The sequence below is a fragment of the Chaetodon trifascialis genome, chromosome 8, assembly GCF_039877785.1.
Source record: "Chaetodon trifascialis isolate fChaTrf1 chromosome 8, fChaTrf1.hap1, whole genome shotgun sequence".
Classification (NCBI taxonomy): domain Eukaryota; kingdom Metazoa; phylum Chordata; class Actinopteri; order Chaetodontiformes; family Chaetodontidae; genus Chaetodon; species Chaetodon trifascialis.
In genome coordinates this window covers 19,310,321-19,381,011 of record NC_092063.1, presented here as the reverse complement: position 1 = coordinate 19,381,011, position 70,691 = coordinate 19,310,321, and the positions used below count along the sequence as shown (strand labels likewise).

At 43.1% G+C, this 70,691-nt stretch overlaps 5 protein-coding genes across 8 annotated transcripts in view; 4 read left to right on the top strand and 1 right to left on the bottom strand.

The window, feature by feature from the left end:
• The first annotated feature begins 19,801 nt into the window (after positions 1–19,801).
• Positions 19,802–30,071, top strand: xpc (xeroderma pigmentosum, complementation group C). The gene is made up of 14 exons (XM_070969411.1): positions 19,802–20,100; positions 21,865–22,161; positions 22,386–22,482; positions 22,590–22,674; positions 22,780–22,937; positions 23,059–23,179; positions 23,303–23,392; positions 24,189–25,064; positions 25,496–25,656; positions 26,526–26,607; positions 27,127–27,258; positions 27,409–27,578; positions 28,020–28,113; positions 28,323–30,071. Exons 1-14 carry the CDS (start codon positions 19,989–19,991, stop codon positions 28,650–28,652), a joined length of 2,805 nt encoding a protein of 934 aa, XP_070825512.1. The 5' UTR covers positions 19,802–19,988; the 3' UTR covers positions 28,653–30,071.
• A 1,537-nt stretch (positions 30,072–31,608) lies between these two features.
• arih2 (ariadne homolog 2 (Drosophila)) lies at positions 31,609–45,866 on the top strand. Of its 2 annotated transcripts, none has more exons than XM_070968691.1 (15): positions 31,609–31,751; positions 34,206–34,753; positions 37,554–37,621; positions 37,766–37,838; positions 38,309–38,450; positions 39,495–39,616; positions 39,963–40,072; positions 41,055–41,172; positions 41,335–41,385; positions 41,697–41,718; positions 42,217–42,368; positions 42,622–42,765; positions 43,251–43,319; positions 43,516–43,641; positions 43,914–45,866. In XM_070968691.1, exons 2-15 carry the CDS (start codon positions 34,487–34,489, stop codon positions 43,983–43,985), a joined length of 1,536 nt encoding a protein of 511 aa, XP_070824792.1. In that variant the 5' UTR covers positions 31,609–31,751; positions 34,206–34,486; the 3' UTR covers positions 43,986–45,866. The 2 variants fall into 2 exon arrangements, with proteins under 2 accessions (XP_070824792.1, XP_070824793.1); XM_070968692.1 differs by having other exon boundaries at positions 31,623–31,751; positions 34,227–34,753.
• A 1,274-nt stretch (positions 45,867–47,140) lies between these two features.
• impdh2 (IMP (inosine 5'-monophosphate) dehydrogenase 2) lies at positions 47,141–58,491 on the top strand. The gene is made up of 14 exons (XM_070967636.1): positions 47,141–47,614; positions 49,709–49,757; positions 50,031–50,132; positions 50,254–50,328; positions 50,839–51,045; positions 51,632–51,719; positions 51,857–52,056; positions 52,411–52,501; positions 52,686–52,781; positions 55,907–56,050; positions 56,274–56,418; positions 56,688–56,831; positions 57,757–57,840; positions 58,072–58,491. Exons 1-14 carry the CDS (start codon positions 47,517–47,519, stop codon positions 58,091–58,093), a joined length of 1,545 nt encoding a protein of 514 aa, XP_070823737.1. The 5' UTR covers positions 47,141–47,516; the 3' UTR covers positions 58,094–58,491.
• Positions 58,492–63,469: 4,978 nt separating this feature from the next.
• LOC139335332 (uncharacterized) lies at positions 63,470–67,143 on the bottom strand. The gene is made up of 2 exons (XM_070968889.1): positions 66,531–67,143; positions 63,470–65,319 (listed from the first exon to the last, which is right to left on the bottom strand). Exons 1-2 carry the CDS (start codon positions 67,051–67,053, stop codon positions 65,030–65,032), a joined length of 813 nt encoding a protein of 270 aa, XP_070824990.1. The 5' UTR covers positions 67,054–67,143; the 3' UTR covers positions 63,470–65,029.
• Positions 67,144–67,772: 629 nt separating this feature from the next.
• dalrd3 (DALR anticodon binding domain containing 3) overlaps positions 67,773–70,691 on the top strand; it is a 10,736-nt gene continuing 7,817 nt past the window's right edge. For all 3 annotated transcript variants that reach the window (XR_011602433.1, XR_011602432.1, XM_070969356.1), the window contains exons 1-2: positions 67,773–69,265; positions 70,509–70,691. The exon at positions 70,509–70,691 is cut by the window's right edge and continues 125 nt beyond it. Coding sequence is in view for 1 of the 3 variants with exons in the window: in XM_070969356.1 (XP_070825457.1) it covers positions 69,032–69,265; positions 70,509–70,691 (417 nt within the window). In the remaining 2 variants the exon portion in view is untranslated. The remainder of the gene's footprint in view (positions 69,266–70,508) is intronic.

The window sequence follows — 70,691 nt, the reverse complement described above, 5'->3', positions numbered from 1 at the left end:
CCACTATCATAGCCAAATTCTGCCAATAATGCTGGTTTGTAAAACATCCTATTGGCACTGAGTAATTAATGTCAACCTCCAGTGTCAACACAAGAAAGGAGGAGGCCTTACCTGAACCCTGGCGAGCTTGATGAGCTTCCTGCACGTCTGTCTGGGTGTGTTATGTTCAGGTGTCCACACACTTTTGGCCATGTATTGCAACGCCTGCCTCTGTGCCGCAGAACAGTTGAATTTGGGTGACATATTCCTTCATTACAGTGAACATGGCCAGTGTAACTCATCATCAAACTGATAACAGTGAGACCTGCATTTCTGTGCAGTAACATCTGCCACATGTGGAGCTTCTCGCCAGTGATCTGAAAATAGAGCTGCAGAGTTGCTTCAGAGTAAAGTACACTACCCATTTCACTGCAGTGAAGGTATATCAAAGATAAAATAACCACTGTTATCCTGTAAAACTACTGCTGTAACTCATGCAGTGGTATTTTGGCACTACTTTTTTATTTTGTTCAGTGCTTTCGAGTGAAACATCAGCATTTGTCTTGTAATGGCTTCTCAGATGTGAACATTTGCTGGCCTTTAAGATCATTGTAAAGTAGAAACCTTAACTGTTTGGACTGATCAGACAAAATAAGTTAATTTAAGTCACATCATGAGACTTAGTTTAGTGACAGTGGCAACACTTGTTAGTTTCAGAAACAAGTCAGATGAAGCCAAGAAAAAAAGAAAAAAAAGAAGCAAATAAGGCAAATAGTGTGATTTCTAGTCATTTAAAAAGCAGGTAAACTGACTCCAGGAGGTTCACCCTCAGCTACATCTCTGCCTCTGCCCATCTATAGGAGTAGCATTACTGGTCATGGTGATGTTGTTACTGGTGCGTGTGTGTTGGGTTGGGGGGTTACCTCTCTGTCAGAACTCTTCTGTCACACTCGGTAATGATCAAAGCCCTCCCTGGGACCCCCTACCGTACACACTCACAGCCAACCAGCCAACTGGACAGGAATTGCTCAGCCATGCAGGCCACGCTCCACACGGCTCATACAGGATCTCACTCATACTCACACACACTTATACATACACACATACATGCACACTACTCCTCTCCTGTTCCGTGTCTTTCATCCCTCCGCTTCCTTGTTCTTTCCTTTCTTTCTTTACGTCGTGCTGTGTATTCCTCCACTGCTTGAACTCCTTCAGTTTCCAGTTAAAAGTTCTTTCTTTAATGTATCACCGCTTGCTGTCTCCCTCTCTTTCCCGCAGGCTCACCTCACTGTTACACTGCGTTTTTCGTTCCACGTCTCGTGCTGGTTCAGTTTCTTTTTTTAAATTCATTCTTACTCTGCTCGCTTTGTTGTCAGAGTCGATGTTTGAGACCTTCAGCTCCTTAGTTCATCGAATCTCATTGTTTCAGTGTCTTTCTCAGCTTACTGACATTATTGTAATGAAAGCCTTTTTGTGGCTTCTCCAACCTTTCGTTCCTTTTTTGTACGATCTTTACCACTTTCACCCCCTTTTCCATCATATGTGGTGCATCCTTCCCTGTTTTTGGATAAATTATTCATATTGTTACTCTTCTACCTTCAGCACAGTCACTCTTTTCTTTATGCATTATTTTCTTCTTTTATTTGCTCATAATTTTCTTCTAGAAATGAAATTCAAATATAGCAACATTAAAATCATATTAACATTTAGCCTGGTTTGCCATTGTTCAAAACAAATGTGCTTGCTTTCTGTTACACTATTTAAACATCACTCAGTTCAAAATGTAATTCCTAATGCAAAATATCTGCAGATTAACTTGTAATTACTGATTTTCAGTACATTGGGTTACAAAGTTTCTTTGTCTTTGTGCCTTTCTCTGAAAACACATCAACACTCGCTGTTTCTTTCCCTCTGTCCTCCTCTACATTCTTGTCCCTCCTTCCCTTCTTCTGTCCCTCCTGTCATCTTCTCAGTGGTATTTTTCCTCAAAGACAGATGTGATTTGATACATTTTGTTTCTAACTTTTGATGTCTCTGCATGAATCCCAGCCTGAAGACAGTCTTCAAAGGATGACTCGAGCTTCAGTTTCACCAACAAAATATTGCCATTACTTAATTATCACTCTGAAAAACTCCTATATACTGTAACACAAGACTCCTAATGTAGCACCAGATCTTCACAGGGTTGTATTTTATTTTGTAAACATGGTACAAGCAGATGAAAAACTACATGCTGTTGGACCGTTGTCCTTCCGATTACTGGAGTGATTGACCCCCCCCCCATCAGGAACCACTGAATCATGTTACGTCTCTTTCATGTTAAAGGAGAGGGTGCATCCCGCCTCCCTCCGCATCTGCATCCCTTCCTCCAGGCCCTGCGACAGCCCACAGAGCAGAGAGACAGGAAATGGAGCAGAGAGACGCGACAGCCCAGCACGAGACTGGAACCAAACCCACCCACCCACACACATGCACACACACACACACACACGCACGCGCGCCCACACACACACACACATTTGTTCTGATACACTAAAACCAGGGAGCCCCATTTGTTTTCTGACTTGTCCTTCAGAGATGCTTTTCTGCTTTGTTCGCAGCTGATTATTCCCCACATGTCCAACATGCTGGGATACAATTTTAGATAAGGTATAAAAGCTTTGGATCCCACGTTTGGAAATATTTCTGACCTCTAACTCAGTGGTGAACACATGTATTAGCTACAGTGCCTGTGCAATTCATAAACCTCCTATATTTTTCTTGCATTTGCCTCGGACTTTGCCTTACAGCATCGTACTGTAACATGCTTGGGATTACAGTTGCCTCTGTTCCTCTTAATAGCTTAATAGCAGCCAGGTTTATTTATCAAAGTATCCAATGTTAAATCTTATCCATTGGCACATGTCCCAAGCTGACTAACGTCTACAAGCTTGGAAAGTTTGAATTATAGCGGACTCCACTTCACTGTGAAATGAAGTGAAGCTAAACAAGGTGATCAAACTGAAATGTGCTCAGACTTTGAACATTAAATTTCATTGGTCCCCAGGTGCATCAGTCAAACAGCAGGAGGTAGTCAATAAGCTGTTGAGCACCCAAATGGATGTTGATGTACAACATAAGAGTGAATGTTAAAATTTATTCATAGCACAGCAAATTGGCTCTTTTTAACTCCATTAAAGGGGAACTCGAACAATTTAACACATCACAGTTTGTTTACGGGTCTTGGGGAACGCTACTAAATTGTGATGTGGGTGTGAACTTACCAGACCTCTGTAGTCCACCTCTGACCTCCACTTGAGGCTAGCAGTTCCAGACTACATCAGCCACTACTAGCACAGTGCAGCCAAATGTCTGGCACAAGTGGCAAACTCTGAGGCTGAAAAATGAAGCCAATGTGGAAGTGCCAAAAACTGCAGTTCCTTGACTGACCTCTTGAGGCTGCCTCCAAAATCGAGTCAAATAGACCCCCATATTAGAATGCACACATGGGCCGTTTCTCGATATGCGTTCTTCTCTGTACTTGTGTTCTTGTGTACTTGAGGAACGTCATCACTCTGAGTCCAAGTACGGTTCCAATTCAAAGTCCGCATCTCGACAAGTACACTCAAATACCCGGATGTGTTCTTGCCCCTCCCACTTTATCGAGGATGCATCGGATGGTAACTGGTGCAGACTTGGGGCAACCACGTATCCCAGAATGCATTTCGTAGCAACGATGGTGGAGGAGAGGACTCACAACTATAAGTTACAAGTTCCAAAATACTGCTGTTTTAGTAGTACGGAATGTGGTTTTAAGATTATTTTATGTGAGAAAGTGGATGTTAAAACTTAAAATCTGTGCGCATAGTTTAAAATTTTAAAGTTTTCGGAGATGTGTGGTCCTGCTAACGTCATCAAGTACGCTGCTGTCCCAATTGCAGAATGACGGTCCTGCGTTCTCCCGTCCTGGAGAGACTGTACTCCCAAGTCGAACTTGCTAAGTCTGAACTGCCAAGTACATAAGTCCGAACTTGGCGTACTTGGTATTGAGAAACGGCCATGGCGACAGCTGGATACAGTAATACTGAGCATCACAATGGCAGTAACTCTGGTTCTGGTTCTGGTTCTGTTTTTTTGTTTTTTTTTAAGACTGACGTTTCTGTATCCAGCAGTGTATGAGCTTTAGTGGTATTTGTGTTTCATGTTGTGTTTTGGGAAACAGTCGATTGCGCTGCCACTAATGGTCAGCGCGTGGTTAGCTACTGTCACTAACAAGCATCAGAAAATGAACACAATGATTGCATTTCAAAATAATCATTTCTTCGTCAAAATCTGCACATACATTTTTATGTGTGTGTAGTGGCACATCGAGAAACACTGCAGAAACATGTGAAAGTCCATTCAGAGACCAAGACAGGAGGCTCAACATTGTTCCTTACAACAAGCAGTTCTTTCATGTATGACAGTGGGACTGGTCATTTGGTGAAGCAGTGTTTTCCTCATAAAACAAATATCACTGTAAGCTGTAGAATCTCTTGTTTCGTTTCACTTCACATGGGAGCAGAGTTTACTCTGATGGTGTCAGATTAAATATATTTGCACAGCATTTTTCTCTGCCACTGTAACTTTGCCTTGAGACACTTCCAACCCACCTGAAAGAATGTCATTAGTGTTGGTTTCAGCTGGGATTTGTCGGATGTCTGACAGTCTACATGCTGTTTCAGAAGCTTCTCCACGCTGACAATATCGGGGGGGAGGGAACAGTGCTGTGCAGGTAATAAGAGAATAAGCATGGATTTTGACTCAATAAAAATAGCCTGGTCTAAATGAATACAAGCTATTTCTGCCTCGCTTGTTAACCGTGACAAAATGGAAAAAATGTGGCATTGAACTGCCTGTATCATAAGCTGCAGCACATGCTCCACAGCAGACAAAGGTGCTACCCCTAAAACCAAAATCAGACCCCAGGACTGGATCACTAACCTCGATAACTCACAGATTACTATAGTATAGCTGGTCGGGGCTGACTGTGCACTGCATCGAGAACAAAGCGGAGGGACAGCGAGAAAAGACAGAGAGAATAAAAGAGCCAGAGAGAAACCCAGAGAGGACGATTTTGAAAAAACCTGCTTGTCATCGGCTCTGCAGAGCTGAAATCCCCTCTCTCAGCTCTCTGGCTGGCAAACAAGCAGGGAGCCACAATGGCCAGCAGATTCCCCCGGATTTGGAGCACAAAGGGTGGGCAGTCGTCCACCCAATAACCCTCAAAACCCTCATCGCCCTGCCACATGCATCCCTCCTCTCATCACCCCATGCCTCATCCCTCCATGCACACGGCCTTCCATTCGATCTGATCATCAATGGCTGCTGCAGCCTCCGGAATCAGTAGCCAGCCAAATTAAACAATACAATGCATGAACGAATGTATGTGTGTGCACACACTTATCCAACAAATCCTGGAGATTTTAGTAAACTGTCACTGTCCTGCCAAACAAGAATGTCATAGTTGTGGTAATTGGAGTTTTGCTCCAGGCACAAACACACACGTTTGTATCACTGTGGGTGTGAGGACAATTACAGTACCTGTCTTTATTCCTGGACACTAATCCTATTTCTAATCTCAACCATAAATTCACCCTAAAATAAACTTAAATTACATGATTTCGCAGAAAAGGCATAAAATGTGAGTGTTTTTAAGGAATGTGATGCACATACTGACTTTCCATTCACCCCGAATATGTGCTTATAAAGTTTTAAACCGTGGATTGAAGTCCAGCCTTGTCCCAGGCTCATTAAAAGTTACCTGCTCTCATCACAGGTGGACCCAGCAGAGGAGAGCCTGTGACCCATTTCCAGACCTCCGCCTTAGTTTAAGAAACTTGTGGCTTCAAGTTTATTGCAGCCAGGTGTTTAGTGCACTTGAGTTTGGCATAATCATTAGGTTGGTCTCAGACAATTAAACAATGAGGCGATTAAACCCAATTAATGACTAATGTCTAATGTCTCAGACACTGTTATGATCCTGCCTGAAGCGAAGGTACAGAAAAGACAGCAGGTGGCTGAGTGTAGCACAGCGATGGAGCATCCACTTAGCCATGTTACGACTACCAACTGTGTGTGTGTGTGCGTGCGTGCATGCGTGCGTATGCATGTCTGCATTTCCATGAGAGTGAGCCAAAGCCCGACTCTAATCACCAGGATTGTGCCACTTGTGTCTGCCATGACAGCGATAGTAATTGCAGCAACATTTGGCTCCAGTGCTAATAGAAGTGTGATGAGCAGCCGGGCGGCCGCTGGGACCAATCACCTCTTCAGAACTGGACATCAGAAGGTCTTTAATACAACTCAGCAGTGAGTAACAAAAAAACACCCAACAAATAAAAAACAATAAATTTTGATGTTTTATTTTTCTTATTTGATCAAAGTTCATCTGTGAGGAATAAGGTAAAGGAAGGCAAAGGGTTTCCAAGACGAGAGAATAATGGATATATAAAGCAAAAGGGTCCGTGTATGATGTAAAAGATCATTTATTCCAACTACAATCAACAAACTGAATTAGGACGAGAGTATAATCTCAAAATGAGTCATCCATAGAGTTGAAACACCGTTCGTTCGACAGTCACTTTACTTTTGCCTTTAAAGGATAATCCGATACAGCTCAAAAGAGCTGCGTTCATAGGCTGTAGAATAATAACAAGAACCAGTTGATATACTGTAGACTGGGCATCTAATCAGGACGGTCCTGGAGAGGCATTAGTTCAACTAGGCAACCAGACCAGGATGTGGCAGAACATGGAGGATATCAGAGGATAATGCCCGTGGCTTTGCATTATTTCAGTACAGTCTGAGAATCAATTTGTTTGCATTCACAGTTTGGTCTGATTGATTTTTTGTTAGTTACATCATCCTGGTGTGGTCGTGCATTTACATTGACCATTCTGAACATTGTGACGACTGTGACATCTAAAAGTCGGCTGCTGAACAGCAATATTTACGCCACGTTCACATTTGACAGAACAGCCTGACATATTTCTCAGTGTAAGTGAAAACTTTGACTTGCTGGTGGTGTACAAGGAACAGTCAGGGATCATCAAAGTCATTAGGCTTCATTCTTTGGGGACCACAAACGTCTGTACCAAATTCCATGTCAATCCTTCCAGCAGCTGTTAGATATTTCAATCTGGACCAAAGTGGAGGACCTTACCCACTTTGCCATCCATAGAGCCACGCTGTTAAGATGGTTATAATAAGTGTACATGTATATATTCTTAATTTATAGGCTTGATTTAATGTAGTTTTAACCCATATATCTACATATACTTCCTCATATTTCTGTGACCCAGAACCTGATAAAACATATATTATGTATTTTTTTATTTAAAAGTACTTTGTGGGTTATTTCTGCTGATATATAGTTTGCATGACACAGCACTACTCCAGGAAATATTTCCCCCGCTCAGTCTTTCCTCTGGGATTTTATATACACCAGTTTCATGCAGCTCCAAACATTCAATCAGTCCAAAACCCACAGGTTAACTCAGAAATGTCACACAATTTGTTATTACTGCAGCATTATCAATCAAAAAGTCGAAGGGTACAAGCTGTTTATAGACATTTTTTACTATCAATCCCAACTTTCTTTTTTACAGCTGTTCTTTTCAAGGCTGTCTAAGTGGGGACGATCCGCCCGGTGTCTCACTCTCCACCGAAGAGACGGCGACTAGAGGCTCAGCTGACCCACAAGAGGTTAAAAAATCTGATTTTCTGCTCTCTTGTAAATGTAACCAGTGACTCATACCATGCTGCCTTCAAACCTGGCCCCCACTTCCAAACAGTTTCTGGGCAAATGACCAATGCTATCAAAGAAAAAAGCTTTGATTCCCATGGCATATTTATTGATCATAACACTGCCTTTTGATATGTGCCGCTAGAAGGGGCGCTCTCCCCTGAATAACAATGAAGACCCACTGACAGGCAGATAGAGTGGGAATATCATCAAGGGCCTATTCATATTTCATATTTCATGTTTTTCTATTGCAGCCTATTCTCTTCTGCTGTGTTCAATTCTGACTCGCACTATTCATTTTCTGCTGTGTTTTTTTTCTCTCTGTCTCGCCTATTTCAATCTTTTCTCACTTCTCCTCGGTCACCTTATCTTGCCCCACTAATGTTTTGTGTGTAATCACGGAGCGTGCCACTGTCAGGCAGAGATTGCAGGAGACATAAAAACCTAATTCGCCCTGTTTCTTTTGTCAAAGGATCAAACACCTAAAGCAATGATCAAAAGACACATCCTTTCTCTTTTTCCTTCTTCTCTGTGCTTTTTTTTTCTTACATTATCATTCTGGTCTATCACTAATGATCATTTCTAACAGCATGTGTAAATGCAATATATGAAAACATGCAGCCTCACCAGCAAAAGATTTGACTTCTCGGCTAAAAAAACCCCTTAAATTAAGCTTGTAAAGGTATTGTTCTTGAATTACTTCACTCATAGTTTATGTACTTTGAAGCATACTAGAAACTTTTATCAAAATATCTCTGTGAAATGAGGTGAACTGGCTTTCCTCTCTGTCTCTAAGGAGCACTTTGGAAGATTACTTGAACAGAAAAATCTATATACCATACGTACTTCATGTTTCAGCCAACTCTCTTAAGATGGAGAGTATTTGTCTTTTGCAGATCCTGAGAAATTAAAATTCCCATCATTTCCAGGCTGACTACTGTTTGATTGCAGTTGTATAATCTCAGTTATGCTTCACCGCGGTCTGATGCATCGTCTTCACATCCGTATTCTCAGTGCAGAGCAGCCTTCTGCACATTATGGCCTTTTTACTGCAGTTGCCAGTGCATGTGTGCAAACTCAGAAGACTTGTTCAGAGTCATTTATGTTTATAAACTCAAAACAAAAAATGGAAGAAAATTAGAAAAAGAACTTGTGTATGCACACTTCGGAAATAACTAGCCACGCTTATGCTGTATCTATTTGATGCCTCAAGTTTCTTGGCTTAAAGTTGCAGTCTACAAAATCTTTTTTATTTATTTTTTGGCATCCTAAAGGCATGGCTCTGGGGACGGCAATGTCTATCAGTTGGTTCACCACTTTGGTCCCGACTGAAATATCTCAACAACTATTTGATGGATTGCAATGAAATTTGGTACGGACATTTATGGTCCCAAAAGGATGGAGCCTAATGACTTTGGTGTTACCCTGACTTCCCCTCTCGCACCACCAGCAAGTCAAAGTTTTCACTTATACCGAGAGATATCTCAACATCTACTTGATGGATTGCCACAAACTTTTGTACAGGCATTCTTTGTTTCCAGACAACAAATTAAATGACAAAAAATGTTTGCCTATGCCGTCTTCAACAGAAACGTTTTTTGATCTGATCAGCAGGACAACATTGTTTGTCTGTGTCTTACAACTCACTGTTGTGCCCTGAGAGCTTGATGCACTGCAATTTAAGGAAACACATGTAAATAGACAAAACACAAGAAATGCTGCAAGTAGCACGACAATGGAGACTGTTTCCAGGGGACACTAAAAAGTGATGAACATGCTAAGACAGCTTGTCGTCCCACTGAAAAAACTGTGAAATTAGGTGATTTTCCAAGACCACTTGATGAATAGCTGACTTCAATAACTCCTTAAGTCACAAACCATGACAACAGCAAGCATGTGCCAGCCGTGTTCATCACTTATCAACGTCCCCTGGAAACAGTTTCCTTTGTCGCCTATGCTACTTGCAGCGTTTCTGCATTCAGCTGTGTTTTATTGTGTATTTGGTTGTGTTTTCTCACTTTGCAGCATTTTTGACACAATATTTCCTAATTTGCATGCATGTCTTTTCTTCAGCTGCAGTGCGTTGAGCTCTGAGCTCTTCTCTTGCACCACTAGCTGCTCGTGCTAACTTCCCAGTTCTTCCATTTACTCCAAACAAAGCTGCTCTTGCTGTTTCCTTAGACAATAAACTCTTCACTCGCTGTGCACCAAAAGCATTATCCAGAAACACCGACCTGACACCAGGCCTTCAAATGCAAAAGCTTGAATCAGTATTACTGTGATGAGCTGGTGATAAGAGTAGCAAAAGAGCTATCACTACAAAAGCCTGTGTTTGATTTCCAAAATAATCAGGATGGACTGTTATGGTGACTGATATCTCTGCTCTTTTCCTTCTATTTGCACTTGATCTGTGAAGAGCAACCTAGCGGTTTGTTGTAATGAACCCAGTCAAAGGGTACTCCAACATGTCCATTACTGCTCTGAAGTGACATTTAAGATGTGACAGAAATGGAATCTGTCTGCAGCCTTTCAGTGGTGTAGAATATGCATGCATGCATCTATTTGCTTGTAGCAGCAACTAAAAAAAGTTTAAATCTCCAAAAATTTTAAACCAAATCTGTTACAGTTTGTTCACCAATTCAGCGCTGAACATGTCAGGTGTCATTGTATATTTAATTTGGGAATAGCCTTGGTATTTGAAGGTTATTCAAACGTGTGGGTGTGCATGAGGTACAAAATAAGGATCTGGACTGCAACACAGGGAAACTCTCATCTGATCCTTCTCTGTTCTGTTCTACACAGTCGGGCTGTGATGTGTCTGTTCAACCATACTGGGCCTGTTATTAAACATCATATGTCAGCCACTGTGCCTTAAGGAGTTGTTAACACTATAATTATTTTTTGCCTTTTGTTTTCAAGGGGGTTCATGTCGTGGTCTGAATATTGATTCAGAGACTTAAAGGAAGCCCTGAAAAGAAATAAATTCCAGCCTGAATACTTGTCATTGTTTGTGGCATAAACATGATAAACTTCAACGTCACTGAAAAATATTGGAATCAGGGTTGGCCAGATGAGTTGACCTTTAACCTTAGTTCCCCTCTTGTATAATCCCCCCTCATCTCCCCCACTCTGCTCACACATGGATCAATAAAGACAATTTGCAATAATCCTGTTTGCTGTAACCCTCCTTGGAGAACCAGCTAGGTGGTTTACTTCATTACAATCCTCGCCAGTAGCACACAGCATCCATGAATGACGATGACCTAAGCTAGTCCTTCCATCGCGGCTCATCAACGTGGACATCTGTATTTTTGTATATTTCATATATCTCACCGGAGATGGGTGGTCTGCACTTGTGCATGAGAGCCAATAGTTGTTGCGTGTGAGTTCAGCTCAACACAACCCCATCAGAGCTCATCATCATCATCCTCAAGGCTTTTTACCACAGTAACAAAAGTAAACGTAGATGTGGACATTTCCTTACGCGGTTGACTTCAGCTGCTTTCAGTCTTGTTCCTTTTGGTGAGTTAATCGGCCACATTTTGTCAGTTTTTGAGTCATCTTATTGACCTGCATTAAAGCAGCAAATGAGTGAGCCAACCATTTACCGTCAGGAGTCTTCAGTCTGCAGGTTTTCATCCAACTGATCACCTCTGCAGGTGATTTCACTCTTTAGTTCTTACTTGAAGGGGAACATGCTGAGTCACCCGCTCTTCAGGACCTTGTTTTCAGCTTGTTCACCAACCTTTTTTTTATTTACAATGGATTGCATGACTACTCGTTTGTGAAAACTGGCACTCATCATGATGTACCCACACACAGTTACCAACCAACTGGGCTGTTTCCCTCAGCTCCATGGAGCTTTTTTGCATCTTTTGGCTCATTGATTTGGTTTCATGCACGCAATACTGCTGTTTTGGCCAGCAAAAAGCTCTAAAAAAAAGAATCTATGCTACCTGCTCAGCAACAAACAGCAGAGAGTCAGCGACTAGCTGAGCAGACATAGTGGACCATTTAACAGCTAAATAGCCGCATATTTCCCGGTTCGAATCCTGCTGTGGGCGCTGGTGGCGTGTCCTCCACCATGCCTTCGGTGCCTGCTGCTCGAGGAAAGGTGCCTTTCTGTGTGGAGTTTGCATGTTCTCCCCATGTTCACCTGGGGTATCCTCCATAAAAATACCCCCACTAAAAACATGCAAGAATATCACCACCTGACCAATGATGACAACGAAGGAACTGCTCTGCCCTGGGTGCCGGTCGGCTGGCAGCCCAACACTTCTGGTCTGCCACGGAGGAGGGACGACCAGGATGGGTTAAAAGCGGAGAAAGAATTTCACAAATGCATGGCGTGTGCAGTTTCCCCTCCTAACTCTGCATGTTGTGTATGTAATGTGACTAACAAAGGATTTCTTCTTCTTAGGAGTTAGCGAAGCCCAAAAACAGAGCTAAAAGAGAGTGAATTTTGGACTGTAAGTGGCCATGAACAAAAGTAAAGCTAATGTTGCGCCTTATCTGCTGGATGTCTAAACAGGAAGCTATTTGCTAAAAGGTTCACAAAATCAACTTAAAAATTGACAAAATATCATTGTTGTGTCAGCAGCTTGGTTCTGCTGCCGTCAAGTGGCCACAAAAATGTGTTATTGCAGGTTTACACACGTTCTTGTTCCCAGAGCAAGATGACAAAGAGTGAAAGAGTCACAGGACTTTCACCGAGCAGCCTGAGTTCACACCCACTGGCTTATTTTAACTTATGTAGCACAATTAACTTACTTAATATACTTAAATAACGTCACATATGTAACATACTTAACATATGTCGCATACCTGAGCATACTTACTTTAACCCAAATCGTAATCTTTTCCTAAACCAAACCAAGTAGCTGTGGTGTCTAAATCTAAATAAAATGCGACTGTTTCACAATGATACCCACATAAGACTTTCCGGCAGGCGCCTCAGACGGACACTAAAGGGGACTGTGTGCCTCTGTGTGGGTCAGTATTGACGACCTGGGAATGTAAAGTTACCTACAGTCATGGACTAATTATATTAATCTAACCTCATGCTTGGATTATTACATTAATAACACCTGGAATTCATTGATAGACAGCTGCTAAAAGAAAGTGATTCACACAAATTTTCAATTCTCACTCTCACATTCAACCAACGTGTCATGAACATTAGCAGACTACACCAGCGTCATTTCTCTGTCGTCATGTCACAGGTAGGATGTCAGAAACCTGCTCTGACCCACCTTGAGTCATTTACACTTTCTGAGGTGCTTCATTGGCCGACGTCCCGCCTGCCTACTATTGCAAGGATTTTAAGACAGGCGCCGCCGCCTTCTGACTGCGACTTCAGCCGTGTGTGCTGTGTCACCTCTCACTCTTCTTTATGGTCCCATCCATCTTTCTTTCTCTCTATTTAACTCTAGTTTATTGAACTTTATTGGAGCAGGCAGTTCAGAACAAACCCATCTGACGTTAATGGCCTTCAGAGAAGCAAATGATCCTGAGAAGTGATTTTACTTTATTTTATTGGAATCAGGAATGAGGACTGGGGGGATTGTAGCGGGTGTTACGACTTCTCCTCTCCTCGGATACTTAATTTTTTGTCTTTCTTTTGCATGTCCTCCTCCCACACATATTCGCTCCTCCTTTTTCTCACCCCTCTGTCCTCCCCTCCCTCCCTCCTGTCCTCTTTCATATCTTGGCCTTTTCTTCTCATTCTCTCCTTTTCGTCTTTCTTCTTGCCCTCTTGTGTCCTCTGTCACTTCCTTCTCCCCTCTCTCCCCCTCCTTACTCACCTTGCTCCTCCCTCTCTTCTCACCCTCATCCCCCCTTCCTCTTACCCATTTTACCATCAATCCTGTCTTCCACTCGCCCCCCACACTCCCACCTTCACCTCCCTCCTCCCTCTCTTCTCCTCCTCCTCCTCCTCCTCTGCCCGGCATGACGTGGGACCAGATCAAGGAACTGTGTTGCCGGGAGTAACGGGGATTGAGAGCGACGCGTTGGAATGCAACTCCAGCCGAGCCCCTGAGAACAGGAGGAGGAGGAGGAGGAGGAAGAAGAGGAGGAGGTGGAGGAAGGGGAGCTCGAGAGCAAGTATTTCCACTTCATCCCTGTGAAGTGTTTCTCCCAAAATCTCTCTCTTATTCTCTTTTTCTTGTCCTGTTCTCTTTTTGTTTGCCCCTTTATCTCATCTTTCTGGGTCTCTACGTCTCGTCTGGAGACATTTTGGGTTGCTTGAGTTTTGTTTGTCCTCCTTATCTGTGAAAAGAGGGGGCCAAGGACTGTTGATCTCTGTCTTTATCCACTTTTTTGTAGCTCTGTCTTTCCTGATCTCCTCTCTGATTTCATTCACCTGTCTCTGTCCTCATTTCTTTTTAAACTCATATCTCATAGTTCTAACTTGATTGGGCTTTTCTTTCATGTATTTCCTCCACTTTCTTGCTTGACATTGGGGCTTCTGTTAATCGGCCGTCGGTCAGGCAGTACACCCAGCCGTCTGTTTGTCTGGCTGCTCGCAGTGTAAATGCCAGTGAAAGCGACAGGGGGAGAGAGAGAGAGAGAGAGAGAGAGAGAGAGAGAGAGAGAGAGAGAGAGAGAGAGAGAGCAAACACACGGAGATGCAGATGGACACACACTCAAACATGCACACACACACCTCCAATGTGCCACCGAACACTCTCTCTCTCTCTCTCTCTCTCTCTCTCTCTCTCTCTCTCTCTCTCTCTCTCTCTCTCACACACACACACACACACACACACACACACACACACACACACACACACACACACACACACACACTCTCCCTACTTTATCAGCAGAATGAAAGTGCTTTCTGGCGGTATTTGAATGAGACAGAAAAGAGCCCTATTCAGCCCCTCTGCCCGGCTGTTATTAACACTGTGCGTCACTGAAGCGACATAAGCCTCCCCTCCCTCACACCCTCTGTCTGCCACACACACGTACACACTAGCAGAGGGAGGTCTCCTGTTCAGGTATGATGATGCCCCCTCCTTGCTTTTTTTTTTTTTCTCCCTGTCCCTTTTCTCTCATCCCTCTTTTTCGTTGGCTCCTCCTCACTCAGGGGCTTTTGTTACCTCACCCCCCCCCCCCACTCCCCCACCCCTCTCTCTGTCTGTCTGTCTCTCTCTCTCTCTCTCTCTCTCTCTCTCTCTCTCTCTCTCTGCTTGTTTGCCTCTGCCGCTGAATGGAAATACGCACAGATGCGTAAAGGGGCGACCAAACTCCACATATCCACCGGTGGCAGCGGCAGCATCACCGACCCCTTCTCTTAGGACAAGAGGACCGAGCAGGGGACAAACCAGCTACTACTCTGGACAATTGCTCAGGCCTCAAGCAGAAGCGATGTGGAAGCCCACCTGTTTGAAGCCGGACCCTGTTTGCTCGGATCACCCGGCGGGGGCTGAGGAGCTCCAGCAGCCCGGCCGGAGGAGGCAGGGAGCAGCGGGCACAGAGGCGTGGTGGCCGCCGTGTCCCGGCTCGGATTCATGGATACTCGCTCCTTCCTCTTTTTTTTTTTTTTCTTTCCTTCCACGAGCTGTTGTTCGTCTGTGGCGATCCAGAAATAGCAGCAGCCCGTCTAGAGGTTGTGTGAGGGAGCGTCTGATGAGGTTTATTTGCGGTAGTTGTTCTTTTTTCAGCGACAAATTTGCCCTTTTTGTGTGATTTATTTCTTATTATTTATTTATTTGTTTATTGTGTGTGTGTGTGTGTGTGTGTGTGTGTGTGTGTGTGTGTGTGTTTTACTCTTTGATGCAACTTAGTCTGCCGGAGTCGTACTAATTAGCGACTTGATTGACAGCTCGGTAATTGGATTTATTTCATATCCGCTCCTTGAAGTTGTGAAGCCTCTTACCGCGCGACACGAATGGTTTCTCCAGCTTTATTTCTGTAGAAAACAATAATAACACATATACTCTAGATTTGTAGGATTTTTTTTCTCTTTATTCTATTTTAATGTAGTCACTTGCCAAATTCAAGTCATTCCTAGAGCTTATGGGGCCCAACAATGCAGGACAGAGCAGGATGTGCATTTCAAGCAGAGAAGAGGGACTCTTTTATTTTTCACAAATATATTGCATAAATATAACCTTCACAGCGCAAATTTCCCTCTTATTGAAACTCTAATTACTCTTAAAATCGACTTTCTCAGGTTATTTTAAGTCTAGTGTCATTTGATTCCAGAATATTCCAGAAACAAGTGTCCATATGTGGCAGGAGGAGGACGTTGCCCACACTGGTAGCAAAGATGTGACTCTTGATTAAAGCAAATACGGTTGGTTGTGGTGAAACATGAAATCAACACTCTCCCTGGCAGGTGTTTGAAAGTCTGTTTAATAGAAGTGTGTTAATGCGGTTGAGTTTTCAGCATGTGGCTGCCATCCAGGAGGACAACAGGTGCCACAGAGCTCGCTGGTAGAAGAGTTGAGAACTCCTCTTGAGGAGCAAATCATTTCAAGGGAGTTTAATGAAAGCCGGACAGCTGAGCTGACATTACATGCCTTAATTTACGTTTTCGATCTATTCACGGGAACAGAGAGAGTATGTGTGGAGAGTATGTGTTTCAAAATAAACTGGATCAAAATCAATTTGTAGATGATATAGATTTGAACTGTTTTGTAACATTTCTGTGTGTAGCTGTTGATCTATTAGCATATAGGTGCCTGGATGAGTGTCTTTCTTTCTTTCTTTCTTTCTTTCTTTCTTTCTTTCTTTCTTTCTTTCTTTCTTTCTTTCTTTCTTTCTTTCAAGGTTTAGGCCTCTATGATGGGAACAGGTATGTGGACTGTAGATGACAGCACTAGTTCTACTGTGCTACCAAAGTGTTACTTGTGCCCTTTGCGAAGAGAGGAAAAGTGATGCATATGTGGTTGAGGAGATGAAGATGTAAAATTATGTATATATATATACTAGTGTGCTGTGACCTGAATATCCAAAAAAATGGACCTTCCATGACAGCACCATCTAAAACCTGGCAGTGTATGATGGTTGAGTCAACAATCTTCACATTCTCACGAGAAAATCTTATGTATCATATTCCAGGTCAGTTCTGTCTGAGCGTCCAGATCCAAGAGCTGCACTGTCCGAAATCCGGCTGCCTTGGAGACAACACTGTGGGGATAAAATGCCCACATCTATACTTTCTGGGTGGATGGCACACCTGTTGCCACACCTCAACACCAGTTGCCATCACTTTATCCATGCTGTCTGTTCTCTGGTTAGCCCGTTGATCAGTCCTTGGTCCAGAATGATGCTGTATTCCCAGTATACCCAGTGTACAGGGCACAGTGCTTCGTGTGTACTTATGTAGAGGATGTCAGTTGAGTAGGCGGTCCTACGGTGTGGCCCAGGACACATTTGCATACACACTGCTAAAAGAGCGTGGCCATATGTCTCCCAGGCCAGCTACAAATGTGATCTGTGTGATCAGATTTCAGTGTGTCCTCCGTGCGTCTTTGGTGCATTCACACCTGTTCTTAGAGATGTCCACTTGTTATCGGATCACCCAAGACACATGTTAATGCCAGGGCCACTCTCTTCCTCTCTGGGTGTGATGTTCTTCGCCTGCTGTTATCCTGTTTTTGTTTTGCAGGCCGCAGAGGGTTTTAATGTCTTTCCCTCTATCATCTGAGTGTGTGTGTGTGTCTGTGTGTGTATGTGTCTCCTTGCTTTTAAAATCCAGTCTTCCCAATGCCCAGTGCGCTGTATGGCTTTTTATTCCTATCTGACTGTACTGATGGTTCATATAGGGATGGAAGCCATGCACTGCGCTGGGAGCACAGCGCACTGGACCATGGACTCAAGCCCTGTCAATTCACACATGCACACACACACACACACACACACACACACACACACACACACACACACACACACACACACACACTCATAACTATATGTATAAGCACACTCTCAGGAGCCTGCATGCTCACAGAAGGCAATAAATGCATGCACACATCCAGGAGACTGTGAAGCAAAAACAGGCAAATCACACAAGTCGTACAGAAATATGGATGCACATGCACTGCACATCAACATGCATTCATTTATGCAAAGGCATGCAATAGGTATGCATATATCTGGTGCATGCTTTATAGATACACACACTCAGGTCAGAAATGGTCTCCCGGTCCCATCAGGCCCCTACTGCAGCAAGTCAGTCTGAAGCTGTTCGACTGTATCAGCTGACAGACGGCTCTCTGAAGTGAAGCACACACATCTGCCCCAGCATCCCAGCATGATCGATACGGATCACATCAGAGCAGAATGAAAATTAAATTGAACTGAAATAAACCAAATTGATTCAGACTGAAGAGGCAGAACTCGTTGCAAGGGAATCACACGGACCCATCGTAAAATGACAAGATAAAGAATTCATTCTGTCATGGTCTTTTACCCACTTCATTCTTATTCAGGGTCCCAGTGGGATGAAGAGAGTATCCCAGCATGCACTGGGTTGAAGACAGAGAAACCCCCAGGCTGACAAGCAGAGAGAGGACTATAGCCACATTCTCATGTCTGTAGTCTGAAGTCCTCCTGATTTGGCTGCGATCAAGCCTTCATAAATGGGACGCGAATCAAATTGAAAATCTTTTTGTTAGCGAGGTGAGACTGAGACATTGTGATGTTCAAGTTAAAAAAAACAAAACAATATATCTATAATACCTTCATAACAGAATCACACCAGTGAACAGGCCTGTTACAGTATTAGAGGACACATTTTCCATGGAAAACATGGATAAGACTGAAACAAAACTCCTAAAAAGTGAAACATCATGCCTCTATCAAGCTGTGAAATGACCCACTACAATCATTACTGATCAGCAAAATTTCTTAAATCCATCACATTCTCTTCTGCTTCAGATGATCTGAAATCGCACTGGTGGACACTTATAGTTACTCTTCGGCTTATAACTGCTTATTTTCCGACCTGGGTACAAGGCCAGATGATTTTACACAGCTCGTTGGCCAGATTTGGCAAACGGTTTCATGTTTCTGTGCACACCGTGGATCCACTCCCCATCATAAGGGAAAAAAATGCACAAGAATCCTTAAATTGTATTATGTGTTCATTTGTCTGAGAACTGTTTAATTTCAACATAATCTTCAAGGCACACTGACTCTGTGGAACAGAAAAAAATATCATATTACAGGACTTCTGATTCTTCCCACATTCAATACTTCATGATAGCAATTTGTGAATATTAACCTGAAATTTGCTTGAGGTAATCCATGACATTGAAGATGAAGTCTTATTTTATTTACGTCAGAGTGCATTATTGTAATGTGTTAATGCAGCTGACAGTAAACACTGATTTTAAAAGGTCAAAGTGAAGAGAGTGGTATGTTCAAGTGCTGGAAGGAAACTGCAAAACTGAGTTTATTGCTTGTTCTTGAAATGGTTTGCAGGAATGACAAACATATATGATTAACACCACATCAAATGATGCATGTACAAAATCTGGCCCTTTAATGCAAGCTGTCTCTAATATTATGGATCTAAGACTGGAGTTTTTCTTCTGTTGAACTCATTATGTATGCCCTTGGCTAAACGCTTCAAAAATAAAAATAAACAGACCCTATTGTTGCCAGACAGTTGTGTAGCCGCCCAGCACGAGTTTCTCTTTTATGAAACCTCATGAATGTGGTAATTAATGTGTCACTGGAAAAACTGTCAAAGCTCAAGATGACAGTTTTAATATGAGGAATATGAGGAGGTGGAACAGAGACAATGGCTTCCTCAGTACACCTCACATATCACTTGTTGTAGCCAGGCTTCAAATATAGCACAACACCGCCCCCTGTGTCCAAAAGTTGGCATTACATCGCTCAAAATAGGCCATTATTGATGTATAAAGCTGCCCTTCTGTTAAGATAGCCCCAGATATAAAAATAAAAGCTCGTGTCAACCTGAAAAGCTGAGTAGAGGGGTCTTAAGAAGAGGGTAAATTGTGCGACTTGGCGCTATTTTGATATCAGCGGAAGAAGAAGGAGCGGATGTGACGTCATGGTCCTGCCCACCATAACAACCGGAGTGCAGACTCAAATGTTATGAAAGCTACAGAGTGAAATGTTGAATAACTGCGTGGTCCCTGTCTTTGCGTAACACCATGTGGAGAACTGAGGGACGTCCACCGGTCTAGTTTTGCCAAACGACATGGAAAAAAAGTTCTTTGGATTTTAAAAAGTTTGAGAAAGGACAGAAAGCGGCATGGCGAGGCGGAGAGTGTGTGCAGGGACAGAGGCCAATACAAAGAAACTGAAGCAGGTGCTGAGGGCAAAGAGCAGCGGAGCAAAGGGAAGAGCGAAGAAGAAAGATGCAGGTATGAAAAGTCGCGAAATTAAACAAGAAGCTGCTGCTAAGCGCCGCTGAACTCTCACATTCCCTGTCTGCTGCAGAGGGGGTGTGTTTGCATCTCAGAAATGAAAGGGAACCTCAAATTTAGCTTGCTAACAAGTGTTAATCCATGAGGGGATAATTCAGTCTGTAAGTTTAGGAGGGTCAGTTTGCTTGTTCCAACAATGGGGTCCATGTGTCTATGTAGCCCTAACTAAAACAGTTACTTCTCATTTGAGGAATGCACTGAATGCAGACTGTTGGTGTGTGGCTGTAAGGTCATGAATTACAGCTGATTGTCCATGCACACAAGAGTTATCACTGCATGAAATCATGCAGCCTACAGTCATCATTACAACTCATGTCTGTGATACAGGTTCAGTGATACACATACACTGAGGTTCATTTTATTTTTATTTTTATTTTTAGTCATTACTTTGGACGGACTTTGGACATAGATATGTCACCGCAATGATTCCACTAAGAGCTGATAGACTACATTGAATCAATGCCCAGCCCAATAGAAAGCAAACGATTCAGGATAGAGAACTCATCTATCTTATTATGACAGCAAGATGCTATCTTCATCTTTGTAAATGACAGGGTCTTCAGTGGTGAAAAAAACCACACATTTTCAGTGTTGTTGGAGCTGTGAAGCAGAAAAGAAGACGCTTCAAGCAGCGCAGAGTGCAGGTGCATGTGCAGGGGATGTGGCTGGTTACTGGAGTGGAACTGCTGGCCCAGATACACATCTGTGCTCTGCCTCATCAAAATATGAACACATTTTTGTGAAAAGCTGATGCTTCCATAAGTCTGGTACCAGAGGACCATTTCTGTCCTGAGTGTGTGTAAATCAAGCACCAAACATACCTAAACCTATCAGATGCACATGCCCAGTGTCATGCAAACTCTCAGCCATCAGTAGCAGTGAAGCAGCTTGTCGCTCTGCATCTCTAATTTTGCTGTTGTCTTTATTTGAGCATTTCTGTGTCAGTCTCTCTGCTCAACTGACAGTTTTAAATGCGCATTTAGACTTTGATGTACATTACTCAGAAAAAACACAGTTAGTGCAGCAGCAGCAGCAGCAGCAGCAGCAGCAGCATTATGCCAATGTGCTCTTTGTTGTGTGTTTGAACAGGGACATTATTGATACCAGGCGGCAAATAGTATAAACAAATCTAAACTATGGTTGAGATGATTTATAGCCTGTATCTTATGTCTTTTATTCATGTTTCATAACAAGTGATTCATAACCTGTCACTATAATTCACTTAAACTTCCCCGCTTCCTATTGTGAGGAGGAACCCAACCACCACCACCACCACCACCACTGTTCTGTTTGATGTCTTTTGATTGGTGTTTGTTCATATTTGGTTTTTAATCTTGTGGAATATTATCTTTTCCTTCCTTAAAGAGCTTTCAGTTCATTTTCTACTTTTCAAAAAAACTAATTTCCGTTTGAATGCCACCAGTGGTTCACAAAAAATGCAGTAAATGCAGTAAAATGCAGTCCTTCTAGAGGCAAAATAGTATATGATAGTGATCTTGTTTGCTAAGGCTGTTTATACATTCGTTTTGCATCAGTGTGGTTGATGCTAAATACAGCAGCTTTAAATTCTGAGGATTTCATCTATGACTATAAATTGAGAAGTTAAAGAGCGAAACCCAAAATGCATCTTTTCAAACTACTCAGTCATTCCTCAAACACAGCAGCTTGAAACCATTTGGGTCTGTCTGTCTGGCCTTCCAGGTGACAGCATTATGGTGGAAGAGGAGAAGCTTGAGAGGAAGGTCAAACCCAAACGACGTTCCTCTACAAAACAAGCAGCAGGAAACATTTCTTCCACCACATCCCCAACTACCACCACTGCCAAAACCAGTAAATACTTCCAGTCACCAGTGAAGGAGGAGGAGAGTGACAGCGAAGACGACTTTGACATGGTGACCTCACCACCGCCTGCGTTTACAAAGAGTGCCAAGAAAACAGAGAAAAAAGAAGAGGAGGAAGACAGCGAGGAAGATGAGGATGATTGGGAGGAAGTGGAAGGTGAGTGAAAGATCAGCAGAGAACAGTGTTGGCTTGTTGTTAATGATGATGCATTTCCAACTAGCAATCCAGCTGCCTCACAAGGTCACGTGATCTGGGCAGCAGATGTGTCATGTGACGTGAGAGCAGCAGTTGGTGGCACTAATGAAAAAAAGTTTTAATGAACTCAAGTGTTGTGTGGGTGTATTTGTATGTGTGTGCGTGTGTGTATTTGTGTTTATCAGAGCTGACTGAGCCCCTGGGTTCAGGTGACCCGCCGGAACCCCTCCTGCCCTCTCAGCCTGTTGAGATAGAGATCGAGACTCCAGAAGTGAGGAAAAAGTAAGTGGACATTTGTGTGAGTGTATACAGTACACTCACACACAGTTTTAAAAGTGCAATTGAAAATGTGTGTTTGTTTTGCTGTATTCATAATTTCTCATCGCCAGGCGGAAGAGGCAGGCATTGTTTGAGACGTATCTGAGGCGGATGATGAACCGATACAAGAAGGACCAGCTGATAGACACACACAAGGTGAAAACCCGTGTATTGAACCCACCTGCTCTTCCTATTTCCTAATGCCGTGTCTGATCTGAAGTCACCACAGTGGGATTTTTACACCTCTGATTGGTCTCTCAGGTCCACCTCATGTGCCTGATAGCCAATGGGATCTTCCGCAACCGTCTGTGCAGTGAACCGGACCTGCTTGCAATCACTCTGTCGCTGCTGCCACCCCACTACGGCATGGTCACCAAGGAGCGCATCGACCAAAAATACCTCTCTGGACTGCTCAAATGGTGTGAAATGTTTTTATGGCACGTACAGTCATCAGAATCACTGAATCAATTATTTTGGTGTAATCACCACTGCATCATCTATCTCCATGTCCATCTCTCTGTCCCACCTTTGCCCCTCCAGGTTCAGAGCGACATTCACCCTCAACCCAAGTCTTCCCTATGAAGAGCGTCCAGACCCCCGAGCTCTGCTGGAGAGGCGGCTGGCCAGCCTGTCAGCCAGAAACCACCAGGAGATGACTCATGTTGGTGTTTTGTCTCAAGACTAGTCCATTTAATGAAGTGGATTTGTGTGTTTGAGTGAGGATGCAAAGGTAGAACAGACTGAATAAAACATTATGCTCCTGCGTGTTTTGTGTTTCCTGCAGCTGTTCCTGTTGGTCCTCAGGTCTCTGCAGCTCTTCTGCCGATTGGTTCTTTCTTTGCAGCCGATTCCTCTCAAACTCCCTCCAGCCAAGGTACTGACACTCTGTTATTGAGCCCTTTAGAGGATACTGACTCCTTAGTTAATCATCAATCTTTTTATTGATTCAAACTGATAATGTTGAACACTGTTAATTCCATAAAGTTGCATATTGCTATAGTTTTTTTGTGATAGCCTTGGGCGGAGGCAGTAAGTGTTTGGGTTGTGCGTGAATGCGATATCTTAAGATGCCATGAGGGAATTCTTTTCAAATGTGCCACAAATGTTAACTATCTGATTAGATATTGGTCATCAAACATCACAGTTTGACAAATGTCTCAAAGGATATCCCAATGAATTGGGGAAATTTCATATCCAAAAAGTCAAAGGTCAACTTTACTGTGACATCATAACGTTCTGTAAAACACTTTTTTGGCCATTATTCAATGCTTGGGAACAGAAGGGGACACTGACCATATTTCATATTTGGACAAATACTGAATTGGTGACACTAATCTTGGGTGTCCACCTTGAATTGTGGTGATAATGAAGATGTATGTGAAGCATCCACATTTTCCGATTTGTAACTTGTTTGCAGCACCATCTGTATTTGAGGCATTGTAGTCCACCACATTGGTTTTTGCTGTTATTGAGCTTCAGATGATTGTTGTTGCACCATGTGGTGAAGACAGGTCATCCATTAGGCTACTTTTAATTAATAGTTTCAATAGTTTATCAGTTACTTTAAGCCAACAGTTCTCTGCTAGCTTGCTAGCTAGTTTTCATGCAATTTCACAAAGAACTCATGTTCTTATACACACAGTCTAAATATTTCTCAGTCCATTCTCCAGGGAAAAGGGGCTAAAACATCTGCTGGTGCACCAGGAAAGAGCAACACTGGCCAAGGAACTGCCAAGACCAGCTGCCCTGAGCCGAAGGTCTCTCCTGGTACCAAGAGACCTGCAGGAGGCGGGAATACCAAAGGAGACAGAGGAGGAAAGAAAGCAAAGAGGAAAGAAATACAGGAAAGAGATGAGGAAGAAGAGGAGAAGGCCATAATGTCAGGAGGGCAAAGGCCAAAGAACTCAAAACGCCGCAGCATTGCCTCAAAAGTCAGCTACAAGGAGGAGAGTAACAGTGAAAATGAGGAAGAGCTTAGCGATGACGAAGAATTTCAGGCAAACAGTGAGGAGGACAGTGCAGATTCAGGCAGTGAGGCTGAATTTATAAAGGAGAAGAAGGGAAAAGGGAGGAGCAAAGTGACCAAAAGCAAGAATACGGCAGCTCCAAAGAGAAGGAGTGGTGGAGGGAAAAAACAGGTTAAGGAGGAGGAGGAGGAGGAGGAGGAGGAGGAGTGGAAGGAAGAAGATGCTGAAGGAGAGGGAACAACGAGGGGGAACGGAACAAAGCGAGGGAGTGGGAAAAAGGAGGGGCCCGGAGCGGATGAGTGGTTGGAGGTGTATCTGGACAAAACATCCTCCTGGGTTTGTGTGGATGTGGAGCATGGTGTTGGGATGCCTCACCTCTGCTCCCGGAATGCAACGACGCCGGTGACATACGTGGTGTCGGTGGACGGGGACGGGTTTGTGAAGGACCTGGGAAGGAAGTATGACCCCACCTGGATGACAACGTCCAGGAAGAGACGGGTGGAGGAGGAATGGTGGGAGGAGACGCTTCGGCCATTCCTGGGACCTGAGGACGAGAGGGACGTAAAAGAGGACAAGGAGGTGAGACAGACAAGCCGACGGGACAGAAAGATCCAAACATTTATGTTTTTTACACATGCGTGCATGCAACCTCCAACACGTGACGTTCCCCAAGAGCTCAAACACGCAGAAACATTTTTCATAGTGGAAAAATTTGCATTACTAAATTTGCATTGGCACATACATGATTTATTGTCTATTTTATCATTTCAGTCATAAATTGATGACTATTCCAAGCTCTCATTACTGTAAAAGTAGTTAAAGAAGATGGATAGTGACAGTGTGGAAACAGGACTTCCAAAGTAATGCAGTGTATGATGTCATGCAGAGCACGAAAACATTTGATCTCCTGGCATACTGAAAGTGTTCGTTCTTCTCACAACTAGTTCAACACCACTTTCTGCCTACTGATACCAAACATCTTGTGTGTTTTCCCCATGTTGGCCACTCAGCTCCAGAACAAGCTGCTGAACAAGCCGCTGCCGATCTCAGTAGCAGAGTACAAGAACCACCCACTGTACGCCTTAAAGAGACACCTGCTGAAATATGAAGCCATCTACCCTTCAACAGCCACTGTGCTGGGATACTGCAGGGGAGAGCCCGTGTACTCCAGGTCAGTCAGTGAAACAGTCAGCTGTGAAAAACTGCTTCTCAAGATGCCCTGCATGACATGCTTTGTAAAGTGTGTGAATGCTTTAATAGGTTTTGGCACATGTGGCCATCAGTTAGTGGCTAATCTGCCCCTTGAACTAGAGTGTAAAAGACAAACAGACAGAAGACCAATTCCTCCATTAAATTAACCAGGAATAATTTACACTGATGGTTTTTTGTATGGAAGCTGGACATGTAGTGAATCACGGGGTGTATATTCAGACATTTACCATTAATCTGGTTCACTGTTTCCCAGAAGGCCATTATGTGTTGAACTAAAAAGTCAGTACTTGTGCTGTAAACTAGGACATTGTGGGAGTTGCCCCACGTTGGCATTCACACTCTGTTGGCCATTTAAAGTCAACATCCCGGTCATAAATTTAAAAATGAATTACTGAATGAGTTGAGAAGAAGCACCTGAAAGAGGCATGAGTTTTGATCTCTGGGAGGTTAGACCAGCTCGCAGGTTCAGTTTGGACTTCTGTCCTCTCAAAGACACATCTTCACTGGCCGGGTTGGGTGCGCTGGCAGATCAGATGAATTGGGACATGGCAGATGTTGACCTGCTGTGAGCACCAGTGTCCACCTGGTGGTGCTGTTTGATGACTATAACTGTCTGTGGCGCTCACCTGCAGAAATTATCTGCCAGCTGTGACTTGCATCTGCTGTTCATGTTGATGTTTATTAGGCACTGTTCACACTTAGAATGAAAATGCTTCTTAAATACAATCAAAAGACACAGAGTCTTCATCGAGCTCAAACCAACAAGACAAAACATGAAACTCTTGAGCAATGCCCCTTGTTAATCTTGTCTTGTGTAAATCTCCTCAGGGATTGTGTGCACACCCTCCACTCTAAAGACACCTGGCTGAAAGAAGCACGAACTGTCAGACTGGGAGAGGAGCCGTACAAGGTGAGAGAGAGCATTAGATCCATTAAATTCTCTTCTTTTAGTTTGTGTTTGTTTTTGTTCCCTCTGATTTGATCCCTCTTTCGCCTTCAGTCAAATCAGTTCAGCAGTCTTTATGTGCTTCAGTGATGATTGATGGTAACAAAAAAAGAGGAACAGCTTCAGGAGTGGTTAACCCCAAACTGAAAGCTGGGTCACAGTCTTTTCAGTCTTTTTGTTTAGATGTAAATAAGCAGTCCACTGGTGTTCATTTAACCACCAAACACTCAGTTTTAACAGAGTCAGTCACTCCTCTTCCAGCATTAAAGTGGATGAGGTCTGGTTAATTGTGTGCGATTTGTTGCCAAACAGTTGCATTGAGAGTTCAACAGAGCAAGGTTCAGCTCACCACAGATTATTACTGTGATGCAAAGCCAGCCACACATGTGACAACTTATAATGGCTTTGCTTGGTTCTTGTACGATCTGGACTGAGTGTCACTGAGACAGCATGTACATCCATGCCACTGTGTCACTCTGTCAGATGGTGAAGGGCTTCTCGAATCGTTCCCGTAAGGCCAGGATGATGTCTGAGCTGAAGGATGAAAATGACCTGCCCCTGTTCGGAGAATGGCAGACTGAAGAGTACCAGCCGCCTATAGCTGTGGACGGGAAGGTAACAGAGTAAATTAAAGTTTATAATCAACAAATGATTTCCGATGAAAATAGGAACGTATGCTGAGAAATACAAATGGACATGACAAGTTATCAAAGCTCAAGCTTTGACAGTGGTATTGTTTACGTCTCCTGCGTCTGTTCCCTTCAGGTTCCCCGTAACGACTACGGTAACGTCTACCTGTTCAAATCCTGTATGTTACCGGTGGGCTGTGTTCATCTCAGGCTGCCCAACCTGCACCGTGTGGCCAGGAAGCTGAACGTCGACGCCGCCCCCGCGGTCACAGGCTTTGACTTTCACGGAGGATACTCACACGCTGTGTAAGACAACACTGAGGAAAGCTCGGGCTGGGAAGGGATCAGTTAAACACAAGGACATAGGGCAATGTGATCACTGCAGGAGCACGTCAGTGATTGTGGTCCCATGCCAGTCTCAGGGTTTAACAACCGCACCGCTTTCACTGTATCGTTGCGTTTCGTTGCTTAGTTCTAGTGTGTACTCAGGAAAGTTTCCACCTTTCTTTCTCTTTGTTCAGTTGCATCATATGTGATGTGAATATTTAAAATAATCAAACACCCCAAAGTCTGCATATTGAAAATGTACTCACAGGATGTTTATAGATTCCTCTGCTACTGAAGAAAGAAAGAAAGAAAGAAAGAAAGAAAGAAAGAAAGAAAGAAAGAAAGAAAATAACTGTCATTGTTATGAAAATGTGTTAAATGCAGGGAAAGAAATAAATGTTTTCTTTGTGTGTGTTTCAGGACTGACGGTTACATTGTGTGTGAGGAGCATGAGGAGATTCTCAGAGCAGCCTGGGAGGAAGAACAAGAGCTTCAGAAACAGAGGGAGAGAGAGGTGTGTGTGTGTGTGTGTGTGTGTGTGTGTGTGTGTGTGTGTGTGTGTGTGTGTTTGTGTGTGTGTGTGTGTTTGTGTGTGTCAATGATTTTTCATGACGGATTTTGCCGTGAAGATGAGAATTATTAGGAACCAGTTCACTTTCACTTTTTTAAAACCTTTTGGTTACCAAAACACCACCGCACTCTTTCTTCTCTTCCACTTTCCAGAAAAGAGAAAAGAGGGTGATCTCCAACTGGGCCCTGCTGGTGAAGGCACTCCTGATCAGAGAAAAGCTTAAACAGCGCTACGGCAAGAAGAGCCAGGGACTGGGTAGCCTTGCTGAAGGAGAGGAGGCCGGTGGGCTTTCATCTGATGAGGAGGGGGTTGAGGGTGGAAGTGCAGGAGCTAAGACCGCATCTGAAACTCTGGCCATGTCCTGGCCCCAGAACAGACAGGCAGAGGAGGACGGAGGGAGCGAGAGCGGACTGAAGAAGAAGACGACAAAACGGGAAAAGAGAGCACAAGCAAAGCATATGTTTCCCTTTGAGAAAGTGTGACGCTGCAGACCCAAAACCACACATGAGTTTAGTTGAATCAAGGTTGATTACGCTCTGCTCTAAAAAAGGCACTTGGCTGACTGCTCCTCATATTTACTTTGGAAGACGTTCACATACCTTTTAAAGCAGGATAAAGTGTACCTCATGTGGAACAAATCTGAAATCAATTTTTGCAGCTTTGGTCAACACTGGAACTTTTGGCTCTGACACTGTGAGCAGGAGAGGAAGACAGAAAGAAGAGAGGAGGAAACAAAAGGAGAGTGATCTCTCTACAGATTGACCTGTTTCTTCCAGTGGTGATGACTCATACATTGAACCTGCTCTGTCTCCACCATCACCCCATATGTTCCTATTAGCTCATATGCTGTATTTTTAGCTTTTTGTATGAGAGGTTAATAGAGATTCAGCACATGCAAAGACACGTTGACACGTGCTGTTGTGCACAACAGTGTTATGAGGTTGTCCTGGAGAGAACAAACTCAGTATGAATGTGAGAACAGGGAAGTGTCCTGGCTGTTATAGTCACACTGTTTGTCACTTCACTGGACTCTTGTGCCACACTCAGCCGTCTTGCAAGTACTCAGTGTCTGTGCTCTTGAAGTCCAGCAGCACAGTGCTGGTTTAAGCCTCGTGGGCCTGTTATCCATTTCTGCACAGCACACAAAACTGCACAAAGAGCTTATATTGACTTGAACTGATGGCTTTTGTGGCCAGTAAACACAGATACCTTGTGTACTCGTGACACTACAAACAAGACAAGCTAATAAACATATTTCCCATGGCTTGTTGCAGCTGACTCAAAATGAAAAACTGCCGACGCTTTAATGCCGTGAAACGATCTACACCGCTGTTTCACGTCATCACATTTCACATAAGCAGGTTTCCACAACCAGCTATTGTAAGTGGCTGGACTGTCCACTTTGTAACCTGACACTATGAAAACAGAAGCTTGTACTGATGTTGATAAATGAAAACTCTGCATCTCCTTTTTGTCACATTTTCAGGAACAAACTGTGTTTTTTTGGGTTGTAGGATGTTCCTGCAGAGATAGACAGAGAGGCATGTGTGGACCGTGTAACGTTTCTCTTGAAAGTTAAACATGAGAATCAGTGAAACTGCAGTTGAGAGGTTGTTCATTGATTTCTTAGCTCAGACAGTCTTGTTTTGTCAAATACCGTGCTTCCCCTTTTTCTTTCTCTCTCTGTCAGGCTGCAACATCCCTGGAGGTTCACTTGTTTCTGTTGTGTTCTGTCAGATTCAGCCTTTTTCACGCTTCTGTCACTGTTTCACACCTTGTGTCTGTACACGCGTTCGTACACAGCAGATGATAGCTGGATTTGAAATAGGAAAGATTTTTTTGTATGAAAAGTATTTTCGTAAGAAATGTTCAAATACAAGTAAAAAGCAAAACAACCAAAATGAATGTCATTTTTTAATGGATTTTATCTATTTATTGCTTCTTCTATCTTAAAAGTCTCAGATTGATCATAAAAAACAAAAACATCTTGCTTTTAAGTTTTCCAAGTTTCCGAATCATCAGCAGTCACACCGCCTTAATAAATAAAAAAAAAAAAGCACTCACCAGGGCTGTCTTTCCCTTTTTCTTTTCACGTTTCCTTCCTCATTTTGAGGCGGTCAAATGACTTGTGGCTTTTCGCAGATCAGCACATGACTTGTGAGATTACCCAGTGTTCTTAGACTCAAGGACTCACACATACAACCAGTTTTCCAAACATCTGCATCTACCACTTAAACACCGACTGGCAGGAAAAAGGGTGTGTGGGCGTGTGTGTGGGGGTACATGGCCAGGTTAATTTTACCCTTAAAAAAAATACAATGATTGCCTTATGAACTCTAATTGATTGCTGACTAGCTTTAAATATCTGTCAAAAAAATGTAACTGTGAAAATTCACAAATATCAGTCTAAAGAGAAATATTTTGGAGAATATGTGTGTACTTTTACATTAGCAACAACTGACAGAACTGTTGTGAATGACATTTTGCAATAGATGCTGATGCATCTTCCTCCTCAGTAATTCAAGACCAATTACCGATGCATTAACCCCAGGGGCTTGACCCTCTGCTTCTCTCAGGTGCTGCAGAGAAGTACAGCAGAGAGTAATGCATTCTTTATAGAGCTCCCATACCTTCAGAGTCAAAGCACTTTGTAACCCGTTGCAGAGCTGCAGCACACAGAAATTAACAGCAGGAGCAGTTTATTTTGCTGCAAATTTTTTGATAGGATGCCTAAACTCTAAAGTATTCAGACATGTGGTTAAGTGGCTATAAAAATTGACACGAACTCATGTGAGGTAATGATGATACAGCATGCGCAGTTGATTAGTCTGTCATGTTTACCAGATATTCCAAACATACATCATGGTTCAACTGTGCCATGGACCACCAGACCCAAGAATAAGTTTGGTACAAAGGACAAACAAGCCAATAAGTAACTGTTTTATAACTTTAATAAAGAATGAGTGTCATGCAGAGCTTAAAGACTCAAGAGCAGGGGCACTAAAACCTCTGCAGCCCTCAAAATGTGCATGTTGAAGGGATTTGGGTGCATCATTTGAAGAAGATAAAATATTGCAACATGCATGCAGTGATGAAAGATACCAGGATGTGTATAGTGTGAGGAAACGACACTGGGGAAGTTTGCAAACATTTTTCATTCTGGTTTTTGTCCTCTAGATGTGTGTAAACATGCATTACAATGGGGATAAGAACTGCCATAAAGTCATGAAGAAACCAGAAAGCCTGCAATTAATTAAAGATAAATCCTGGTTGCAAGGTGAAATTCATATGAAATAAAACCCATAAGATCTTAAACCCTTAAGACACTGCTTGCTGCTTGCTTGCTGTAATGCTGCTGAAGTACTAATGGACAGCACAGTAGAACTGCCTCATCTTTAGCAGGAGGACAGAGAGGAGGCTGGCAGGAGAAACGCGGACGTGACGTCATAGATAAGTACCTCAGTAACCGTCTATCTTCCGCCTGCCGACAAGCGAACAGAGTGTAAATCGCTCTTTGGGTTCCCCCACTCAAAACCCACTTCTGGCTGTCAACGCGGGTAGAGCCAACGCTGCTCTGAGAGGTAAATACCACCGACTTTAACCAGTGGAAATGAATGCAGCGGTCGTTTAAATGTGCCTGTTTACTCCCGAGCTCCAGAGGGCCTTGTTTACATCTCAATCCCCGGACTAGAGTGGATGAGAGCCGGAGGCACAGCAGGAGGGAGCGATAAGGGGGCGGCTAACCTGTCCTAGCTCTTATGTTGCACATTCTTGTAGTGGGACTAAATTAACTTTTTCTCCGAAACTTGCAGGTTTGTTCCGAACCATCCCATCAGTTTAACCCATAAACCTCGTGGGTTTGACATGCCGTCACTTCGCTGTTGAATAAAGCTGCCCGCACGCTAGCCAGGAAGCTAATCCGGCTAACCGTAAATTTGCCAGGCGTTTGACTTCACTGGCGTTTTTAGTTTACTTTCTTTCAAGTCCGACCGAAATGCCGATGTCCAGCGACGACAAAGCCATTTTTACATCGGTTAATCTCCTTCCAAACCTCTTACTTCCCACCCCCGAGACTTGTTATCAAACCTGTGCTTAGTCGCTGTGATACATTAGCCTAGCGAGATGTGTGTCACCCAGTTTGCTGCCTATTTTTAGCCTGGACCGGGTGGAATGCGTGCATTCGTCTGTCGCTGGGTTGGCACCGGGGCCGGCTGGCAGGCTTTCCCGGCAAACGTTGTTTGCTATCCAGGTGGATATTTGCGATGTCACATTTGAGCCCCGGTGCCACTGCCAACAAACGGCTTTGATCCGGTGTCTCTTGACCATTGCGAATACAAATCACATGTCGAAATAAGCCGTCTTCGGGCCTCTGTGATATCAAAGTTTGTGCCACCTTCGTAGTATCTTTCCCGTTCAAAGTTGTGAGATTCTTTAATCCGTGTTACATGGTGGGTAGACACGTTTTGCAAGGAGAAAACACAAGGTACACATCCACATTCAGAAATACATGGACAGTTATAAAACTGTGGAAGGGGAACCTCATTCTGTCAAGGACGAACAGTTTGGCATGGCACTGGTGCTGCACAGCGATGCAGGAACTCACTTTCCACAGTGCACTTTTTACATGCTAAGGAATTTGTTTGCTCTGCCAAAGGGTCTGGGTAATGTTAGGCTAAAACAAGGCAATACATATCAAGCCAGGTATGTAAAATCCAGTGTCATGTTGTGAAGTTGATGTTCATCATTGTGGTCCTTTTAACTGATACTCTCTAGTATTTTTAAGTCATTGTAGGAAAAATCTCCCTGAGAACTTAAAACAAAATGTGTTTCTCTTACATTTGTAGACAAAAGACATGTAAAAATGTGTTTGCCAGCATTATGCTTTGTTTTATATCACAAATGCTGTAATGCAGCTTTGCTGTTGTATGCTTGGATTTAACTGAGACAGACTTTCTCCTCCCGTTTTGTCTAGTGTTTCTGCACCAAGTTGGCTACAGTTACAGTTTGTCTGTTTCCCCTCATCCCTAAAGCTAAAGTGTCCTCATTTAATCCTGTAAACCGTGACATTAAGTCTTAACACATGCCTTGTGTCCCGCACGTGTTTAACAAATCTGCACAGTAGTGGGATTGAAAAATTCAGGATTTTTGAGCGAGTGCTGGTTTAAAATCCTCCTATTTATCAGATTCAGTCCAAAGCTAGAGGCAGAGGAGTAGAAGTATGGCCAGAGAAAGATATAGGATATAGATATATATCCTATATCTTATAGATATATAGATAGTATGTGTATCTGTGATCTGATAGACTGTGGAGGCAGAGACCTTGGGCCTAATTCAGTCACAGCCCATGGCCTCAAGATCATGGCTAGCTTGTGTTGTAGCCTGCAGAGAAAATTAACCGGTTGTCACTAAAAGGCCACACCATACCTGCCAACATTGCCCGTTTTCCCAGGTTTCTCCCGTAGCTTCAAGGCCATCTCCTTGCGCCCTCCCATTTTGTTGTTTCCTCCACGGAAACTTCTGTATTTGCAAGGCCATCAAACTTTATTATGACTAATCATCATACACAGATCCACAAGTTTTGTGCATTTGTCTGACATCGATCACGTTGCCAGATTGTGTGCGAAGCACAGTCTTTTTTATTTATTTGACTGTGTGGCTGCCACACTGTCAAGGCAAAGGTTAAGCCACAGCTGGCTGGTGGTGTGTGTTGCCCTGCTGCAAAATGTATTGTTGCAAAGAAATTATGTTCATGAAGAGTCAAATTTAGAACCTCTCAGTAGAATCAATTGCAATTGCAAGACATGTAATCAGTGGGCAGAACAGGAAATGAAATGTGGTCATCCTCCACACAGTGGCTGGTGGTTTCTGGGCACCACTGGCTACTTTGTAATTCATAAAAAATGTTAATAATCATCAGCAGGAATTACCAACAACTTTGATTACTTCCCGTCCACTTATTTGTCCTTTCAACTCTCTTGCTCTTCTGCCTCTCCATTTTCCTCCTCATTCCTTACCTCCTGTCTCATTCTCTTCAGTCGTTTTTTTCCTCCCCTCAGATTGCCCTGTAACCAGCTTTCCAAATGAGTGACGGGGAGTGTGACTTCTTCTGTTTCTTCCGCTGCTGCTGAGCGCGGCCTCTACGCGCCTCAGACGGGAAGCCAGGGTGTCTCTGAACAGTGACACAAGCCGGTGGAAAGGGGCGTGGGGGGACTCGGGCGGGCAGAGCTTCAAACAAGCCATTTCAGCTAATTGGACCATTAGGATCCGACAGGTAGGCCGGCCGTCTACCTGTCCGGGTGATTGATTCAGTCGATTGATGTCAGTGGACATGAACAGCCAAGCGTCGGACAGTAATGAGGAAGACTTCGGGGTGAACTCTGAAGAAGAGGAGGATGAGGATGATGGAGGTGAAGAGGAGGATCAGGGTGACATTGCAGCCTACTATGAGGGTGTGGCCAGCGATGTGGAGCAACAGGGCGCTGACTCCTTTGACCCAGAAGAGTACCAGTTCACCTGTCTGACCTATAAAGAGAGTCAGAGGGTGCTGATAGAGGAGGTTAACACTGTGGCTGCTGCGCTGAAGGTGAGCTTGCGGCTGTAGTCAAGCTGTGTGATGTTACACTGGCATAGTGCTGAGAATCAAATACGACCTTGAGTCCAAAAATGTTGGGGTGCAGTGTAAAATATAAATAAAACAGGAAATAACATATACTCAGTTGAAAACAGAACAAAGACAAATCCTCATCCTACTTCATTGATTTTTGTAAATATCTGCTTATTCTGAATTTGATGCAGCAAAACATTTCAAACAAATTGGGACAGGAGCAGCTAAAGGCTTGGAAAGATGTGGAATGCTCCAAAAACACCTGTTTGGAACATTCCACAGGTAAACAGGTTCATTGGTAACAGATGATAGTATCATGATTGGGTATGAAAGGATCATCCTGGAAAGACTCAGTCTTTCACAAGCAAGGATTGAGCGAGGTTCACCACTTTATGAACACATGACTGTATAAAGGATATGACTACATGGACTCAGGAACACTTCATAAACTGTTGTCTGTAAGCAGTTTGTTTGCAAATGATTCCGTTCTGTTTTTAATTATGTGTTACAGCATCCCAACTTTTTTCTTTTGGGTTGTTAAACATTCCCATCACAGTATTTGATTTAGGATCTGGATCACTGGAAAAATCCAGGGTGCTGATACATTGTCTTTAAAACCAGAAAAATTCACCTGGGTCTCTGTCACATTTTGTTCATATCCTTTCAGACAGCCCTTGCTTTCAGACCTTACAGGCCACTGCACACTTTATATGACCATGAGTAAAGCAGACAAAGTAATTTCAGACAGGCTTTTGTACACTAATACACGAATGTACTTTTGACTGTGAGGAAAACGGTGCAAAGAGTAGAACAGACAGTCTGGTTGCTTTGCTTTGTCTCAGCAGGTTAAACCCATATTCTGTTGCCTCCTACTCTCCATGATTAACGATTCCTTGTTAAGCTGAACACACATTTTAGTTGTTCTGACTGACATATTTTTCTTCTTCTGTCATAAGAGGATTGTATGAGCATTAAATAGTAATTTCATTCAGCTTAGTAAGGCTAATAAAGTAATTCCTGCGCTGAGACCTGTTAATCAAATCCTTCTTTTATGCTTGCAAAGTCTTTTGAATAAGTGATTACAAAAAAATGGAAGGTGACAGAAATTTTGACTTGAAAACATTTCTGCTTTATCGCACCCAGATGTGTTTGTAAAGTATCCATTGTTGAGGGAAGGCATCCTCAGTAGAATGGCAACTTTCAGATGTATTGATTTTAGTGTGATTTTGAAAACCTTAGTGCAGCATTTGTGGTTTGTTTTCCGATTTTGTCTCTTGTTTGGATGTAGTGAAAATATGTCGACAACAGTGTGATGTTAAACACACGTCTTAGTGTGCGTTAACAATAATTTTAGTACCAAATAGAGGTATGTCACAGCATTCGAGTTGGTCACTATGGCAGGGTCCAGAGTAACACAAAGTCACTTACAGATAGTCACAACCTGAATAGCTAATGCATTCGTCTTAAAAAATGACCACTTTCCTCTCCAAACCATTTTGCACGTTCCCTGTGTGTTATATGCTCAGATGTAAACCAAAGGTTGTGTGCAGGGTTGGACTTTGTTGGTCGAGGTTATTGCTGCATTAAAATAGTTGCAGTGAGTACACTCTGACGGCAGACTAATTGTAATATCTGGCAGTTTATTGTTCTGAGTGCACACATTAATATTAATGCATTGTTTTGCTGGGACTGAATGAGGCTGACTAGCAGTGCTCGTGAATATCATCTTGATTGTGGTCTTTCAAACCTCACAATGAGCAGTTTACTTCACTCTCGTTTGTTTGGGCTAACTGCTGAGTCCGCACGCTGCTTTGTGCCAACACCTTGTTTCACACTCACGGTTACACATAATCTCACCTGGGACCTGGACTGCAGTCTTCTGTTTGTTAGCGTCCTCCAGAGGAGCCGCTGTGTGTTGATGGCAGAAGGTGAAAGAAGGGAAAGCTTCAGTCATTTTACTGGATTTGAATTGTTGACTTCCAGGCTTTCTGAACCTCGAGGACTACACATGAGCCATAGATGTGTGGCCTGTAATTCTAGCTGATATGCTAAAGTAATCCTAGGTATCTTTCTTTATAGAGCTATCGTCCTGCCTCATCTAATATGCACTGTACAGTAAGAGCTCAGAGAATACATCAAGTCATCGCCAGAGAAAGTTTTCTCAGCTGTAAATGAATCAAAACAAAGGGCTGTTCATGGAGGCTGAGCGGCCTTTTGTTTTGTAACAGTGTCTTGTACGTATGGAATATTATTTTTATTATAAATGTAGCTACCATTTTGTTTCACTAATTGCTGAATCTTTTGGTTTGTTATAATATCACAAGCAAATTTTGACATTTTTGTTCTTTACGTTTCTGTGTTGGTTTCATGGTGAATTCTTGTGGATAGCTTTACTTTTGGTGAAATAATCAAGTAATTGTTTCAGTTCTGCTTGGTTTTAAATGTGCTCCACACTCGATAGCATTTTATTGGTAAGTTATTGGCTCTGGAGCTAAAATATGAGTATTAAGGACACCTGCATTATCAGTGTTTACAGCAGGGTCAAGATCAAGAAGCATTTCCTTCTCATGAGCAGTGGAGCCGGTTTAATATTCACTACTGTAAAAACAGACTAACTGCTGATATGAGTGGTGTGTGTCATTACAGATTAGCTGACTGACTTTTGAGACAGCCCAATCACTCTTGTGTCACTGAAGCAACATTTTGTTGCTTTAAACTGAATATCACAGAAGCACCTTTTCAGCAGCCTCACTCTCTGTTCTTTCTCCGTCTCTGTCAGGTTTTACCAGCGGTAGCAAAGCTGATCCTGGTGCATTTTCACTGGCAGGTTACACAGATACTGGACAGGTCTGTCTCTCGTGTCTTTCATTACCCCTTCACTGCTTTATCTCTCACTCTGAGTCTTATTTTATCGCATTGTTTCTCTCTACACTGCAGCTTTTCCGCCTCTCATTCTCATATGACCCATGCTTCTGTCCATGTCCCCCACAGATATAAGTCCAACTCATCTCTGCTGTTGTCGGACGCTCTGGTCCAGCCCAGTAGCACCTGCAGATCGGTCACTGTGAGTAACTGATCACCTGTGAGGCTAACTTGTGGAGTGAAGCACAAATACTGTTTGCAAGCATTGCTAATACCTTTTATGCATATTTTTTGCATCATTCTTATCTTGTGGCTCAGTTACTCAGGCATTCGTCATTTGTTTGTGTGAACAGTGCTTTGAATAACCTTTCAGGCATTGATAACATTGTGAAAGGCATAATAAAGCAATAAAATCCTTTGAAGACATTGCTCTTTGTGGATAAAGTGAGTAGTTTGAATTTGGAAACAGTTTCAGTTGTTTTTTTTGTACTAGCCACTGATTCACTACTGTACCCATATGCACAGCAAAGTAACTTTAAGGACAAATTGTCATTATTATTGATATCATACAGCAGATAATCCACTAGTGGTGGGAAGATTTTTTTCCCTCTGTGTCAGCAGAGGATATAAGAAGCACGTTGTAAGATAACACTGTTGATTTATGTGTTTCAGGCCCCTCAGTCCCTCCAGTGTGGTGTGTGTCTACAGGTCGTCCGGAGAGACTCCCTGCTGGCGCTGCCCTGCCAGCACTCCTTTTGCAAAGCATGCTGGGAGCAGCACTGCACTGTTCTGGTCAAAGATGGCATGGGAGTGGGTGAGTAGAGAGAGTGCGTGTCTGTGTAGTCATCAAAGCTGGTGTTACAGTGTGTGAGTCACATTTAGTTTGATGTGAGCTCCTGTCTGTTCATGTATCTGTATGTCTGTCCTTGTATTTGTGTGTGTGTGTGTGTCCACTCAGGGTTTCGTCACAGGTTCAGAGTCAGAAAAATGTATTTTAGCCTGTGTTTTCTTGCCAGAGCAGCAGTCAGCTGACTGAATCACTAAATGATACTGTTTTTAACGACAGATAACCCTACAGATCCTCGCTGGATGTTTGCGCACAGGGCTACGTACGTTTATGTGTGTGTGCAGAATCCAGGAGTGACTTGTGAATAGAAAGATAAGGGAGGTGTAATAAGAGGTTTTGATGACTTCCATCTGGTGTAAAATGTACCATGCTCCTACTTCTGGCTATTAGTGCGTGTGTGTATCTGAGAGAGAAAGTGTGCTTGTGTCAGCAGGAGCGCAGATGGGAGTGTGGGTGTGTACAAGGATCAGTTCTAAGTTTTTGTACTGTATGTGTGTGTGTGTGTGTGTGTGTGTGTGTGTGTGTGTGTGTGTGTGTGTGTGTGTGTGTGTGTGTGTGTGTGTGTGTGTGTGTGTGTGTGTGTGTGTGTGTGTGTGTGTGTGTGTGTGTGTGTGTGGTGAAGTGCATCCAGTTTACCAGACTCCCTGTCCTTTCAGTTGCGTTTGTGAGAATATCTGTGCACAGTTGTGTCACTGTTTCCAACAGTGTCCCTGATAAAGTTGGTCCACGAGTCCTTCTGAGCCTGATAAGTATTTCTCTATCAGCTGTTGGAAGGATACGTTTCTGATGACATATGACCCAAGTGCAGTTTCTGGGTCAGTGTAACTAGAAACCAGCGTGCTTAAACTAAAAAATAACTGCAGAGGAACTCTCTCAGCCACAAATGAAGTTAAAATGATGGATGTAGTTTACTGGTGCATTAGTAAGTATGTTGTGTGTACATGTTGCTTCTCTCACCGTGCCCTGTCAGTGATGCTGGACTCTCCGTAATACATTTGTGCATGTGTTCAGGTATCTCGTGTATGGCTCAGGACTGTTCCCTGCAGATGCCAGAAGACTTTGTCCTGCCGCTGCTGCCAGCAGAGGAGCTGAAGGACAAATACAGACGCTACCTCTTCAGAGACTACGTCGAGGTATGTGCGTGTGTCTGTCTGCTTGTGCGCTGAATCTGTTCGATCGGATGCTGCGTCAAGGTCTGCACGTATAGCAAATGAGACGTCAGAGGCATGTGGGAAGGGAGTGAGAGAGACGCTCAGATTAGACATTAATTTTTTTCTTAAAGAATCCTTCAGCCCAGTCACAAAGACCTTTAAACACTGACCTCACTGCTAAAGTGGATCCACGGGGAAATGGATCATTATCATTTTAATCATTGCCGTGATGTTGCAGCTGTTCTTTTCAACATTCCTTCTGTGTTGCTCAATCACTGACTCTCTCGCTCTCGCTCTCTCGCTCCCTTCCTCCCTCCTCCCCCCGCAGAGTCACTTCCAGTTACAGTTGTGTCCGGGTGCAGACTGTCCCATCGTCATCAAGGTGCAGGAGCCCCGGGCACGCAGGGTGCAGTGTAGCCGCTGCAGTGAAGTCTTCTGGTAACACACACACACACACACACACACACACACACACACACACACACACACACACACACACACACACACACACACACACACAGAGTAAACTATGAATAAGTTTGACTATTGGTTGACTGTGGTCAGATTTTTTATGCCTGCCTGCTGGCTGTGGGACAGGGTTGTATTAAGTTATCTCACTGACTCTGAATTCTTTTGTTTATTTGTTACCCTGCAGCACTTATATAGTTATATCATCCTTTTTAATGCCTTTCTTTTTGGCATATATTGTTTTTTTTATCCAGTCCAAGAACAAGTTCCATTCTTGGGCAAAGTGGGAGTAAGAGGAATATCAAAACTCCAAGCTGAGGACAAAAACAAAGTTTAAATGTTTAATGAGAAAAGCTCATTTGATTTGACACACAGTGTTCACTTTGTTAAACCTCTCTTATAATGTCAGAATCAGTGTAGAATTTGTCCAGAGTGTCTCACAGATCCCATGCTAATATTAAAGTTTCCCCACTGGTTAAGGCTGATCAATTATGACAAAAATCATAATCCCAATTATTTTGATCAACATCGATATCACGATAATTGTACATGATGACTGACATGGCTTTTTAACAGTGGATTTAATTGAACTGTAAATATAAGTCAATACAAAAACAAATGTAAAAAATAAATCTAACACGTTGAGCAGCTTAATGGGCTTCACTGTGTTCTTTTCGGATCTGCTCTCCAACATCACTTCCCTGTGAATGAGCGTGTATGTATGTGCGCTTGCTGTGTGCACCTTTTACCTTTTTCATTGGCCAAAGCCTCTTTTTCTGCCGTCTCCGCTCAGGCTGGACGTGTCACAGCCAGGCTGAGTGTGAGCTTGTGAGTTTTGTGAAGTTTTGAAAAAATGTTGTTGATGTCAGGTTATAAATGAAGCTGTATGTTGTGTGCTTGTAATCAGCACAAGTGTGAGTCCCTGCATTTTCTCTCTCTCTTCCTGTCTCAGTTTTAAATGCCGTCAGATGTACCACGCACCCACAGACTGCGCAACGATCCGGAAATGGCTGACCAAATGTGCGGATGACTCGGAGACGGCTAACTACATCAGCGCACACACTAAAGATGTATGACGGATCTATACGTGTACACATGCACTGGGATTTCAACGTGCTTGCACACATACTGTCGTGTTGTGCGCTCACACCATCTCATACATGTTACTTATTATCTGTAATACCGTTCTGTAACCTGTCACTGGAAGCCTAATCACCCTGTTTCTCCTCTAGTGTCCTAAGTGCAATATCTGCATTGAGAAGAATGGAGGGTGCAATCACATGGTGAGTCAGCTGAAAATCACTCTTTCCCAGAACACAAGAAAGGCTAAAAATATTTTCAGATTCTGAAAGCTGAAGTCCTCAACTTGAATGGTTTGACGCTTGATTTACATCACTCCTGGCCATATGTAGAGATGTCTTCTATTAGATTTTTAACAGTTTCTAATCAGTGTGTGTAACTCAGCAGTTTTGTATAAAAACATGCAGCTGTTGATTTGCCCAAACGTATTCAAATCCAAAGTGTCGCACATGCTTGTTTTGTCAGGTTTCCGGTTCACTAATTTGACTTCCTCCTGTGTGTTTGTTTGTTTCAGCAATGCTCCAAATGTAAACACGGTAAGTATTCATGTCTGACTGTCACACCTCCAGTATGATCCAGTGAAGCATGAACTCACTGTTCTGTTCTGAGACACTTTGCATCCACCTAGTGGCACAATGTGTGTCACAAAAAAGAGCCATCAGCTGTAATTACCAGACAAGAATAACTAATACTCCACAGTGACGGCTGTGTCTGAGAGGAACATATAGTTGACTAGACTTCCCAAAACTAAAAGAAAAACCTTCAGAATAACTTCTGAAGCTACAGTTTGAGAATTGTTTTTCACCACCACAAGCCAGCAGCAGCTTCTTCATTGGTTGGATTTTGTCAGTTTAGGAATGTGGAAAAATCAAACTATGGTGGAGAAAAGGAAAATATATAATCAACCAGTAGCTGCTGGTTCAGACTAACTGTAGACTTAAGAAATGAATCTTTAGGCTGTTCAATGATACCAAACTTAGTACATACTGTGTAATGCCGGTGTCCATCAATGTGTGCTTTATGTTTCGTGACAGACTTCTGCTGGATGTGTCTTGGTGACTGGAAGACTCACGGCAGTGAATACTACGAGTGCAGCCGCTACAAAGAAAACCCTGATATAGTCAACCAGAGCCAGCAGGCTCAGGCCAGAGAGGCCCTCAAGAAATACCTCTTCTACTTTGAGAGGGTGAGTTTTTCTGGATCCCTACTTGTATGTATTTTATATTATGGCAAAAGTAATGTGAAATAAACATTTAATAAATAAACTCAAGTCTTTCCAGGATACGTTTCCTCTTATGATGGAGATGAACGGCAGTTCTTCCAGCACTCCTGTATAAATGTTTTAAGTTTCAGCCCAACATAACACTGGGTCTGCAAGAGAAATATCTTAATCTTTCATTCTTTGTTTTTAATTTGATCTTTTCAATCTTTATCCCAAGTGGGAGAATCACAACAAGTCTCTGCAGTTGGAAGCTCAGACGTACCAGAGGATCCAGGAGAAGATCCAGGAGAGGGTGATGAACAACCTGGGAACCTGGATCGACTGGCAGTACCTGCATAATGCTGCAAAGCTACTGGCTAAGGTACTCACACACTGATGTGTGTCTGTGTGTGTATGTGTGTGTTCTAGATGCACATGTGGTGGGTGAGTGATGTGAGGGGAGACGTGAACTGGCTAAATGCAGAAAGAGAGGAGATGGACTGAATAAGTACGTTTACATTGAAGAGAGAGAGAAGTGAGCCGGATAGTTAACTCGTAGCTGCTAACACAGAGAGAGCACGCGATGTCAGTTATGTGACACACTTTCAGACAGGTCACCTGACTCACTTTCTCTTTCCCGATTGGATGATTTCAAACGTGAAGATCCACCTTGAAGTTTGCTCGTGTCAGATATCTGAAAAGATTAAAATTAAGGTTTAATATTATCCATTTAGTCTCAAGTACATCTGTACTGTTGAAGCAGCAGAATAAAGATCATATTGATAAATTGCTAAGATTACTTTGAGTCAACATTTTCTAAATTTTCCTCAGTTGGTCCAATATCATGTCTTTTTTTTTTGTTTCCAGTGTCGCTACACGCTGCAGTATACATACCCTTACGCCTATTACATGGAGTCCGGCCCTCGCAAGAAACTGGTGAGAAATAAAAATATCTGTCCTTTATTACAGAACACACATTATACAATAATGTATATCAAAGCTTTCCCTCAAACAGCATAATTAGAGTCCTCAATCAATAAAATGAACTGTGTTTTTGATCGTTGTTGTTATTCTCAGCAGAGGGGAAAGTGATTGCCTGATTATTCTTTTTCTTGTCCAACCTTCTCTGCAGTTTGAGTACCAGCAGGCCCAGCTGGAAGCAGAGATTGAAAACCTGTCGTGGAAGGTGGAGCGGGCCGACAGCTACGAGAGAGGAGTGGTAGGAGGCGAGGGGGAGCTCAGCGCCAGTGACAGAGGGGTAAGGACCGTTGAATGGACTGATTGAGACACTCATGTGCCCTTCAGGATGATTGTACTAGCTTTTGTGATCCCCTGACTGTTCACCAGGTCAGACATTAACTTGTCCAATGCTTTGGTTTGTGCCTATGTACCTGCAAAATGAATGACATTCCCATGAGCCCTAGCTGTACTTTCTGTTTAGTCTTAATTAGCAAATGTTAGTCTGCTGTGTTTCTTTTGGAGGGGTCTTTAACAGCAATAACTGATGTTTCATCTGTATTTTTGCTGCAGGATCTGGAGAATCAGATGCACATTGCTGAGCAGAGGCGACGCACGCTGCTGAAGGATTTCCACGACACCTGAAGCTCCATCGCGACTGCAAAGCACCAGCATCTCCCTCCTTACTTCCTTCCTTTCTTCCTTTCCTCCTCCCTTTTGCTTCCTTCCATGACCATCCCTCAGTGCAGTCATACTGACCCCTCCTTTTTGCTTCTCTTCGCTCGCTCATTTGCTTCTTCCTTTCTGTCGTTCCCTCCTCTTACTCCCATGATGCTGCAGGGTCACAGAATGGCATGATTGTATCGCCCCTTCCTCTTCTCATTCGCATCCTCACATCATGTACATGTTTTGGCTTCAGAGCATCACATTCACAGGTTACACCTGTTGGCAGTTTTCACATCTGATCACAAAGATGAAATTTTGAGGTCTCTGTCACACACCTGGAAAAAGTGCACATTAAGCATTTAGACATTGAACTGAGCAGCTAAAAGCAGCATGTTGCCTCTTGAAAAGAGTGCAACAGCTGGATTCCACCGGCCACGGCTGCATCACGCTTCGCTGGAGCTGATCAAGGCCATTCTAGTCAATAATCCCACGAGACTTGCCACATTGTGCTTTAGAAAAGTCCCAGACGTGACTCTGCTTGAATTAAAATACGCGCCGAGTCTGTTTTGACGGAAGCTGCATCAAGCTGGAAAGAGCAGATCGAGAAGGAAGGCAGGCACAGGAACGGCATAGAACATCTGGTCAGTTTTCTAAAATCGAACACCCTGTGCAGACTCCCAATCATGAAAACAGTCTCCCCCTCAATTTTTTTTTAACTATGTAGCCTTCCCCTGGTAGAAGCACAAAATGAATGAAAAATGACCAAATTTGAGCAAAATGGGCCACACAAAAGGCTCCGCTTCTAAAATGCTCCTTGTTGGGTATGAACCTTTGCGGAGGATGGAACAAACCCATCGATGAGCTGTGCCCAGTGGAATCAAGATGTAATAGTCAGATCTGTTTTTCTCCCAACATTATCCCTGTGGTGCTGGAATAATCATTAGACAGAAAAGTAAAATCAAGGATGGAGAAACTTTTAGTAAAGGACCTATGTACAGGATTTAGTGGCATCTACTGGTGAGGTTGGACATTGCAACCAACTCAATACCCCTCGCCTTAGGAGAAGCTGCGGTGGCTGAAAAATGTCCCACATACTCCTTAAAATACTTTGAATATTTTGCTACGTATGATGTATGTTCATGTACACAAATTACTAAAGATGAATGTTTGTTTAGATGATTTTTTTTTTTTTTTTTTGAGATTTGGTTGCCAGTGTTTCACAATAAACACACCTCCCCCCCTTTGTTTGTGTTAGTACTAAACCTGACCTGCTGCAGCCAGGACTGCCAGTAAAGAGCTGCTAGTCATTATGGTTCAAGTAAAACTGCTCAATTACGTGGTCCCATTCTTGTCTCTTTACATTGTCATACTGGTGTCATTGCTTGATTGTGTTCAGCTAATGTAGATCCAGGCTAGTGTCAGCCAGACCTTCTCGTTAAAAATCGAACATTTGCATCTCCGCTGATCAGATGATGGAATTGTTTTGAAGCAGGAAGTGTAATCTCCGTCATTCTTGCACACTACAGCACCACCCATCGACAAAGCATTTGCACGCACATACCATGCACACGTTGACACACTCACGGTCAAACACTCCGCCGCAGAAAATAAATGATAACCATTAATTTGTCTCCTTCCCTTATCTCGTGCTCTCTTCTCCTTCTTTGCATTCATCCCTTCACTTTATTTTGCTCTTTATTTTCTCTTTTTTCCTGCTCACCTTCTTCTGGAAAATGGCTGTTGATAGATAGATCATTTAAAAAAAAAAGAAAAAATACAAAAATACAAAAAAATTGTTGTAATTTTCAACGGTTGTACATTAATACAGAAATAGAGTTACTGAGAGTTTTTAAAACCGGACCTCGTCTCTTGTGTGCTCATTACACACACACACACACACACACACACACACACACACACACAAACAGACTTGACTTCTCTTTCAGTGGATAGTAGTAAAAGTCTGATATTTCCCAAAATATGATAATAAAGTAATGGTGAATTTTACCATATTACAGTTGAAAATGTGACGAGTTAATGATTCTTATAGGTAAATCTTTCTCACTGCCTTTTACAAGAGCTTCGTATATCCAATGTTTAAGGAATAGCATCCCACAACAACAAAACCTGACTGATTTTTGCAGAATAAACTACCTTTTGGAGAGAAAAATGCAACTGAGATGAACAGATACAAGCAGACAGTTGTTAAGGCACTGCCCATATTGTGATTATATATTGATAAGGGAAAAATTCTTTATGATTAGGATATTTTGCATCATGTTGCCCGGCTGTCTAATGTAAGACCTCTCTGTGCCACCCATTGATTATAGTGGGCCTTAAGATCTCTTACATGTGCCTCCTACATCTGTACTACAAAGGTGAATGATAGAATAAGGCATGCCTACACTGCAGGTGCTGCATAAATATTATTCCATCATTTTGAGTAATTTTAGTGTTTCTCAGCAGTCATTGCAGTGTTGACGCTGCTGCAGAAACCAAGGCCACCTCTGACATTATCAGATTTGCACATCGCCTGGCACAGGGCCTGTGGGTGTCTGCCACAGCCTTATATAGTTAAGCGTAATAATGTGCCAAGATAGTATTAACTGCTCCACTGCTCTGCCTGGCCTTGTGTGTGTGTGTGTGTGTGTGTGTGTGTGTGTGTGTGTGTGTGTGTGTGTGTGTCTTGCTTTCACCTTCGCACAGTAACATGGAGGGTGTGGAGATGTGCTCCCTCAAATTTGTTTTTCAGGACAAGCAGGCATTTCTTGTTTTAAAACATCTTTATGTGCTGTATGATGTTTTGAAGCCGCTGTAAAATGTGGCACACATTTTGTATTTCGGAGCTCTGTGAAATCTATCAGCCTCTTTCCAAATAACAGTCCAGTATGATTTGTTTTGGCTGCAAACAGATAAAATTAGGTAATATTAATGCTGCAGTTGCATGATCCATTATACTATCTGCCCCTCTTGGTGAGCTGATAACGAATGGAGGAATCTTGAGTTCTTTGTCCTCCACTGATTTTTTTTTTTTTTTTTTGGATGTTCTTAAAAGTCATAAAATGTTTTTTCAATATATCTATACATGCAAATATAATAAAACTGCAAAAAATGAGGGGGCGGGTCGACCGGACATGACGTCGGTGTCGGAAAACCTGTCACACGGGAAAAATGCACGTGTCGCAGTGTGCTGTTCAAAGAACATGAGAGCTGGCCTCCGAGTGATAGAGAGGCTGAAAAAGATAGATCAGCGTCCATACCGACGTTTTCTGTTCGGTTTCTGACCGTGAACAGACCGTCAGACAACTGGAATCTGCCCGGCTGCTCAGGCGCGCGGAGCAGGACGGTGGCCGAAGAGGAGTTCGACCCGCAGGGCGAAAGAAGAAAGTTCTCGGTCTCTGTTCCCGGGCCTGTGTGTGTTTGTGGGTTCGCACGTCGCCTTAGCAGCGTGTTGAGTTGGATTGTTTTAATATTTTATACTGAAGGACTGGTGAGGGTCACTTGGACGCCATGGCGGACTTCCTGATCAGCGGTCAGACCGGTTACGTCCCCGAAGACGGGCTGACGGGACAGCAGCTGTTCAACGGAGGAGACGGGCTCACTTACAAGTAAAGACCCCATGATCATTCCCACTGTGCACCGGGCCAAGCACGACACCAACATGTAGTTTGACCCCTCAGCTTTGCGTGTAACGTTAGCCCTCTGCGTTTGGCTAGTTTTCTCTTGCCACTGTAACTTGCGGTTAGTTAGCTCGAATGTCCTCAGGTGGCTAACACCTCGGTTTGGTGTTCTCAAAGTGCTTTTAAGGGTGGAATAATACTCCTCGTGTCAAGTAGACTCAAGTTCACGTTCGTCAGAGGAGTGTTTAAAGTAATTTCACATATACATTACAAGTCAGTAGAGGCCAGAGTGTCCTGCCTGAAAGTGTTAAAGTATGCGTTTTACAGTATGAAATTGTGAGAAGTACCCTTTTCTGCTCTGATGTGGCGCCATAACAATACAAGAAAACAGATGCTGCTTGCTAATCCGCTGTCTGTTGTCATTGTAAGGACAAAGTTCTAGTGCCCCCCCTGTGCTCATGTTAACTGGGTGCTCACAGTAGGCAGCAGAACACACAAACACGTTTGTTTTCACCATTGAGTTCAAAGAGTGAAAACACGTCTGCAGTCTGATTTACAGCCTCCTGGCAGTGACTGAGGGGACACGCTCTTTGTGTACACAGAGGGCCCACATTTAGGTCTTACGCAGTCCTGTGAAGTTGTGCTGGACTTTGTGGACACTGGCTATATTTAGAGCATCTGCTGGGTAGTCCTCCATACAACAAAGCACAGATGGCAGTACCATGTGCGGACTCGATGTTTGCGCTTTTCATGTCAAAAACGCAGATTATATCTTCTTCTTCTTCTTAACTATTTACTTAGTTTTGTTTGTATAGAGACAGCAGGAACAGAGAAAAAACAAAACAAAGTGATATAAAAGGGGGCATACCAATTCTCAGTCAGTTGAGTAAGCATTATCCTTGATTTTGAATAATGTCCATTTCCTCCGTTTTTGTGCAATGTCACCTGCTTCGATTCGCAGATGAAAAGTCATTTTCTCCATTGCATAGATGTCCTCCATAATGTCCATCCAGTGCCCTGTTTTTGGAGCATCAGGTTTCAAACCAGTTCCTAGTAATGGCCTTCTTATAGGCAACAATCAGTATTTTGAAAGATTCTATCTTTATATAGATCATGACAAGATAAGATAAAACTTAAGTGACACAGGGGAATTAAATTGTTACAGACATTAAAGAATAAAAGAGAGATTTAGAAAAGATCAAAAGACAATTAAAAAAAGATACACAATTCAAATTAACTGTATGTACATTATATATGAGAGTATAAGAATACTATTGCCCATGACAGGATCGCCTCGTGATGCCAGTATATTTCTATACCCACTGGTTCTTCAAAGTGATGTCATAAAATTGTCTAAAATTCCAAACCTGTTTTGGGTTTGGCTTCTCAAATGTGTGGGTTGGCTGTTTTACTCTCTTAAATATCATTGTAAATTGAATATATTTGGTTTAAGGACATCATCTTGGGTTCTGGAAGACTGCGATGGACATTTCTCACTATTGATTGACATTTTATCAACAAAGCATTTCATTGATAAATCAGGAAAAATAATCAACAATTAAATAATCAGTACTTGTAATCCCGGTCTGTCTACCAGCTCTTCAACACAGTGACTTTGATTGTTCGACTACATTTCAGCGCCGTTTGATGTGAGCCAATACAGGAGTGTCAGAGCAAATGTTTGACGATTTGATTAATTCAGTTCTGTCATGTTGAATATTTCTATGTTTAATGTTCAGTCATGTTTAAATGGCTGACGGTCACTCATGTCACATGCTCAAACACACTGTTCTGCGCTCGGTTTTCGTTGCCGCGTGGATCTCACTGCCTCTCGGCATACCATGCATTTAAGAAGTTCTCTGCAAAAAATATTTCACACGCACACTCGTGTTATAACATGACACCGTCTGAAGACTCGCGAGAAAGAAACGTTGGTCATGTAATGTCCTGCTCGGTGTAGTTTAAGTGACAGTTTGCCTTGAGTACCTTCTAGCTTCTATTACTGAATTAAAAAATATTTATCCAAACAACTTACTGATGTCATTTTGTAAGGACTCAAATTTGTTCTCGTCTCTCCTTCAGTGACTTCCTTATTCTGCCAGGCTACATCGACTTCACATCAGACGTAGTGGTGAGTCGTGATGAGGGATTCATATTTACAGATCACATTCAGAATCAGATTAACACCGCCGTTGTGGTATTAAACTAATCTGAGTCTGGGATTATGTCTAGAGCGAGAGTGAGGATTAGCAGACATGTGCCTCCATCACAAATATTCCCTGAATTAGCCAGAGCTGTAAATTCTAGCTTCCCAGAATTGAATTAATAGTTGATCCTGCTATTTTCAATTTAATTCAAGACTGTAAGTTTTGCTGAAAGCTGCTTTGAAATGTCCTCTGTCCAGGACCTGACCTCAGCACTCACCAGACAGATTACCATGAAAACCCCCTTCATCTCCTCTCCCATGGACACAGTCTCAGAGGCCAACATGGCCATCGCTATGGCAGTGAGTATGATGTGTAAAAACACAGTTTCCTTAGATTTTTCGAACAGTTATTATTCCTGATGTCATAGTAACACACGAGTGCTCACGCTCACGCACACACTGATGTGTTGCCTCCTCCCAGCTAACGGGTGGCATCGGCTTCATCCACCACAACTGCACACCAGAGTTCCAGGCCAACGAAGTTCGCAAAGTCAAGGTAGCGATGATTCTCTTTACACTCCTTCATCCCCTCTTTCATTTCATTTGTCTCATCTTTTTTTTTTAAGATTTTTTCCTCTTTTCTAATTTTCCTGTGTGCAATCTCTCTTATTCAGTATCCTGAGTCTTTCATAGGTTTTCATATTTCATATATTTTTTTCCTTTTTCTCCATTTTTTTAATGTTTATCTTTTCTTTCATCTCACATCAGCTTCTCTTTTTCTCTGGTTTTATTTGCTGCTGTCAGTTTGAAGGACGTAGAGTCATGTTATTTCCCTGCATCCCTTGCTCCTCTGCTCTAGAGTGTAGGCAGTGAAACGCTCTCATATTCTTTATCCAACCCTAACACACTTCTCCCTGCTGTTCCACTTCCTGTCTTGTCCCTTGTCTTGTCTCTGTCCTTCTTTCTTCTACTTCCTGTGTGTATTTCTGTATGTTCTACCCCCCTCTGCCCCTTCTCCTGCCCCGCTTAATTTTTCCTCACCTCCTTGCTTCCTTCCCTCCACCAGCGTTATGAGCAGGGCTTCATCACGGACCCCGTGGTGATGAGCCCCAACGAGTGCGTACGAGACGTCTTCCAGGCCAAAGCTCGCCACGGCTTCTGTGGAATCCCCATCACAGACAACGGCAAAATGGGTGGCAAGCTTGTGGGCATCATCTCTTCCAGAGACATCGACTTCCTGAAGGAGGAGGACCACGACCTGCCTCTGAGCGAGGTGGGTGGACTCAAATCAGACAGCAGAAGTAACAAAGTGTTATGATATTAAAGCTCGATGCAGAAGGTTTTGGAATTGATGAATCTGTATTTTATGGTACATAATTGATATTTTCATGGAAAACAGTGCAGTGGTTAAGAATTCAGGTGAGCCTGCTCCATACTGAATGTCTGACACTAATAAACAGCTGCATAATAAACTGCATTAACAAAGATGACAGTAAACCTAAAAATATAAAAAAAAAAGGTATATTTTGCAAACTTTACAGGAAAACCTTTAAAAAATTACAAATAACACAAAATACAACATATTAAAGTCATAATTAGTAATGATGATGATAATGATAAAAATGGTGCCACATTAATTTGTGTTGCAGTGTCTTTTTGCATATCTGCCCCTGTACACAAATGATGATATGAGTATATGTAAATAGCAAATATTAGTTAATGTTAATGTTAATATTAGCTGAGCTCAAATTCAACTAAATCCATTTACAGCTGCAACAATTAGTCAAATAATGATTTATATACTGTTAAAGCATCACATCTTGAAGTACTTAACCCCCAGAAATGCTACGTTTTGACAGGTGATGACGAAGCGAGAGGACCTCGTGGTCGCCCCTGCTGGAGTGACGCTGAAAGAAGCCAATGAAATTCTCCAGAGGAGTAAGAAAGGTGAGGAGGATGTTAACTTTCTAAAATTTTTTTGAAATTATTATCAATTTCAGTTAAAAATCTGACAAAACACTGATGAACCCACATCCAGGTGTGAATGTCTGTGCGTGTCTAACGTCTCTCCTCTCCTCCTGCAGGTAAGCTCCCCATAGTGAATGAAGAGGGCTCCCTGGTCTCCATCATCGCCCGCACAGATCTGAAGAAGAACAGAGACTTCCCTCTGGCCTCCAAAGACTCCCGCAAACAGCTGCTGTGTGGCGCCGCCATCGGCACCCACAACGACGACAAGTACAGACTGGACCTGCTGGTGCAGAGCGGCGTGGATGTTGTTGTACTGGTAAGGGGGTTGAGACTCTTATTTGTCATAGTGACCAGTCCACCGTTGACCAGATTTGTAATGGGTTTACTGGGTTTACTTTGGCACGGCAGGCTCGATATCAAAATCAACGAAGTCTGCACACAGCTAAATTTGCTCCCACTGAGTGTGTTAAATGAGAGATGATCTTTTGGATAAAGATCTGTGTGGGCTGATCTCTGAACAGTGGGAACAAATTTAATGGTGTGCAGATGCCTTTGATTTGATCTGGATTCACTTTATTTGATTTTGGTGTCTACCAGCTGTGAAATGTACAAATTCAGACTAGCGACGCTCTGTAAATAACAATGCCATGTGCTCCTTCTGCACCTCCAGGACTCGTCTCAGGGCAACTCGATCTTCCAGATCAACATGATCAGATACATCAAAGAAAAGTATCCAAGCCTACAGGTCATCGGAGGCAATGGTAACCACACTTTTCTTTACGTATGCACCAAATAACCAAACAAGGTGTTTCCACTGCACACTTGTTAGACTGACCGGTTTAATGGCTGTGTCATGTCTCTCAGTCAGTAAGCTTGTTGACGGTGATGATGATCTGTCAATGTGAGCATCTCTAACAGCCTCTCTGTCTCCCCCGTCTGCTGCAGTGGTGACTGCAGCTCAGGCGAAGAACCTGATCGATGCAGGAGTGGACGGGCTGAGAGTGGGGATGGGCAGCGGCTCCATCTGCATCACGCAGGAAGGTGAGAGACCGACTACCAAACGCAGCAAACTCCACCCGCCTTGCACCCACCCACACAGCATCAGCCAGCAGCCAATCTGGAGCCTCTCATGTGGTTCTTGAATGTGCCAGTCAAAGGGGAAAGGAAACCCTGAGTTAAGTGATGTGCAGTTTGTTTGATTGACTTCAGTTTGGAAGTAGGAAGCAGGATGCTAAATGTTTATTTATTTTTTTTTAATTGATCATAATGTTGGGATCAAACTACATGATATCAGCTTGATAATGGCATGAAAGTCATTGTTTGACTCAACACTTTTCTCTTTTATCCTGTGGAGTGTGTCTTAGTGAAAGACTCGTCAGGAGGCTCAGTGGAAGGAAGAGCCTGTCAGAGTTATTTTGCCTTCTGTTGTGAAGCCTGACACGTAGCAGGTGCTCTGTGCTTCGGGTGCAGTGTGTGTTGACATGTCTGATCCCGGAAGTCTGAGTCCTGACTGATGCAAGTCCGGCTAGGACCGGCTGGAGTTCAGCGTGTAGTTTGAAATTTCTCTCTGCCAAGTCACATCAGGCACTATGATTGCCTGATGTGATGTTGTGAGCATCCATAGTTGCAGTGGATTGTGCGGTGAGGGTTGTTGTGAGTCAGTCCCCAAGAAAAATGATTTGAGTTTAAACTTGTTTGTGTGTGAAAACAACTAGTTTTGGGATTTGAAATCTAACTCACCGTTGGGAAACATTTAGCCGTGGTTTGTCTGGAATGATGAAGCCTTCAGTAGACATTTGTTTGTCTCTGCTTTTCTGTTGTCCCTGACGTGTCTGTTCATCTTGTCCAAGATGCCTCTTAAATTATCAGCTGTATTTGTTGTTGTTCATTTTCTTTTGCTTACGGTTTTCTCCACTTTTGTCTGTCATCTTCATCTTGTTGTCTTCCTACCTGCCTCTCCCCCTCCTTCTTTGTTTTCCTTTCTCTTTGCTTTCTCCATCTTAAATTCTCTCTCTTACCTCCCACTCCGGTGTTTGTATGGTGTGTGTTTGTGTGAGTGTGTTTGTGTACGTGTGCGTCCATGTCCAGCTCCCCTCAGTGTACCACCAGCAATAAAGCTCCACAGCCCCAAAACCCCAACCACTGTTACGGGATACTCCAGTAAGTTTCCCCGCCACCTTTGGCCTGCGCTGGGCTCCCATTGGCTCCACCATCACTAGCGTGCCCCCCCCTACACTTCACAGCCTGCTGCATTGATTGGTTAACAGCTTTGCATCGGTAGACGTAGCAGAGATGTGGTAAAGGTTTTTGGTTTGTTTTGAGAGCTCTTGGGGGTTTTGGGGTTTTGCTTGTTCCTGTGTCCTCACTAATCTGTCAGTCATCCTGAGTGAATGTTGCTTTTCCTCCACCCACTCACCTTTTTTTTTTTGACAGAAGCCCCACCACCCCAGTTGTATCACTTGTAAACCACAGCTCTCATTCATTTCCAACATTCATTTCTAACACAGGAGAGTAGCTCAGTAATGTAGACGGCAGCCACAGGGTGTCTCTGTTTAGCAGAGCTGGTAATAATTCTGAGCCGGTTGGGACCAGGCAGGTTATATTTCAGTTGCTGCACAACTTGAAGTATCATAATTAATCATGATTATCAAGGACGAGGTGGCCTTGATATATTTATCTTTGTTCAGCCATTTGTGCCTTATTCTCACTTTCTAATAGTCAGCATCGTATATTCAGTCCGCAAACAGACATGCAGTTGCACGCCTGCACCAAGCTGATGGTAGAATGTGCTGCCATCTGTGATCGTTGCACCCAAAGTGACGTAGTTTTGACTTGTGGCATGGCTGTGAGAGAGGACGTGTCGGCGCTCACCTGCTGTGTGTAGCCTGAGCAGCATCAGGGCTGAGAAAGGACGAGGTGTTTCTGTCCCTGCGGACTTGTTATCGCTTGTGTCTCTTTCTTCAAATTTGCTTTGCTCATTTGTTTTCTGAAATGAGACATGTACAGGACACTATAACACATACTCCGGCTGCAGAACTTTCTAAAATATAATTTAGAAGACCAGATCACATTAACCTCAGCTGCTGTAGATTTTCTTGAAATCAACCCCATGTGATACTATTTATGCTTGCCATTTTTTTTCCAGCAATACCCATTCAGTGTTTTCATTATTAATGGCAGAGTCTGCCATCCCTGTTGTGGATTCAGATTGCCTATTTATGCTTATGGCAGCATAACCAGGCCAACTCACTTTGTAACAGACTGGTTGCTCCTCTGTTGGATTCCTGACAAAGCAGCTGCTCAAAGAGTGTTTGATGCCTGCAGTATTAAGCATTAAACTGCACTTTCAGGCACCACCAGTTACCCATGGAAACCAAGCAGTATGACTTTAAAGATGCTCATAAATTACACAGAAAGCCCATTACAACATGTGCTGTCTTAGATCAAGGCCATTGGTACGTAGCAGGATAAGCAGGATAACTAGTTTGGTAAGTACCGTGCAGCCCGGAGTTCACAGGAAGCAAAACAGCTCTAGTAGTGAAAAAAGGAATTGAGATGTTTCTCTTTGTGGCACACACAAAACTGAGGGTCAGTGTTTGTACTTGATGGTGTGAAATGTTATTGGTTGAAATCTTAGAAATGTAATAGAAATCAATTGATTAGCAGCGTCGGGCTGAAGGGAGACAGCATATGTTATGTGAGAGGGGTGTGGAGTCAGCGCGGTGTGGTATTTATCTACTGATGTGACAAGTTTAACTTCCTAATTCTTACGTTCCAAGCCTGTCTGCTCATTCACTGTTTTGTTTTTTTTAAACATCATTTAATCACTGGGAGTTTTCACCATGCATGCCTATCAAAACTGAACTCTCTGAATACAGTTTGGATGTTTTTTGATGTCCGTTTATTACAAATTTACAGCCAGCTGATGATTACTGTGACCAAAGCCAACATTTTGAGACAGAAGAGGGGAGTGAAAGTGTCAGAGTCTTTGTGAGATGGCTTGTTGTTTACTGTCTGGTAGGTGAGGGGTTGCTATAATAGTACAACACCAGATAGACAGCAGTCATGATGAGACTAGAATCATGCAGTTAAGATGACTAACGTCTACAGCTGTACCCGCTTTCTCACATCGTTCAATCCTCCCTATCTCTTCTTCATCCCCTCAGTGCTGGCGTGTGGCAGACCCCAGGCCACAGCTGTGTATAAGGTGTCAGAGTACGCCAGGCGCTTCGGCGTACCGGTCATCGCTGATGGCGGCATCCAGACTGTTGGCCACATTGCCAAAGCCCTGGCACTGGGAGCATCCACAGGTATGGATAGATGGGCGTTTCAGAGTCAGGCCAGGGTTTCCACACGTCCTGGAAAAAGATCTTTACAACAGAGTGTGAATGCTGTCAGCGAGCAGGAGCTTAGAACTGAAATACTTAAATGATGCATGAGATTAAAATGTTTGTTTCTGGTTTGCTGCAAGATCTATAGTAAAATGATAACGCTTAGTTTCCAGTCTTCTGCTCTCCCTCTGTCTGTGTCCAGTGATGATGGGCTCTCTGCTGGCCGCCACCAGTGAAGCTCCTGGTGAATATTTCTTCTCTGACGGCATCAGGCTGAAGAAATACCGTGGCATGGGCTCCCTGGATGCCATGGACAAGAACCTGGGCTCCCAGACCAGATACTTCAGGTACAGAACCACAAGAACAAACAAAGACTGAGCTAAGAGAGGAGGAGAGGGGCAGAATCTTTATTTTGGTTTGCCTTGTTGAGATATTTACTTTCAAACTGTTTTAATGTATTGACCTTGGATCAGATCTTTAGCCACATGCTGGCAGTTACACCTGAGGTGTCCTGTCTCTCAGGGACATTTAAAGCAGATGGTCTTGTATGAACCCAGCGTGCTCTCTGTCTGCGCCGCTAACCACCATCATATTTCTCGCTCCCCTTTCCCCTCAGTGAGAGCGATAAGATTAAAGTTGCTCAGGGTGTTTCTGGAGCGGTGCAGGACAAAGGCTCCATCCACAAGTTTATTCCGTACCTGCTGGCTGGCATTCAGCACTCCTGTCAGGACATCGGAGCCAAGAGCCTCACACAGCTCAGGTAAAAACACACACACACACATGATGGTAGAAAACTACGTTTGATGAGCCCTTTAGGTGCCACAGAACAAAATAACAACAGACAGTGAAATGTAATAGCATCAGGCCCTCAGAATAAAAGTGGAGAATTGATTCAAATATCAGTATTGCAGTATTTATTTGTAAACTTCATGAAAGCTCAGACTAATAACTGTAATTTCTCATTTGCAGTTCAATGCAGCCAATGAATTCTATCTTACAAAGTTTGTGACGGTTAAGTGGCAGTGAGCCTCCAAAGTCACGCTTTGATGGGCATCTGACTGCACATATTGTCATTTCATGTTAGCATAAAGCTGTTCACACAGTTTTTTGGTGGTTAGTTTTGGTACGCTAAATGCTAAAACAGCAGACTGCGACAGTTATACCACTCTGACACCAAAATGAGCAGGTTTGTGTTATTGACTGCTTTCTTATTGGCAGTTTGCTTTCCTGTTTTGTTTCTTGTTTCTCCTTGGTGTGGCACGTTCGGCGACACGAGCGTGACGCAAAACAGGAAGTAGAAAGCAGCATGAAGGCCAGTGACAATATTATGGTGGTTTTCCTTTTTCTGTCGTTTATGAGACGATGATGATGATGATGAGATGGAAATGGAGTGTAACGAGTTGACAGCTCTGTCTGATATCAGTCAATATTTACGCTCCAAATACCAGAACTTAAATATGCATCATCACTGCGCCAGGAAAGGGCTGAAAATTAGCGTGTCCCCCCAGATCCAAACAGAACTAGGGGGGCAGAGCATCGTCCACCGATCAGAAGGTTGGTGGTTCGATCCCTGGCCTCAGCAGTCCACCACTCACTACATTCTTTCCCCTGCGCTTGTGTCACACTGTATTTGTTCCCCTTGATGCCTGGTGTCATGTCTAACATCATTTCTTTCCTCCCGGCAGAGCCATGATGTACTCTGGAGATCTGAAATTTGAAAAGAGAACAACGTCAGCTCAAACGGAGGGAGGGGTCCACAGCCTGCACAGGTACACACACACACTCATAGCTGCTGTGTCCTCAGCACAGATCCACTCAGCTGAGTAGATCCAACTGTAGTCTTCTGTCAGGTTTCATATTCCATCATCTTAAAGGTTTACCTTCATGTCTCGCTCCCAGACACACAAGCCTTCAGTTCAACTTCCTCTTTAGAAGCCTGAGGGAGCATCATGGGTAGCTGTGTGATCTTTTCCTCGCTCACACTCTTCTTTCTCCCACAGTTATGAGAAACGTCTGTTTTGAGAAGAAGCCGGCCGACCAGCCCGCAGATGGAGAATCCTTCCAGCGCATTATGCAAACACACTAGTTGCCAGACCCTTTTATATTCATACTTGACACACTCACACACACACACACACAACTTACTTCTCAATCAAATTAAAAGATGAGCCCCCACACACACACACACACACACACACACACTATTCTCTTCCAAGGATCCATCAGTCCTGCCAGTGTCATCTATGCATTGTGTTTAGTCTAGCTGTTTGTGTGTGACGGAGGGGAACAAAGTGTTTATCAATCAGTGCACGTGTGATTGAGTCCTCCAATGCCTTTCATGTCATGACTTAAAAAATGTCTGGTGTGTCCATTTTAAGGCAAAGAAGTTGTCTGATAATAAAGAATATGTTTTTTCCACAAGCTGCTGTTGTCAGTTTTTGTCAACTGTACAGTGATGTAAGGACATTTTTGTGTATATCTAGTCATTTTACAGATTTGATGATACAATGAAGAGACAATTCCTCAGTTGAGGCAAGTTTATATTGCTGGGCTCTCATGTTACCTGCAGAGGAGAAGCACGTCCCGAGAAGACGTGCTACAGCATGTGGTCTAATGAGAAACGGTCACCTCAACAACCACCAGATCTAGTTTCTGTTCACCTGATGGCGGAAAGCAGAGTGAGAAAATGCCATCATTTAAAGTCCTGTTCATGGAGATGTGACTGACATCCACTTAATCTGTTATTAAACTGGACGTAGTCATAAATATGATCAAATACACATTATTTTCGATAGCAGATTTAACAGTACAGCAGTGGCTTAAGTTCCAGACCAACAAATGTACAAAAACTGAAGACAGATGTGGGTCAAACCTACGAATACTGTGAGGAAATGCTTTGCTATTAAATTGTAGGTAACTGTTTTAGGTCCCGTAATTTCCAAATTTCTTGGAAAAACATTTTGGCAGTAATTAAAGGGAAAATCTTTTGAGACACTCATAAATGGAAAAAAAAGACATCATTCAAATCTAAGTTAATATCTTAATGATTTCAAGATTTCCAGATTTGTTTGACTGTAAACACATTTTGTACTTTTAATTGATCAGCTGACTAAAAGACTGTGCTGCACTAGCAATTATTAACTACACATCACATCACAGAAAAATAACCTTAAAAACAGTCAATAAATGCCTTACATGCAGTGATTGTTAACAGTTTGCATTCTGATCATTTCACCTGCTAACACAGACGCTACATCCATGCACGGATCATGACTTAAAGGCATTTATTATATTTATTATTTTCATTTTAGAGAAGCAGAAGAACAGTTTGTTGGTCAGTCAGAGAACACTCTGCATTACTGCTGCACTGTTAATTACTGAGGGACATTCAAGGACAAAGCGTGGCAGGGATGGTCAGGTGTCCTCCATCACCTTCTCTCCACCTACAGTGCCTCACCTTCCCTCTGCCTGCCGCAGGTCTCCAGGGAGGATCAGATACTCGGGCAAATCCACCGGACTTTCCAGGCTGAAACCCAGACAGACTGATGGGACTGCTCCGGTCACACTTCGCTGCTCACACCTGTCTCACATCATCCATCATATCACACGCAGATGTTTCTAATTAGCACACAAAGGAGTTGGTTTACAGGCCTCAATTAGCACAACTGAAAGATTACAGTTTTACAAGCGATTCATGGAATATAATCCCTCACACCAGTGAAACCTGTATGTGTTTTAAAATGTCCACGTGGCGTCTGACTTATTTCAGTTCAGTTGCTGTATTTCACTGTAAAGCAGGTCATTTCGAGCCATAAAAATATTATTGAGATGCTGCCGAAACCAAGATTATTTGAAAACTAGATGTCATAAAAACAAAAACTCAACCAGATTTTATACTTAAACAACTACATGACTTCTGACGTGCTGTAAATCACCAAATTAAAGCAAGACCCTCGGCTGTCACTCTCTGATCATGAGAAGTATTCATGTCAGCACGGCTACTATAACTGCAACTGTTACCGTGCAAGAAAAACTACTGTTACTATCTCACTATGACTGTAAAGCAAACTTTACATTTATTGTGCTTAACAATCAAAACAGCAAGAAATTCAATACATGAATTATTCAATTGTAGGTTAATCCATTTATACATACCTGTTTATATTTACACACAGGACAATATATTTAAGTTTTTACTAAATCAGCACTCTATCTATCTATCTATCTATCTATCTATCTATCTATCTATCTATCTATCTATCTATCTATCTATCTATCTATCTATACTCTCTCTCTCTCTCTCTCTCTCACACACACACACACACACACACACACACACACACGAGTTAATAACTTTCAGACAGTAGTAAATATATAAACATATTGTGCAGATATAAACATGTAGAAATCGATCATTATTATTATTGTATATCAGTATTTAGTTGAGTAGGATTTTCTTTTTCTCATTTCACATTTTACATGTTTGATTTTCCTTTGTACATTTTGAGTATTGTTGAAGAGACTCTGAGAACCAGAGTTTCGCTGCCAATGACTGCTTCACTAGAAATGTGCCTATGACAAATAAAGAGCTTAAAAAACACACGTATTTCAAAAATAAAATTGTCTAAAGTATACCAATAAAATTTAGGATAAAAAATGTTTTTGAGGAAGTCGTAGAAGATACAGTGACCACAAAAGTTTAACTTTGAGACCAAAACGCACAAACATTGAAGGCAGAACTGCACCAAAACTACACGAAAACTATTTGAACCTGATTTTAGGAGAAATTTCCTTTCGCTCTGATCGATACAATTTTCTAAATTGAATTTTCTAAAACTTAAAAACTGGGCAAATTATAAATAAACAAGCACATCTACACATCTGGGGCAGGAAAGTAGTGAAAAACAAAAATTACAAGTGCTGGTTCACACAAATGACAAATAAATAAAGTAAAAAATGAGTTATCCTCACTTACCTCTCATTGCATCCAGCCGCACACACAAATTTGGTTTTATCGTCTTTGCTCACGGCGCTGAAAAATCACATGTGGAAACACTTAACACCAACATTTCTGCCCAGAAGCAGTGTCCTCGTCCGTCCGTTCACTGCACAGCGTCAGCACGATTCATACACACACTTTGATTTTTTAGCATTTCCAGTGAAAACTCCTCAGTTTGTCATTTCTTTTTATTTTTTGCTTTTAAAACTGCAGCAAATCCAAAAACTGACCAAAAACTAAGATCTAAAGATGTCTATGAACTAACATTTGCATTGGAGTGAACTGATCCCTTATCACATGTAACCACATTTCAATCTTTACAAAGGCAGACATACAACACCTGGCAGAAGACTACACTGACAGCTCAGTGATGTAGTAAAATAAATTATAACACAGAACTGAGATCAGTTCACATAATGAACCATCTGTCCTTAACATGTTAAAAGCATAGAAACATCTCATGATATATGAAAACCTTTAATTGAGGGGATATAAAGGGAGCACGGCTTTAATAAATCAACTGAGAGCACTGAGAGCTCGCTCCGTCCTCACAGGACAGGTGACAGCCGTCTCTGCACTAACACACAGGACTAAAGGCAGGATGGCAGCTGCTGTCTCTCCAGCAGGGAGAGGAGCAGGGGAGGAGCGGGTAAAGGACTGAAAGGAGGAGTTGTGAGCGCTCAGGAGAAGTGAAAGTGAAATAAACCTCCAGAGTATTTAAAGAGGAAGTTTGGACTCCCGGAGCTGTAGGCAGAGGGGACCACAGAGGAGGACCCGCTGCTCTGGGATGCTGGTGAGAGCGTTCACACGCTGATTTTCAGACTTTATTATGACTGTTCGTAATCTCTACAGCAGACTTTGTGGCAGCTCCTGCTGTACTTTCACTTTGCTCTCACTCTTTGTTCACTCCTGCCGTCACTCCACCTCTCCTTGTTTGACTTCTCTCTTTTAAACTCCTCTACCCATGTTCTTTTACACTTTGTACTCCCATTCCTGCCATTAAATCTTGGTTTGCTGCTCGTCATGAATGCGTTTCTTCCCTGGTCTTAAGGTCCTCCAGGCTCTCTCATTGAGGGTTGAAGTACAGATGACAAACTGAAAGCAATGTTGCAGCCTCTGTTATTTCTCTCTCTTTCACCAGCTGCCTCGTTCAGGGTTTAGCTCTCATTTGTTGAGGGTTTCTGAAGCTTTTGAGCACACGAGAAATGAATGCAGCTTTAAATCAGGGTCTAAAAGCCGTTTTAAGCTCCACAGGAAGAGCCCCACGATGTCAATCTCTTCCTTAATTTTTTTCAGCTCCGTCCTTCCTTTTTATCGTTCTATCAGCTCTAACCTCATGTGCCCTGTCTAGTTTGCCTGTTTTCTTTTTTTCTCTTAGTTGATACACAACAGGTTTTTCAAGACGCCGCCTCACTACAAAGGGCTATTTGTGAGTTTTAAACTGCAGGACTGAATTCTCTGCTCCAGTGTTTACCGGACAGCTGGGATGTTTCAGCTGCAGAAATTTCAAATTTTAAACTTTGTCAAGTTTTCTCCAAGAGCAGTGTGTGTGTGTGTGTGTGTGTTTCACTGCTTTGTTTTCTCAATTTTTGACTTTACAGAGGCTTCACTGTAATTATATACAGCAACTGCTTTGACCATTGTACAGATCACAAGCATCTTTTTGGTCCTTTAAGCCGCCACACTTAAGCAAAAATTGTGTTTTCAGTGATTTCCCCGAGCCAAAACTAACTCTGCTGACACTGTAGTTTTGTGGTTCCAGTTACAGCTGAGTGGATGGATGATTTTTAATGGTTGTCTTGTTTTACACCACAATCCGGTGAACGTGGCTTCGCTCAAACCTGCCAACACCAGTTACAAGTGAAGAGCTAGTGTCGAATAAATCTGATGAGAAGTGACACAGACAGTTTAGAGCATCCGGAGTGTTCCAGTGGTGTTAGTGAAATGTGTTTTCTTCATCTTTAAGTCAGGGAGGTGGATTTGCCATGCAGTTCATTTGTAATTAAAAGCACAGCAGAGAGGACAGAACAAAGAAGCTGAAGTGTTTCTACTGCCACAGAATCATGAAGCTGAACTCACACAGTCCACGTCTTTGAAATCATGTAACAGCTAGTTTAACACATAACAGAAAGTCACTTTTTAATAACCATTATTTCTTTTTCCTTCAGCTGTATTAACCTGAGCCGGCCGGAAGCTTGTTTTGGTGGGTGGGATTGTAACGGAACCCATAATGCAGCTGTGATTCTGAGCTCCAGCTGGTTATGGGGTCCGTTTCCATCCCACAATGCACAGGACATCGTGTGCGGACGAGCCGATGTCAACGCCTCTTCAACAAGAGGATACTCGAGCAGGGGTTCGTCCTTCCTGCCACAAACACAACTCTGTTTGAAAGTGTATTCATTGTAGTTGAAAACTTTATTGTTCCATAAATGAAAAAGCAATCAACTTAAAACAGTATAGAACAGTATAAAAGTATCTACAATAAAAATACACATCCCAGCTGACTGAGCCACGAGTAGAAAACCAAAGTCCACTCAGTTTAAAGTCCAGTCATTCTGACTCAGACAGGACATTTAAGGTGGAATTACAGGTGTGTTTCTCTCAAGTCAACAAGGAAAGTGAAACCAGTGAGGCTGTGCTGCCACGAGCAGGATGTACCAGAGCGGATGGCGTGAAGTCGGTCTGACGCAGGAGGTGTTTTTCCTCAATGACACGTTTTCTCCCGGATTGCTGGCGGCACGAAGCGCAACCGGGAATTTCGTGTCAGCCAAGAATGACACCTAGAGCAGCGGCTCGAGCGCTGGCTGAAGATTATTTTTAGTTTTTGGTTTTCCTGTAACGGATATTTCTAATAAATGTCAGCATTTGAAACACTTCCTGTGTTACTTTTATTTCAGCATCCATCACCATACATGATTCATGACCTGTGCTCCAAACAGCAGCGAACCCCTGAAGGGGGACGGGCTGAAACCTGATATCTACCTCCATGTGTGACACAGCAACTTTCTTTAAATGCCAATTTTCAACAGTGTGGCCAGCAGTTATTTCCTGAAGTCTCACTTTAGAACCGCTCTTACAGCATAAGAGTCTCCTACAGCAAAAGGGAGCAGCTGCCGGGGTGATATGTTCCGCTTTTGCTGAGGAGTCTGGTTCAGGGAACACGCTCAGGTGAGGCGGTGGGAGAGGTACAGTACATCCATCCATCCATCCATCCATCCATCCATCCATCCATCCATCCATCCATCCATCCATCCATCCAACACCGCTTTGTTTTTTGGGACTCATTTGTCTTCTTTCATGTTAACTGAGGGCTATGTTCACACTGCAGGTGTGTCCAAATGCAGATTTGCAGCCTCATGTGACTCAGACATGATTCTATGGACAGATTTTTAACAATATAACAACAATAATAATCTTTAAACACCTTTAAATCATGGGTAATGTTTGATATGCTCTATGTGATAATACATATGTAGTATAAATCCACCAAGTCTAGTTTTGAAGACGTGCTGCTGACCTCTCTCTGTTTACACTGAGAGGCAGCTGGATTCAGGAGATCACATGATGAGAGGTCCATCTTGCCAGGCTTCAAGTTTCAGTGCTTGTGGCTGAAGCACAGTCACTCAGACCAACCAGCACCTTATGAGGAACTGCTATGGGCGTGCTTTAGGCGTTTTCAGCACCACTGCCAGTTCACAGTTGGGTTGTTAAAGGGTCAACTAAGGCCTGCAGTGCGAACACGGCCTGTTTTTAAACCTACTGTTTGTACCAAGTGAGCAGAGTTGTGGTTAAAGGCGAGATGATCTCACTGACTTATCTTTCCTTACGCTCAACAGTACGGTGAAAACAAAAGGAGTGTGGGCGTAGGCACTCGTCAGCTGGTAAAGGAGAGGGACAGAAGTGTTGCCTACACCTGAATAACCATGCGGTACGCCATCGTCGCTCACACGGGGTATCAGTCAGGGACCTGAAGGTGCTGAAGGTGAAGGGAACCGAGAGAGTATCCTGTCCACCAGCTCAAGCTGTCTCTCGTGGTTTTCTCGGCTGATCCGCTCATGCATGGCTACCAGCTGACTCATTAGATTGTTCTGCATTTCCTTCTCATGGTCCATTAACCTCTGTAGCCGGGCGTCCTCCTGCGCCTGCATAGACGCGTCCATCTCTCTGAGCTGGGCGACTGTTGCTGACACCAGCGTAGAGACTTGCTCCATCACCGTCGTTTTCTTCTTCTTCGATGGAACTGTGAACACTAGGAAACAAAAGAGGCGATACAGCGTCTTAATAACATGTTTTTTATTGTTCAGCTAGAGGTTAAACCACTGAGTGCACCGTGATTAAAAGTGGATAAAAACACTTCAGTCTCCACCAGAAGAGGACAAATAGCATGGGGCAGACAGGTTGGAGGTTGTTAAATCTACAGGACCAAATGATCACCAGCTCACATGTTTTAGACAAACTGTACGCTGCCGCCACAAAATACAGATGCATTTAGACTACAAAGAGATAAAGGTGATGCCCTCTGGGAAAAATGGAGCACCTATATTTCAAGAAGAGGTGATAACCGGTCTTAATGTTTTATATATTTCGCTACAAAGAAAAATGACCATATTGTTCTAATTGTGGCGACCTACTCACAACCCCATGGTTCTTCTATGTTTTGTTCCTATGAATGTGCCCATGTGTATGTGTGCAATTATATATGTTTACGATTATTTGGTCACATGGGTGTACAGTAAGTGAGTATGTGCAAACATATGTTTAGGTACATATATTTTTTATTTGTTTTCTTTCTTTTATAATGTTTCTTTGTATCAACAAGGACACTTTTCGGTTAGGATTTGTCTGTATAAAAAACCTTGAAAAATAAAGTATATATATATATATAAAAAAAAATACAGACGCATTTGCAGCTGCGCCTGATCGAAGTCAGAGGAGATATCACTTTTTCTAGTTCTTAAAAACCATCATGATTCTTTCATCCTGATGTTATCTCCAGAGAATTTATAGGGGTAGAGAGACGTGCACGTGGGCTACCTGTCTGACTCCATGTGAGAGGAGTCAATAACAACATTCAGATAAATTTGGTCTACTTTGGTATGTTTTGCTGTAGCACATGGTGGGAAGTTTCTCACCATGACTCCATACAGATGCCAGTGCAGCAACCAAAGCTTGCACCTCTACAGGCCAACAGGCTCCAGACTGAAGGAAGCTGACCCTGGAGCTGCTCAGGTCACTCTGTGGGCTTTGTTATGATCGTCTGTTTGACTCACTGTCTGACAAGGGAATCATTTAAATACCAAATATCACATGTCTCTCTCACACACACACACACACACACACACACACACACACACACACACACACACACACACACACACACACACACACACACACACACACACACACGACCCTGCAGCTGTCTTTCCTGAGCACAATAACAACAGAACCACCTGAACTTACTGGCGTTGTTGGGCTGGAGCTGCTCTGACGGGCTGTACTGCTCCTCCTCGTCCTCCGCTTCCACTGGACCCAGATGCTTGTTGATCTCCCTCTCGTCAACTTCGTCCCAGAGGCTGACCACGACCCCATGGTGCTCCTCGCTGATGGCAGGCGGCTGCGGAGGAAGCGGTGGCGATGGAGGAGAGGGCGCGGGTGGCGGCGTGGGGCTCCGCTGTCGCTTCACCGGGTTGCCCACGGGGACATTCCCGAACACCCGGTGGCACTGCTCATAAAAGGGCCAGTCGACGCGGTCGCTCCCGCAGCGGGTCTTCTGCTGGTGATACTTGATGTACTGCTTCCTCAGCGCCTTCAGTTTGCTGATCACCTGCATGTGAGACCTGTACACCCCCCTCTCCGCCAGCAGTTTGGTCATCCTGTTGTAAACTACCGAGTCCTTCACCGTGCCGGTGATCTGGTTTCGGATCGCCTCCGAGCCCCGGATGGTCAGAAGTTCTTTGATTTCGTTCTCCTGCCAGTTGTGCATCCTCTCGGCCGTGGGGGATTGAGCTGCTGGAGCGTCTCAACTTATTACAAACGCCTTCGTTGTATGTTTGCGCTCAATGCGTCACATTTGTGCGCCGGAAGAAGACGCGCTCAAAGATATGTTGAGAGGGAGCGTTCACTCAGCAGCGACAAAACATGGACTAAGCATAGAAGTATGAAAATAATGATAAGTTGGTTTATAAAACACATTAAAAAAAAGAAAAAGAAACAGACATTAAAGCAAATGACAAGCTAAAAACAAAAGGCAGAAAACAACTTTTTCATGTTTTTGTTATTTATTTATTTATTTATTTTACCATATTATTAATTACAGCACCTAGATAATCACAGTGCCATTAAATCATAAATGAATGAAATAAAAAAAAATACTTTATTAAATACAAGATAAATCCTGTTTGAATGAAAAGTCAGTTCTCAGTATTAGTGATCTGGAGGTTGCAGTTTTCCACATCACACTGGTGTATGATGATATTGAACCATGACTGGATCCACACTAGTTATTCTACTAGGGAGGGGTGGGCTTTAATCATCATAATCATCATAATCATCATCATCATCATCATCATCATCACCATAAGCTGCAAGGGTTGTGGCTAACGATTGTTTTCATGGTTGATAAATCAGACAATCATTCGGTCTATAAGATGCCAGAAAGAAGTAAAAATAAAAATGCCCATCACAATTTCCTGTAATAAATTCAAATTCAATTTTATTTATTGATTAAGATAAATAATCCAAACAGTGCAAAACTCAGAAGTATTCAGTTTACAACCACAAGAGCAAATATTCATAGAGAGAAGCTGGAACATGTGAGCGCTTTAAAAGTAACTTCAGTGATAAATTACCAAAATTGTTGCTTTCTGTTGATTAACTTATGGATTTAATAACCATCACAGCACGTTTTTTAAACCGTAATATAAGCAGTTATTAGTATTTTAAGTAGTGGTAGTAGCAGTGATATTACTGACAAAGCTCATAATTAACATGAGATGTGTGTTGCAGATACACAACATGGCCAAAAGTACGAAGACATTGCACTCACTCATTCCAAAACTATGGGTATTAATACGCTCTTACGAACAGCAGATTTTTCTGCCACAAGAGCTTCAGTGAAATTGAATGCAAGATTAAAATAAGAAAACAGAATCAGGAGAATAAATATGACAGTGCACTGCACAGGCTTTTCCAGCCTGCATGCATTATTGGCAGCGACATCAGAGAAGAAGCATTTCTCTGTTTAAACGCAAAGTCTCTCTTTACAGATCTTGCCATTTCTTTTTCACCAAGGTCTGCAACCTTAGAAACATTAAATCCATTTGACAATATTAAGTCCAGGGTGCGCTCCTTAATATCCAGAATACAAAACCCTGCTTTATAGTGCTGCTAACCATGAATGTTAGAATTACCAACAGTCACCGCACAGTTAAAGTCAATAAAGACGGAAGACAGCAGTTCAGCAAAGACATTTAAAAAATTGCATAATATTTAGGTGGCCCGTAGATGCTTGAACAACTGAACTCAAATGGACAGCAGCATTTTAATCTAAAAAATAAAAATAAATAAATAATAAACAAGAAACACATCAGCAGATATTGCTGTATTCCACATGAATATGTGTCCGTATACTTTTGGCCACGTACTGCAGTTCAGATTGCAGTTCATGTACCGCACACTGGACGGCGCTATTTGGATCAGGTCCGACACGGAAATTCACCTCGGAAGAAACACTGGTTGCACTTCAGTAGTTCCGCCAGGGGAAAAAAAGCCAATGCAGTCCTCGTTTACGGCAAACATCTGACATCGACCACTGATTAACCGCACGGCTGGAAGCGGGCATGTATCTCGGCTGCGCTGAAGCTTAACACAGCCTGTATCAGCACCAGAAGATATGTGCAGAGTGTGGATGTGTTGATAGCCTCGCAGCGAGCTCACCTGTTTGTGTTGTGGTGGTGGTGGTGATGGAGAATATCGAGGAGTCTTCGCCCCTCCGGATCACTCCGACCGTCCGGGCGCTGAGCTCCGCACTGCGGGGGAAGCGTGACAATGTGCCCGAACCCAGACGGGAAAACGGCGACAGGATATTCCCAGAACCGGAGAAGCTTTGGTTCAAGGAGAGCAGCGCAAAAAATCTGCGTAACAGGGACTTCTTGTCGCCGACCACGATGCTTCACACGCTGTACGCTGACGGACAGGTCGGTTTTGCTCGTGCCTGTTGGGTTCGCCAGTATTTTAATGGGTGTTATAAAAATGTTGAATTCACGGTGTTATCATTGTCAGTTAACGTAGACACCGGTTTGGTTAAAAAGCTCTTTGTAGAAACACGAATCATCGCTCGACACTCACATTTAACGGTATCTTGTCGCCGCTGATGTTAAGACACATCGTAACACGTAAAACTTCTTACGGAATGCTAAGGAAGTCTATAATTTATTCTTCCGCTGAGCAGTATAGTTCCTGGCCAGCTGCTAAAGATGTTAGCTAAGGTGAGGGTGGTGGGTAAGCGTAGTAATATTTAAATGGCCGGAAGGTGTTTTCAATTTCGAACGTGACTCGGCCAATAGGAACAGAGGACGGGTCTATCTGCTTTACAATGCTCAGTCGAGTCAGCTGTGTGGAAAACAAGGTTACCGGCGTGAATCCATGACCCTAAAATCCTGGATATGTTTGAATGATACTGACACGTCCGAACAACCCGATTTGCTCAGTGGCCGCTGACTTTGCTCCATCATGATCGACCAGACACTACCAGCCCGGGGCACTAATTATTAACCCACGAGTGGCAGTGCAATATGGGTCAGACGGACACGCACAGAAACGCGCAGATAACTGTGCACTGCGGCTCGAGTGGCGCAAAACGCGCAGAGGCCTATTGCGTAGCTTGGAAAATGTGACGTTATGAAGATCATGTCCCTTCTTAACACACGCGTCTTTCATGGCACGTTGCGTCCGTGGGCGTGTTCCTGCATCCTCCTGGAGGAAGATGCTCGTGTATTTTTCCTGTAGTACACTTTACAGATGCACTCGTATGGGGTTTGAAGGAGAGACCAAATCTGACATATTTCCACTGACAGTGGTACACGTAATCTTGCACAAATGCACGTGCAAAATAGAGTAAAGTTTCTCAGGCATGCATATCTTCAGATGAGAGCTTAAAAAACAACCACTAAACACGCATGTGTTCTGTATTTCTAAGTAAATACAGTAAATAGTGAAAGTATTCAATGAAATACTAATGTAAAGCTGTCTCAACGTGCAAATTCTCTACACAAATGTTGCTTTTTAACAAAGATATCTTACAATAACTTATATACTTTGCACATATACACATGTAATAACCTGAATTTTGCCCACGTCTTTCCCTCCTCACACATTCACATATTCTGTGTTCATGCATGCATGTATACAAGTCTCTAATCATTCCGTCTGTCCTCCCAGGTTCCTCCAGCAGTGATGTCCAGGGTCCTGTCCCTCTGTGGCAGTGGGGTCCTCCCTGTGGCTGGTGGGGAGGTAATGGGTGAGGGGCTGAGGGTGAGGGTGGACCGAGCTGCAGCTTTCAGGGCAGTCCTGGCAGGTGGAGCCGCAGAGTACCTGAAGCCCTCAAGTCAGAGGCAAGGCTGC

Coding starts and splice junctions, on each gene's coding strand:
- xpc (XM_070969411.1), top strand. CDS start 19,989: ATGGCGAGGCGGAGAGTGTGTGCAGGGACAGAGGCCAATACAAAGAAA. Junction 22,675..22,779: donor AGCTGATAGACACACACAAG/GTGAAAACCCGT, acceptor TTGGTCTCTCAG/GTCCACCTCATGTGCCTGAT. Junction 25,065..25,495: donor ACGTAAAAGAGGACAAGGAG/GTGAGACAGACA, acceptor TTGGCCACTCAG/CTCCAGAACAAGCTGCTGAA.
- arih2 (XM_070968691.1), top strand. CDS start 34,487: ATGTCAGTGGACATGAACAGCCAAGCGTCGGACAGTAATGAGGAAGAC. Junction 39,617..39,962: donor TCTTCAGAGACTACGTCGAG/GTATGTGCGTGT, acceptor CTCCCCCCGCAG/AGTCACTTCCAGTTACAGTT. Junction 43,642..43,913: donor TCAGCGCCAGTGACAGAGGG/GTAAGGACCGTT, acceptor TTTTTGCTGCAG/GATCTGGAGAATCAGATGCA.
- impdh2 (XM_070967636.1), top strand. CDS start 47,517: ATGGCGGACTTCCTGATCAGCGGTCAGACCGGTTACGTCCCCGAAGAC. Junction 52,782..55,906: donor CATCTGCATCACGCAGGAAG/GTGAGAGACCGA, acceptor TCATCCCCTCAG/TGCTGGCGTGTGGCAGACCC. Junction 56,051..56,273: donor GGCACTGGGAGCATCCACAG/GTATGGATAGAT, acceptor GTCTGTGTCCAG/TGATGATGGGCTCTCTGCTG.
- LOC139335332 (XM_070968889.1), bottom strand. CDS start 67,053: ATGCACAACTGGCAGGAGAACGAAATCAAAGAACTTCTGACCATCCGG. Junction 65,320..66,530: donor GCTCCAGCCCAACAACGCCA/GTAAGTTCAGGT, acceptor TTTGTTTCCTAG/TGTTCACAGTTCCATCGAAG.